The following is a 72,089-nucleotide window of genomic DNA, read 5'->3' as shown; positions in this document are numbered from 1 at the left end:
GACCTGCTCCATTACTGTGCTGTGGAAATGGACTGTTTAGCCTGTAAACATTTGTGACTCTCCCATCTTGCCACTGTGTGCCTCATTCACGGAAGAATACAGCAAGGTGGTAGCGTTTTCACATTAGAGTTTGGTGGACAATCACTTCCTAACGGGGGGGCGTGTACTGTTGAGGTAATGTGTTGAAATGTATGCAGATATGTGCAAATGTATGCAGATTTGCAATCTACTTTTTCCCCACCTTCTTTTGCAGAGGATATTAACAGGTATGCAAAGATCTAAAATTATCCAATTGAGAGAAATGCTGTGAGAGTATCAGGAGGGGCAGGTAACCCAAAGTTTGGGGATTCACTAGAATGGATGTACACTGAAATCTCTCTTCCCACCTATTCCTAATAAAGCGATTAATCACTTTCTCCATCCTACTGCAGGAAAACCTAAAATCATAACCACCTAACTGGGCTGGGGGCAGTGAATTAATGTGAAAACTATTGGCCTGCTGCTGAAATGGAAGGAGTTGGCAAACCTAATGGCAGAGCTTCTTTCACTTGCTTTTTTCCCTGTAATTTGGAAATTCAGTGACAGAAGGATGATTTTCAAGCTAACTCCTCTCTGGATTGCTGAAACACAGACACCCAGAATTTGACATTTTGAACAAAACAATCTTTGATCCAGACAACTAATACAGCAACTATGTGGTTGCAGTGTGGGGTTTTTCTTCCTCCTGTAAGAGATATTTTTCCTGCCTGCTCTCCACAGCAAACCAGAATGTTCTGCACCCTCAGAATTAAGCAGTGGTGGATTGGATGATTCCTTCTATGTGTTGGGAATAAGACATCTTCATGTAAAAAAGTTTAAAAAAAACCAATCCAAATATGCAGTTATCCATGAAAAGAAACACTGCATAGTTGGGGCTAGGGGCTGAGCTGAGACAGACCTCCATCTTAACCTTGAATGCATCCAGGTCTGGCTGTTGGTGAGCCTGGGAGCACTTTGGTTTAATGGTCTTGCATCTACAGCATGCTGGTTTCACTGTGTGTGCCTGAACAGCTCTGAGAGTCTGGATCTGGATTAAAAGATGACTGGTTCTCTGCTGCACTTTGCAGTGACTTAGAGAAGTACAAGGCGATTCTCCAGCCTTTGCCCAAACCATTCGACTCTCCACAGTTGTCTGAGCACAACTGGCAATCTCACAAGCAAAGGTATGCTTGAATGTCAATACTTTCTTTCCTGCATTCCTCAGGCCGGAGCTATTGAAAGATCCTGAAATCACATCAGTTAGTGATGAGCTGTGCCCTGCCAGGTAAAAAAACGGACAGGAGAGCAGCAGGTCAAAAGAAATTCGCCACATGGGGACAGAAAACCTGTGGTGCTGCTCCAAAGCCTCAGGTTTGGCTGAAGCCCAGGGGAGGCTCAGAGAGCCATCGGAGCCAAACGGTGGCTCCTCTTCCCCCCCCCCATTGGAAGAGCCACCGCTTTGTAGACCCTGAGAGGAGAGAAATCCCCGGGGGGGTGTGTGCGTGTGTCTGAAATCATCCCACTCCCATCCCGTGCTCTTTGCTTGCGCTGACGATCCGGCAAGATCCCGGGGAGAGGTGGCCACAGGGTGTCACTCGCACCCCACGAGTGAACCACTCCACGGCGGTCCCCGAGCTCCTCCGGACCCGCCGCTCCTCCTGGGGCAGGGTGGGAGGGTGAGGGGGGTGGGTGGGAATGGCTGTAATAGTTACACTCCGGAACAACAAAATATAAACCTTGCTGCTGCTGGTCAGGAGTCACGACCCTTTTTCCCAGCACTTTTGATAGGCAGGATGCTGCCGGATTTTTCAACCTGCCCGTTCCGTCTCCATCCGCTACAGTCAGAGAAAGGCTCCCAGGAAATGAGTTATCACGGTCCAGTGCAGACACAAGCAGGTCTAGAGGGGGATGTGCGTGGGAGTATAAAGGAGACGGGGATCAACTTAATGGAGAGTTGCAATAACCTGCACTATTAATATTTGCACATTTCAAACTGACTTCTAGGCTTTGTTTCCAAATGTCTTTTAATGGAAAGGGGTTAGTACCAACAGGACTATATTTTTTTTTTTTAATTATTTTTCTTAGACCCACAGGATTTTTCACTTTTGGACCAGGTTCTTGGAACACTTGGTTTTAAGAACAATTCTTATTAAGATCTATCCGGCAGTCTACCTGTCACAGGCATTTTCTGCATATACAGGCACACTGTCAAGTGTCTAAGATTTTCTAGCTTGAAAGCCTTACATTTGGAGTTGGCAGCTTCTGGCATGTGAGCCAGGTGGCTTCAGGAAAGCTGATTCAGCACATGGCTTCTGCCACTGCCTGCAGGATTTGGCCAGCACCAGGATTTTTGTGGCCTGCTGAGGCAACTACAATTTCCAATGAGTTTTGCTTCTTGACCTGGGAAAAGGGATTGAGCAAGGAACGGAGGCACTGAGCTTTCCCCTTCTCACTGCTTTTGCTGCATGAGTCACATCTTGCCTGCCTCAGGCATAATCCCTCCTGCTGGGTCTGTAATTTGCCCATTTGTGTCAATTTACAGGTTAAAAAGAAGGGTCCCAGTCCTGCTGCTGTAGGGTCTCCAGACAGCTTGGGTGGAACTTTCCACCTGGATATTCACAGTGTTTGGGCACATGGGTAAAGGACACGCTTGCTTCTTGGCTTGCAGTCCACCAGGGTTTATTGTAAGAGCGCTTGGTCTAGTTACCTCTTGCTCCTCCTTTTCTCCTGCAAGTTCTCTACATGTGAAGAGATGATAGCTTGTCTTCTTTTCATCTAGAAAGACTCAGCATGATCCACTGAAAAGAAAAAAAGGAGAGGACCCCCACCTCTAAAATCTTAGCTGGCTCATCAGCAAATCTGTAGTGTGTTTTTTTTTTTTTCCTGATTGTATGCAAACCTCTGTCAGGAAAAAAAAAGAGATGCATTTTAAAAAAAGGAAAATATCTGCTATTTAAAAGTAATAGCTGTGCAGCAAAATGCATTGATATAATCTTTGAACTAATCTTCTCGTAGGTTCCTCTTCAGAACACTTCGTGAATAGCTACAAGAAACTTTCTGTGCAAAACACTGCAGAAATGGCACGAATAATTCCTTACTACACTGCCCACCCTGCTGCTGTAACGCTATGGTCTGTTGGCTACTTTGGCATCTAGAGAATCAAGCGAAGAAAGCCAACAGATGCATATGCCTTCTGTATATATCTGTTTTCTAACATGTCTCCTTAAGCTATTCTGTATAATTTGTATGCCATCACTAGGGATAGAGGTGCCATTTAGTTTTGTTTGCTTGGAGGGAGTCCCACATGTGCATCCAGCAAAGGAGGAAGCACTGGAATATCTTCAGGCTCGGGAGCAAAGGGCCCTGTCCTGGGCGATTCCCTTTGTGCCCCTTTCCGTTGCTTCTCTAGGTCCTCCTGACCCATCGTAGCGGGAGATCAAATCTCTTTAGAGCATATGGAGTCATTCCACATCACTAGTTAGCCTGGAAATGGGAGTTGGCAGTGGCTGTTATCTATTACCACTCGACAGAGGGTTGGCCGCCTGTCAGATTTGTCTGTAGAGTCTCCTTGCACAAGCATGTGTGTCCCCATTGCAAAATTCACCATCCCAAATGACATGAACTGCGCCTTCTCCGCAGGAGCTGAATTAGCCCTAGAGACTCCCTCATCCGTCAAAAGCTGGAGCCAAGTCATGGTAGGAAAACAGTGGGATGAGGAAATAGCGCTTTCTGAGTCCCACTAGTTTTATGGATATGTCAAGACCTCCAATCACCAGGGTCATCAATCCAATTAGAGAGCACACTTAATGAAACCCTGTGAACACTCATTATCAGACAGAGTGCTGTGATGGGTGTGTGATAGGAGGAGCGCAACAACACAGACATAGAGGCAACCTGATGATGCTGACCTGTTCAAAGAACTTTTCCGTGGGCATGGTTTCTGTGGCTGCCCCTGCAGCTTCCCAGCTATTGTCAGTATTTCAGAGGAAACCAATATTTGTGAGTCTAATTGTGCCTGCAGTTAATGCGGAGAAGATGGAAGCTGTGGGCTGCTGCAAGGCTACTTCTTTTCAGTGAGCTTGTGAGATTAATGGAGGGGAAGGGCGCTGAAACTCAGATATTCTTGTAAAGTGTCTGGCGCTCACTTCTCCACTGGCCTCAGATCCAGTTTCAGCTCTCACTGAAGCTGGGTTCTCCTTCAGCACAGATGTCTTTGCGGATATCGTGCTTATCTCTTCCATCCTAGGCCGAGGGACTTCAACCTCCATTTGGCAGAGACCATGAATCTAGAAGTGTCCATCGAGTCTTTCAGACATCTGCTTTTGAAAGACTCCATCTCCCCTTGACATTTCTAAACATGATGCTTGCCCTTCCTAAGCAAACAGCAAGAAACAAAAATGGAAACAAGGGAAAATATGACACCCTCTGCTAATAAATGCAAAGCGATGGAAAACAATTTTGCCAACTAGGCAACTCAAATTAGACTTCTCTCTCAGAGGAATATGGTCGATTTGTAGCTCTTATTACACTGTAATGCTATTTCCCTAAAAGTTTGTGTGTGCATTTTAATGAATTCATAAAACCCGGACTGTAAAAGCCCCATGGGGAAAACCTGGCAGCTCTTTAATTCAGCATTAAAGCTCAACTGATGTCAATTGAATTGATTTCTGTGCATAGAAATTGCATTCGTTGAATGAAAACTTTAGCCCTTGCCATTCCCCCTTTTAAAGCTCACTGTAATACAATTGGCTCCTTGAGTCAGGTTCAATTACATGTTGAAAGTTTATAATCTGGTGTGCTGAATGGAGGCTGTGAAATCAAGAGAGAAAACCTAGCTAACCTGATTAAACCTTATACCACAGCCGTTCTGGGGCCAGTGAATCCTTGCTGTAGTACAGGGGACCAGCTCTTCTCTGAGTATGCAATGTGTCCTGATTGCAGCTCAAGACTTTATTCTGGTAACGACCACAGTGACCTCAGTGTGTCTAATGGGATTTCAGAGCTCTGACCTAATTTTAGATTTTTGCTCTTTTAGCCTAGGGAGAGCTTTGAATCAAAACAGGAATTGTGAAGGGAAAGGAAAGATTCAGTGGCTTTGCCGGGTTTGGATTCTCTTCTAGTGTTAGACTCATCTGTGTTGGGGTACGACCCTATGAAGCATAATTTGCAGTGATGTTTCACGTGGGTTTATATCCCTTGACTTTTGCTGTTAGCCTGGGGAAACTCCAGTAATCCCCAAAATTTTGACCCGAACAGAATCAAAGCCAGGAAAGTTTTACGTGTTGGAAAGTTTTAGTTGTTTCCACGAACTCCGCCTCAGTCTGCAGAAGGAGTTGCTAACTTCTGCAGATATTTCAGCAGATGCAATCTGCAATAGATCCCATATTTTGGATTTTATTTCCAGAATTGCTCCCAGTTCTCCTGTGAACATAGTAGAAATCTGATGAAAGTGGCCTTCGTTTGCATTGTTTTGTCGAGGGTCAGATTAATGTTAGCTGTTCTCTTTGCTTTCCCAGTGTTTTGAGTACTTCTAATGCTCTTTCACTGCTCCCAGAACCAAAAGCATAAGAAGAAAAAAATTGTGTGATCTTCCCACTATTAAAGACAATCACATGGGCTTTTTCTGCATTTCAGCCTCCGGTAGAGGGTTGACTTATTCAAACCATTTGCTTATCCTAAGCCAACGTCACCATAACTTACACAGCTTGGAGCTACCCTCCAAAGTCTCCTTCAGTTTGTTTTGGTCATATGCAAAGAATTATTCCCTAGTAACGACAGCACGTGTTGGTATGGTGTGTTCCGGCCAACAGCCACAAGGTTTATTGCAGCCACGGATACTCTCACACCCGTCTGAGACAAGTGTTATAATCTTTTTTTATAGATGGAGAGAGTGAGCAATAGAGATGTTCAGTGACTTGGGAGGAGCTGGCTGATTTTCTGACTGCCAGCCCTATACTGTGGCCTCCAGCTTGGTTCCTCCACAGGGTGTGTGAGACATGCCTGAGCCCCAGAGTCCAAAGTTTTGGATGAACCAGCTTTCTTTAATTTGGTGTCTCAACCTGCAGTTTAAACCTGTCCCCACTGGCAGCCCCTTAACCAGTCTGGGGCTGCCTGTGGTCACTGTAATAATGCCAACCTAGAGAAACTTTAATCCCTTAGTGAAAGATAACTGCAGGTCTCTGCTTTTATTTGGTCTGCTGATCTAAGGGAAAAACCTCATCCCCTTCACAGCTGTTCAAGGTAGGTCAAGGACAAGATGCTTCACTACATCTGGATTAAAAGGAACTTCTTGAGCAGCATTTGCTCTCTGTGGTGCACAAGCAAGGCCCTTGGCGTGCTGGGCTACGTGCCAAATGACCAGGTAGTCACAGGGCAGCCTCAAAATACCCAGCCCAGTGGGAGTCTCCATTGATACTGGGCATGGATGGGATCTTTTTCCATCATCCACAAGCTGATTTCCTAGTCGCAGTCCAAAAAGTCTTTTCAAATCCCTCCTTGGAAAAAGCACCCCAAACCTTTCTTCTTCAGTGGTGCTGTAAGAACTGAGCTAATTGCAGAGGAACATGCGATTTTATTTGAGCATTTCAGTATATGTTATGCATTTCACAGTGGGACAAAACTGCCAAACACATGGAAGGTATTTAAGAAACGGTCACAGATGATAATTAGTATAAATGATACGGAAGCAAAAATCAGACTCTAGGGGCTTTGAAAAGCAACCAGTAATTTTGGGCACAGCATCACAGAAGGACATAATATCCCAGAGTCCAGAGCAGCCTCCCTGGAAACACAACAGACTAATACAGCAGGAAACTTTCCTTGAAGTTCCATTTCTATTTTCCTTTGCTTATTTTCAGCTTCCTCAGTCTAGTGCCATGTCCTACAGACTCACCAATAGCAGGAATGCCCTTCCCCATTATTGGCTTTTTTTGTGCATGCTTTCTTACACCATGAACTATGGAGCCTGGTAGATCTCTGCAGGCCTGAATAAGTAAGGGGAGTGTAAGGGATGATGGCTATCAGGCATGCAGAAGGTTAATTACTCCATTTCCACATGCCTGAGTGGGAATACACATTGATAATCAATGTCCCTGAGTTCCTCTGACCTTCTTCTCCCAAAAGACATAGCTGCCTCAATGAGTTTTTGGGTAGAGAGGAGCAGAAAAGCAAAAAAAAAAAAAAAAGAGGCTAATGTTCCACTTCAAAATGAATCCCCATTTTCCTACCCAAATACCAGGGAGAAAACGTCCTCAGTGTAGCCTCTGTGCTTATCATTTTACAGCCACAACATACTTTGCTTTGTTGGTTTTGCCAAGCAACATGGCTGAGATGTAAATTGTTAGAAAGAAAGGAACAGCAGAAGGACTTTTTTTTCCCTTCTCCCTTCATTCAAATTTTTTTTGCTGTATCATCAACTTTAAGCATCCGGCAAAAATAGCCGTGAAATATGGAAATGTCTTGTTCATAGCACAGTGATTTTTAAAGGCTTCTGCTGTGCAAATGCAGCTGAGATAGGCTTCTATAGTCTCTTGTCATCTTCCACTGTAACAGCGCTTCCTCGCTATTTCACTGAATAAGCAGATACAACGGGAAACTATTCACCAAACTAAAACAACATCAAAAGCCCATTAAAGTTCTGATTTAAACTCTCCCGAAAGCATGGAAATTCACAGCAAAATAACAGGCACCCAGGATCTGTTCGCAGCTAGCCATCACCCTTAACATTATCCAACTGTGCTTGCATATTGGATGGCTGGCACTTGGCTGCGAGTTTCTTAGATGCTAGTGGGTTTAAACCAAACTCTTAATGGCCTTTTCAGTGCTGCTCCTTCTTAAACATCCAGAAGCTTTCCCCTGTTCCCCTTTCTTTTCCTGTCTGTTTAGCAATACATGAACAGAGAAGGAGGCTAAGACCATCCCCTTGCAAAAGCAAAAATATCCTCAGTTTGCCGTGTCAGAAGGGACTCTGTGCAGGCAGCATCAGTTACCCCTCTGTATTGCTCTGCTCTATGCAGACCAGAGATGAGATCCTTCTTTGCAACCCATTCAGCTCTTGCTCTGTCAAGTCAGTACTAGTTCTAGTGGGTGCTGTGGCTAAGCACTCACTACATAATCTCTCCCCCTTACCTCACTTTGCCGAGTGTCTTATGTATTAATCCAACATATCTTTTGCCCCTTCAAGCTGAATGAGAGACTAAGGGCAATACAGGCATCTGCAGGCAAATTAATACCAGGGAAGTAAGGTGTGGCTATAAATTAATTAAACCTCATTAAGCCACAAGTAGATGTGGCCATTCACAATTCAAGTGGCAGTATCATGTGATGGTAAACCAGCTGAAGACCCTTTTAATGTTTAATCAGAAAATCCAAATAAATGGTTAGTGCAGTTCCATCAAACCACTTTGCATTTGCATCGTAATTATCCTGGAGGAACTTTCCCTGCTGGTGCAGTCCTGTGGCTGTTTCTCTAAATCTGCCCAACTTTGTTGCTGCTCTGCCCCTGGAACCAGCACGCCTGATGTTCTGAGCCAGTTTGGTGGGCTGAAGTGGCACAAAAGCCTTTTTTTTTTTTTTTTTTCTTTTCTGGTGACTCGCTTCCCTTAACCGTTCACTAGGTGTCTGCAAAAGGACAAGTAGGAACACGCTCATGAGCGTGGAAAGGGCAGGACTATGGCAGGGTCTGCTGCCATGAAGCAGCACCCCATTCTCCCTGGGTGGTCGGTTAGACGGGGAGCAGGGCACAGTTTTAGGACAGCCTCTCCTTGAAGAGCTGCTCCCAGGGTCTTAACTGAGCCTAATGATCCTCTGGATGCTTTACAGATTCTATCAATGCACTTAACCAACTCAAACTAAAAATCAAGAAACTATATTACCAAAGCTAACCTATTATTGATCATTGTAGACTACCAAATGCAACTGTCAGATCAAAGTCAAATCAGGAAGCAAATCTCAGTCTGAGACTGGAGCTATATTAGGCAAATCATCAACTATGCAGCAGAAATAACCTGTCCTTATAAAGCCCTGAAAGAATCTGAGAAACTGGTTCTACATGTAGTTTGCAAATGGGAAACTTGACTTTATGCCTGGCTGTGTGCACTGCTATTCCCCTGCCCTTTGCTAGGACTGAAAATATGCAGACTTTGAATCCAAGCACCTTTGAATCTGAAACGAGGGCAGATAATGAAGACCAAATAAACTTTATTTCCATCTGCTATCCCAAAGCAGAAAGAAGCTATATTTTTAATTCCAGCAGGAACACAAGAAAAACTTGCATGCTTTCAGGATCTCCCACTTAGAACAAGAAATCAAAAGTCTGGGAGGTAGTTAGCTGTGTCTCCATTCCTCTTGTGCATCTTCTGTACTACAGTTTGACATCTCCAAATATCCTTGCTGTCTGCGGAGACAGCAGGCTATTTTGTGCTTCATTCACTGCAGGCTGTCAAAAAGGAGAAATCCCTGCCCTGTGGGCTCTGTCCTGGAGGATTTTACTTTGCAACTCTCAGTCTAAAGCAAAGCCAGTATCTGTCTCCTTTCTGCAGATCTCCTGCAGGGTTCAGCGCCTTTCTCCTCTTCTTTTGCCTATTACTGTTCACCCTACTGGCAGGGGCTTTCTTGCTGCCTGTATCCCCACCCCTCAGAGTACAACCACAAGGAGAGAAGAGCCTCACGTACTCAGCGATTTTAAGGAGCCTGCATCCATCATCACTCATCCCAGCAGAAAATGCTTGGAAAGGACATTAGTGTTATCACAGCCTTTGTTGTACCGATGTGCCTCTGTAAAGCATAGGAAAGGTGGGATGGGAAAGAGAAGGGAAGACTGCTCTGAGGACAGCTCGTCCCTTTGCCAGCACTTTTTCTGTGTGAAATCCAGTACTGCATGCAGAGTGCATTAGTATTGTAAATCCTTATAAACGTCTGATAAAAGAATCAACCTGTCAAATAAATGAAAGTCTCCATATGCTAGATACGGAAATGCAATCTGAAATCCTTTTAAAGAGAAGCTGATAAATAGTGGGAATTCAGAGTGTCAGCAGAGATAGAGCTCAGATCACCCTGCTCCCTTTAATCTGATCTCCAGGAGAATCCTAGTAAGAAAGGTCACGGGGCTCCCAGGCCACTGCGATGTCCTGTCTCTGAGATGAGAGGGCAGCGGTAACGCAGGCGTGTTGGCCTGCTGACTACAGTGCTGGCTCTACATAGGCATTAGAAAACCCCACTGTGCAACCGCAGGATACATTTCAGCTACTTAAAATCAGTTTGCAAGTGCCCAGTGACCTTTACACTGCAGGGAGACCCTTGTCACACGTCTCTGGCCACAGCACTTGTGTGCAATGTTTGATAGGACGTTATTAAGGTGTATGAACAGAGAGAGACTGGGACAGGAGGACTGGAGCTGCACCTTTTCCACCTCATGCCACATCTCTCAGACAATGTTTTACATCCCCTACAATAGACGATAATGTGGGCTGCTCGCTATTAAGATGTTTGGCAGCTGGCATCACAAAAGATGAGGCATAATTCGCAGCTTGGTCCTTGTCCAGCTCCACTGAACTCTGCTGGATCAACCACTCAATGTGATGAACGTCCCTGTGTGCTGTCTGGGAGATATCTCATCTAAGGGACACAGTCACAGCCCTGGTTTGATCCTGCCTGGTGAACAGCTGGGGCAGTTGTGCTGCTGGAATAGGAGAGAAAACAAATGAACACAGAAAGGGGCCCAAATTAAAACTACACTTGGGATGTGAGTGAGGACTGGGATGTTGTAGCTTTGGTGGAAAGCAAAGGACATGAGGAGAAACTGTCATCATGAGAAGCATAACTCTTAGTAGTTGATTTCCTTTAAAAATTATTATACATCCAACGCACAAGGGTCATTATGGGTAAATGTTTTAGCTGAGTTTAGTTTTGCTTTGAGGATTTGTTGTGTTTGGACACCTCTGAGTTATCTCCTGCTTCCTCCCTTGGCTAATGTGCCTTGTGATTCCAGCCAGCTCCCCTTCTGCTTCTCTTTCTTTCCCTCTTGCTCATATGTGCCCTTTTAAAGCTCAGTTTTCCCTCTCTTTTTCTGCCTTTCTCCTTGCTGTAGTCCCTCTGCTCCCAGGGCACCTCCTGGCTTCAGCACCACTTGCCCAAGCGAATGATGGCATCAATCTGCAGGGCTGAAGGAGACCTCAGCTGTTCACCAGCCTGCTCGATGCAGGGTCAGCTTTACTTATGCCTTTCCTACAAATGACTCAGATAATTTTAAGTATTCCCATGACAGAGACCCTGCAACCATTGAAGGTAGCCTGCTCCAATGCTTAAATACCTACAGTTTTATGTAAATTGGTGTCTAGTGGGCACCACTACACGTAACTGGACACCTTCAGAACATGCCTTGCACCTTCTTCCCAAGGTCTTGTGTCTCTGTGATATGATATTTTCACTTTAGCAGAATAGTTCCTCAGGATAGCAGCCCCATATGACATTTGGGGCAGTCTCACAGAGCCTTCATGCTCTCACAGGTTCTTAGGAGCACAAAAATCCCATTTCCCAGTGGATTTTGAAATTGGCCCAGATGCTTAGTCAGAGCAAATCCAGGAGATGTCAGAGTTCTCTGCAGAGGAAATTAAGAAAAAAAAAAATAATGTCCTTTCAGGTAATTCAAAACAGTTCACTTTTAACAAACAGAGATGTCATGCCTCAATTTGCCTTGATTTTGTGTCATATTTATAGCACATAATATAATGAAAAAAATAAATGGAAAGTCATTTCAAAATGAAAACCAAAAATATTTCACTTCCAAAATGTTGAAACAGGGCATTTCAACCATTTCAAAATGATGCTTTAAATCTCTTTTTTTTTTCCAAGCCAAGAAATGCATTGAAAACAATCCTCATCTGCAGAACTTTTCAGTTTCAACAAATTGACACTTTTCGTAGAAATTCACATATCTGTAAAGGTTTTTTTTTTTTTTACATCCAAGGATCTTAAACATTAATTTGTTGTTAGGCCTTAGAGCACTTCTGAGAGGTAGTTAAGTGTTATGATCCTCATTTTGCAGAAAGGGAATCTGACTCATGAAGAAACATAAAATGCAATTGAGTTCCCACTTACTTCAGTGGAAGAATTGATGTGTCCAAGGTCAGAGAGAACATCAATAGCAGAGCTGGGGGGAAAAAAACCCAGGAGTTTTGAAACCAGTGCCTTTTCTGCAACCACCAGACAGCCTTCCCTCGCAGAGTGCTCAAAGCCCAAAGTCAGCAGTGTCCACTCTACTAAACCCTGTTCTCAAGCTGGAAGACAAAATGGAAACTGCCCCAGACTTGGAAGGAGACTGAGATCTTCCTTCTCAAAGATATTTGGAGCCATGATTCAGCCTCATTCAGGCTGCTCTATCCCTCGTAGCCATCTAGTTGCTGTGGGTCAGATCCCATTTGGTTTCCAAGTAGTAGAAAACTCCTATTAACTTCCACAGGAGGTGGACCAAGCCCTTTGAACTCTTGTGGTTTAACTTGTCGTTACTGGTTTCTGCAGCAGACCAGCCTTTCTCTGCTCCTGCCTCAGGAAGAAAGAAAAGAACAAAGCTGTCAGAAGGTAGTCACATTTTATTGCAATGCTAAATAACTCGTTTCTGGATTAACTTTGAAATTTATAGAACTAAAATATAGAATGTACCTGGCATTGGAAAACAATATATTCATGTGTGCAGCTGCTGCACACAAGGTTTTAAGATATCGTCTTGTCAGTCCCTACATGCTACAGCGCCTTACAGGCATGGCTGTTAAATCTCTTCTCACCCTGGATTGATGCACCTTGTGTGTGGCGACACAAATCCACCCAACCTCCCTGTGCCCCCACCTCTTCCTCCACGCTGGCACCCATCCCACAAACCACCTAATGCTTGTTTCTCTGCCAGCTAGTGATTGTGCTAGCTGCTTTCCCCATCCAAAGAAGGGAGATGGGCTTGCATATACCAATGCCATGTCCTGCAGAGGTAGAGCAGGGAGGTGAGCTTCGATAGAGAGTGGGAAAGAGAGAGAGGAAGAGATTTTTTTTTTTCCCCCTGCCTCTATGCGGTCATGTGTGTTTTCCTGACTTTTACAATCCTGCACTATCTCCTCTCCATCCAGTGCTGTGCAGACAGCATTCAGGTGGCAGCTCAACCCTTCTGCATTTACCTTTGCTCCAGCACTTAAATTGGTCACGGGTTACTGCAGCAAAGACATGTTTTATGCTCTCCCTCTCCCCACCCCCATCATTTGGATTCACATAATCAAGCGACTTGCAGCTGAAATTGCTCATAGAAAAATAATTTAAAATTGGTTCATTAATGCTCATTTACGCAGAATTCTTAAATATGTTAAGAACATGAGAGCAAAAGAGAATGGATCTGAATGAGAGTAGGAGGATGTTGAAAGCAACTTTCCTGTAATTGTGAAATCTTGTGTCTAAATATGTTTAGACAATGTGAAAAGTCAATTTAAGACGCTAGGATACATAGAACCACTGCAAGGGAGGAGATATCTTAAAGAATGCAGACATCCCGTAGCTTAAGCTTTTTTGTTTCCCTGTATGGTACAGGATTCTGATTTGGTGCAAAACTGAAGTATCACCACGACAGTCGGTAGCTGTAGTCTGCTATTGGAGAAATGGGATGAGAACGGTGCCTTTCATAAATAAGCTCATCACTCCCATGGCCCTCTCTATGTGGCAACAGGAGAGAGGAAAATAACAGGAGGTCACCACGCGAACAGGTGGAGCTGTGCTAAATTACACCAGCTGAGGATCTCTGTATCATATCAAGTCAATGGATCGGGGCTGCTGTATGTCACTGAAGGATTTGGCCCTGGAAATACATCAGCACTGAGGTGTTAGCCACTGTGGCAGCTAAGAGATGAACTGCTATAGCAAGAGTCCATCCAATCCAGTTGCTCTCTTCTTCTACATCAAAACTAACCAGTGATCCAGTAAATGCAGAATACTGTCCCTGATGGCAGCCATATACTCCTCAGAAGGAATTAAACTGCTGAAACACATCTAATTGTACAGTATCTTAACAAAGAGGTCCTCTGGCAATTACTTCCTGAGTTAGCCACTGATCAACTTACACTGTGAAGCATGAGGATTGATAGCTCTTGTAATTTTATTTAATAAAGATCAATTTAAATAGTCTGCCTTAAAAACAAAAGGAAGGTTAATGAAGGTAGAGTCTTAAATTATATAGATCACAGCTCTGATTTTCATGCTAACAGAAAACAGATCAATGGCAACTGTGCAGTATAATTGGAAATGTAAGAAAACTGAAAACAGCCATACTGTGGAAAAGGTAATAAATACTGCTGGCAGACTGGAACGGGGGCTATCAGGGGAGGATAATACCGAACAGAAAAAGATGAACAAAAGTCTTGCCAGAGAAGAGGCAGGAGAGGTCAGACTGCAATTCAATCAATGGGAGGCACGGACTTTTCTGTATTACTTTGCCAAGTTATATCAGGAGTTGCAGTGCACCAGAGTCTACATCAGACCTGATTCACCATTAGAGTAGTGAACCTCTGAAAATAAGCACACGTGTATCTTCTCTGAGCATCAGAGTTAGGTTGGGGAACTCTCACTCCTGGCATAATTGTGTTCCCAGGACCAAAAGCCAGAGAGCTGCAACAAGGGCTTGGGAGGAGAGACAGAGCAGCACACGCAGGAGCGAAGAGCTGCAAAGAGCTGCGTTTTCACATGCAGCAAGGTGGCTGAGGTTGGTGGTGGAGGAGGAAATGATTCAGGTTAATATCACACCATGATGACATGCTGCTGTGTTCACGCAGCGGCATTAAGAGGGCAAGCTTACAACTGGTAGATGTCAAGATGGTTCAGAGCTCACCAACCTGCTGCTGTGCTTTGGCATGTGATTACCACAACGGCGCCTGACTCCTGGGTAAATATTCCTGCATGCAGCTAATGAGGTGGCTCATTAGCAGTTTACACAGCCATTGATCAGACTTGCACACTTAGGCACAGGAACTGCATGTATGTTTGGTCCTGTGTGAGGTTTCTCCCTCGAAGGATGTGCCCATAATAGTTCAAGCCATCCTGCCCCGAAAAATAGAGGAACAGTGACAGCTAATTGCTAATAAAAGGAGCCTTCTTTCTGTCTGATAAACTGGGCTCTGCTTATTTTTCTGGCTTGTGGAGGAATCTCATACTGAATTGGACTGAACTGAACTGAACATTCATTAGTTGGTCTTTGGAGAGCTTGGAGAAGTCTGTTAAAGTCTCGTCAAAGCAATCTGCGATATAGAGATGGTTGTCCCATCTTTGTGTTAGCAGACACCTAAATAAATGCATTCATAAAATGAAAAATTATTATCTTTATCAAGGGGATCCCTGGAGTGCCAGGTACTATGGTGTTTCTAGCTTTTTTGGGACTGAGAGATAAATCAGCATGGGCAAACTTCAAAAGGTTGCTGGCTTAGAAAAACTTAGCATGTGGTTTGGCTATCTCCCTGACCTCAAGGCAAAAAATAGCATGGGATCAAACCCTCTTATTAGTATTTCAGTGTAGATGGCCAAAGCCTGACTGCATGAAAATAAAGCAGACTCTAATGCTCAATCACGTATTTTCTGATCACAGCAATAATTCATAGTTCAAGTTCAAGTTTAGACACAATATTTGGGTTCATTCTTATTTTATCTGGAGTAAATGCTCAAGAATTCCTCTGTTCCACACACACACAACAACAGCCTTGTTCTTTAGCCTTTACCAGTGAACACCAGAGCTAGGTTCCCACTGCAGATGGATACCTATGTAAGGGACTTTTTTTTTCAGTCTCTTTACTGTCTCTGAACTTGTGCAACATGAAAAACTCAGTTCTCATCACTGCACAGTCCCTGAGTATCTTTTGCATGTTAGCCATCTGTAACTTCCCCCATTGCCCTGCATGAGAGGTAGCCAAAACTTGAAACAAAATTAAATGTATGCTAGTTACATCACTCTACCGCAGCTGCAGAAATACTGCTTCATCTTCTTACTGGTTATGGATGTTGATAAAGAATGCAGATGTTTCCAAAGTACTGAGACAAGCTCAAAATGCAGCTGCCTTTCGATCTTGACTCTGCCATCACTTGCTGTTCAAGGACTGTCCAGACTTAAGTTTGGGGATGTAAACTTCCTCAGAACATCCTGCTCTTTTATTTCAAGGAAAAATAAATGCACATCTGAGGTGAGGGAGATTTTGGCTTTCTCCTCCCTGCTTGTTCTGACCAAATCTTATTAAATGTGTTTCTTCCTCCGGTTTTGATTTTTAAAATTGTATGTAAGCAGCCTAGAAATGCCTCCCCAGCCTGGCTGCCTTTATAGTCAGGGGAAAGAAATGAGCACCTGCAGAGTAGAGTCAACACCTAAAATTACAGAGAGTTAGTGGAAACAACAGAAAATGGGGGAAATATCTTCTGCTTGCTTCAGTCACTAACAAAGGGCTTTGCATTGTATCACCTTCACTTAGCAGAATACTCCCGCTATTATCTGCTGGCTATTTTCACAACCACTAGGCAGCTGGGTAAGTTTTTCAGGAAACAAAACTTAAGTGTGTAACGACAGGAGGACTTTGCCTTGCTCTACTTGATTCATCTAGAAGTTAGTCAGCTGTACCTAATCTTGGCACCAGTGCACACTCATTTAGAGAACACCTCAAAGTGGTATTCTTTTCTAAGAGGGTACCCAAGAAGGATTATATGAATATCCTTAAATGGAAAAATTAAATACACATAGACAGGCACACATATATATTCCTATAGATATGAGGGATTCTACCACTTTTCCTGGCAGAACAATATGGTCTAAAAGATCTATTTGAACTTTGTAGGCTAGACTCCTCTCATGCCTGCATAAATCAATGGCAATAAGTGCATTAAGGTGAAAGGAGTTATTCCAGTGCTAAGCACTGCAAAAGCAGTACAAGCCAACTCTCTCTAATACATCTCTGTCTGCTGTCCAGACATTATATATTCTTATATGGGTAAATCCTAATGGCTTTAATCCTTTCTGACTTCCAGCGCTGCACACTTCAGCAGTCCTGCCTGGGGAAGCTCTGACCAGGGAATTCAGGATTTGGGCTGCTGGTCAGAAGCACATGGCACTCCTCAGCCAGCTGCTGCCAAGTGCTGCTGCCACTTGTGCCCTCTCACAGCATCTGAAAAAGTTCCTATTGTTTCTTCTTGGTGTTTATTCTTTTCCAGTACTGGCAGATGAACATGTGCCGCTCTCTACCCCTCTGTTTTCCACTTCTATACGTCTCTGATTGTTGGCACAACTTCTCCAATGTTTCTTAGAAACTTTCAGCATTTAACTTTCTCAGCATGTCACCTGGTTTTGTCCCTTCAGAGCCGTAAAAGGAAATGATTTCTAGGGGGGCAGAGCTACATATATCTTTCCAGAGTGTATCATGGTTAGGTGGCTGTAGCAAAAAAAATCTATCTGTGAGGAGGAGGGCTGTCTTTCAACACATCCCTTTGCCAGGAAAAGAAATATGGCAGTTGGGCTTATGAAAAAAAAAGGAGGAGGAGGAGGAGGAAAAGAAGTTAATTAGCTGTGTAAGTGAGCTCTGAAAGAATAAATAAAGAAATAAAGGAGTTAACACTCACATGCAATTTAAATCCTGAGGCGGCTTCCTTGCTCTTACATGTATGTGTTTAATAATGCACAAGTTCCTCACTTGCTGCATTCTTGTGCTACACCCCAAATTCAGTGGGAGTCGGCAAATTGGCCTTGCGAGGGAGCAGAGGACACAGCATCTCTCCGATAACCAAACCGTGGCCTAGGAAAACCCCAAAGAAACAACCCTGAGGCACATTAGAAAAATCCAGCAGAATAGAGAAACACAAAGCTTTCAAATTAGGGCACCTATGTCCCTCTCTAATCCACATTCCCCCACACTGACAAATATTTGATTGCCTAAAAAATTTGCAGGGATAGTCCCTCGTGACACACTTCTCCACTGAATTTCCCTCTATTAATAATCAGCTGGCCTGGGAGATCATTCGCTGTTTGCAATGCAGTGATAAGTGCATATTCTGGACAAACAGAGCTTGTTAAGAAAGACTTTTAGGTCTTCTTGCTGGCCTTGTTGCTAGGAAACTGGAAAAGCTACTGAAAAGCTGCTTGAGTGTGGTGGAGTATATTGCTGGCAATGAGTGTCACTTGCCCTAGGTAATAGCCTGCAGCCTTTAAAAATACTGAAACATACCCCGATGCCGTCACGTTAGTACGGGAGATGTTGTGAGGACATGCAGTTAATTAAGTAGTTAATTAAGTGGCCTGTGTTTGTATGTTTGGAGCTCAGGAGTCCAGCGTAAATACCACCATTTAAAAGGCACTGGAGAAATGTTTAACACAAAATAGCTTATAAGAATTGTTGGCCATTAAAAGTCAAAGCTGATCAAGGTGTGAATTTGCAGCAGGGTGGTAGAAATCTCTCGTGCATTTTTGCAATACTAGCACAGCTCTTCAGTCTCACACTGTGTTTAAATTTGGTTCCTAGTTGGAAACTAGGAAGTAATTTTGAACAGGGTGGCAGCTTTCCTCACTTGGAGTCACCATGCTCGCCCTTCAGGTGTGACCATGCTCACCCTTTATGCATCTCTGGGTCCTTCTCTATAGGATGCATATATACCTTAATCTTACTACCACAAATCTTCTTAAGCCAAACAAATCCTCAAAGTAATTCCAATTGTCAGGAGACACGTGGCCTCGTGTGGCACTAGGAGTATGTAAGAAGATGGGGATGAAAGCTTTGATGTGCCTTCGAGAGGGGTGTTTGAGGAAACTGAACAGATCAAGGAGCATCCGCAATGGGCCAAACACCCATGAGCCCTCAGGAGCAGCCTGAAGGACACGTACACCGTGGACCACACACTCCTGAGCCCAACACAGCCCTCAGGGAGGGAGCTGTTACGACTGAGGGGGTAAAGCCTTTGACACCATCTGAAACACAAGGCACTGGCTGGTGTTTTGTAAGAGAGCTCTTTTTGTCCTCTACGCCAGTCTGCTTTCCTGCCAAGTGATTGAAGGTACTTTTCTTTGTAACTTTTCCATCTCTGTGGAAACCTTCCCTAAGAAAATGCTCTGTGAGGGGTTTGGGGAAAGAGTACACAGCATGTGGTACGTGCTGTGCCAGGCTGGGATGCTCCTGCAGCAAGCGTGGCGAGCTCCAGCCTCAGCAGGGACCGGTCCCTCATATAAAACTCCTTTCCTGTAGCAACATGTTGGAATCACTGCTTTCGGAAGTAGTAGGAGATTAGCTATGAAAGGTCTTCTCTAGAGCAGAAGACATGGTTAGATTTTGTTCTTGAAGACGGCTTCTGACTGGAAATGAGATTTTTGTCACCACATTTAAAAAAAAAAGTATTTAAGAGATACTAACTTTTTGGCTAATTGTTTTTTCTTGGATAACAGAATTATGGCTGGAAGAGACCATGAAGACATCCATGCTGTACATCTGGCTGTACACCGGTACGCCAGAACTGTTATCCAGTTACACCCAGATACTCTGACTTCACAGCAAACACTTGTGCTAGGCTGAGGATGCCTCTGGTCTTGATACGGGAACAGCGATGGTCTCAGAGTCTACCCCTTCCCTTGTCTGAAAAGGTAAATCATAGCTATTACTGCCCTATTCCCACTTAGTTGCCTGGAATTTAGGTTATGGCTATTTTTTCTTGCTGGGCCTTTCTTTAGTACCTCAAACTCTCCAGGACTTTCTCTTCACGGAAGCTGTCATATATCTCTGAAGTGCTGCTCTTCTGTTTGCTAAGCAAGACAGAAGTACAACTGAAAATAAAAGCCCGCAGTTTCTACATGGAAGATTAGCATTTTTTCGGACTAGTTACAGTGTCTCATATTGTTAACAAATAGCCCTTTCTTAGAGATTCAAGCGCTTTATTATGGGGACTTGTATGACCAAAGGATTTCTTTCCGGCATCAAGCCCATAATGTGTGATTTAACTAGACAGTGATTTTCAGCCATTTTTACTTTGGGGATCCTGACTACTTTTCCAGCAGAGGTTTTTGGACTCTCTATCCCCACCCCAGGGTATGCAAACTGGAGCTCAACTCCCCACAATTACAAGATCATTTCATAAAAGCCATCCAAAACTGACAGCAACCTTTCTGATGGTGGAAAACACACCATATCCATCAGCAGATAAAACTTCATATGGGATCTTCCCCTGCAGGTGTGGGGTGATGGTATCACACCCACCCAGGCTGCCTGCATTCCATCCATGGCTTTTGCCAGAAAACTTGGAGCTCGGTGGCATGAGCTCTCCTTCCTGTTCCTTGAATCCAATTAAGGCTTTATTGCTTGTTCTGAGGAAATGAAAACAAAACACAGGTGCCATGCAGTAAAAGGAGATATGAGGAGGGAAAGTGTGGGATTCAAGGGTGTAATAAATGTGTTTACAGTTGTGCTGTCTGCTCCTAGGACTGGGTATCGACAAAGACATAGTGCGAGGGGAGGAGGGAGAGAGATTCAGATGATACCAAATACATGAAGGGATACCAGCCTCACGACTGAAGGGTACTCGGCTGTGGTTAAGCAGAGCAATGGATGTAAATTGAAGTGGTTTGTATACTCAGATTCGAGCTCATGCAAGTGTAATAGACCTCTCTGTCATCTTCCAAGCAACAACATAGTTTGTCTAGCGAAAAGTTTCTCTCTCAAGGTCAAACTCATCCTGAAAGAAGTTGTGCATGAAGACTTGAATGAAGGGAAACTGCTGGAGCACTGCAGATGCCTGGAAGGATCTTGCTCATTTTTTGGTGGTCCTCCAGAAGATTCACATGAAAAAATCAGCACTTCAGAGCATTAGGTGCTCCATATGCATAGCTCCTACACCTAATGCTTTGTCATTTAAGAGGCCAGTGCATCCTTAAGCCGTATGCTGATAATGTGGAAGGACAAGACCAGATGTGTAATTTTATCAGAGGTTTAATCTCACCCGTATAAATATCCTACTTGAAATTTATATTCATGATTGAGTTGCCCATTTACCTCCAGCCCATCCTCCTGGTGTTTAACATGATATGTCTGAACTGAAACAAATCTGTCAGTATTCACTGTGCTCCCTTACCTCTGCCTTTTAGAGGGCAGGCTCTCCCTTACCATGGTATCTGGAAACTCAGTGGTCGTTAATAGACACTGTCACTACAACGCCCCTGAAGGGAGATGAGGCAATACCATGCCATTATATGGATTGGGCACTTCGGCACAGAGTAGATTTCTCCCCTTTCCTAGGGTCAGGCAGCAAGATGACTGCTTCCTGAAGGCTGGTATCCAAAATACTCCACTCCTATCTTCTTTCAGGGCTATTTTTCAAAGGTCTTGATCCTGCAGGGATCTCACACAGCCAGGAGGGCAAGGGTGGGAGCAGAGACTGTTAAGGCACCAAAAAGGTGATGCTCACCATGTACTTCTCTGCTGGAAGCAGTGGCCTCAAAGTCTGTCCCCTTTCCACCTCCAAAACCTCAAGCTATGGAAGAGCAATGCCTGGCTAGGTAACAGGTACATTGTGGGGACTTGCCTGCCCTTGTCCTTGTGCAAACTGACAGAGCCATTCCCCTCTCCCACTAGCTGCCAAGCAGAAGAAAGCTGATGGCCACATAGCAGAGCTGTCACCATCACAGCTCACATTTCCCCACACCCCCTGTCCTGCTCAGCAGTTTTTCCATGAACTTATCTGAGCAGCACTCTATGCTTTGTGCTATGAAGATCAAAGACTAGGTGTCCAGAATAAAAAGCTCACAGTTACCATGAGGCCTGTCTCTCAACAGGCTGGAAATAGAAATGTGGCAATCAGACTTCGGGATGAAATCATATTCGACATGCTGGCTTAATCTCTAAAATATGAAATTGTAAGGAAAGAATTACAGCTAAAAAGCATTTTACATTTTAGAAAGCTGCTCTGACCCATGCTGGATCAGGAAAGAGAAGGAGAAGAGGGGAAAAATAAAGCCTGTGGGTTGCAAACGATTATAGCCAGTTGGGTTAGGAAAAAAAAAAAAAATCCATCATCAAATAAACAGACTCCTGCTCCTGTATGATTCTGTTTGAAAAGGAAAGGGCTGAGTCTGGCTTATTTCAATTCTCAGGATCAGATTATTTGCTATTTGCAAATATCTGGATGTTATTTGCAAATCTCCCCAAAGCTTCATGTCTCCTAGCCCAACTCATGCATTCATTTCACCGTCATGCTTAGGTGGGATACAGTGCAGTACTGAGTTAGCTGCTCTCCCAATATACCTTTATTTAGCCAGGCCATTGGAGAGAAGAAACAATAGTTCACAGATAGCCAGCTGCAAAACATGAATTACAAGCAGAATGAATGAAGAAACAAGCAATTTGTGGGTTCCTTGTTGAAAAACATTTGCAATTCAATGAATATTTTCTAATGCACATCCAAGAACAGATTCTCACCCTCCTGAGCCTTGGGTTGCGAAAAAACTCTAAGACTTTTGGAAGTTTTGTGTTATTCCCGTGTCATCATGAAGAGAGGATTGGGATGATAATGACAATGATGTTCAATGATGCCACACTTGATGGCACACCTTGAATTTCTTCACTAACACAAAAGCACGGCAGATAGCTGTAGCAAATTTTGAAGTGCATCTTGACTATATGGCAAAACTCTCAAACCTGGAGATTAAAGAGACCCCTTACCTGCTTCACTTATCAGTAAAAGTTTGCTCCCTTCAATGTTGTGTCAAGGAGTAAAAATCCATAAATGTTAGTGCTTCTCAGCTTTCAAATATTCAACACGCTCGTTATTTTTGCAGGGTTGTAGGTGTTTACGGATATCACATCCAGAAAGATTTTTCCTGAAATACTTATAAACCATGTAAACACTGTCACATGGCAGGTTATGGAATAAGGTCTCTTTACTGCAAGTCTAACCCTGGCCAAGGGGGTGATGGGCTGACCCTTAAGGAAGAGGATGCCTGAGAGCAGCAACAAGAGGAAGGATTGGGGTTTTTACATTTGGTTTCTCACTTTTTCACGAATGCTGACTTCTGATTGCAGGATGATTTACCCAGCCCATCCCCATCTGTCCACCGTGCCTCTTTGCTGAAGCGAACACACACCAGCAAGCAGGACCCGCTTCCCAGCCGTGTCCATCCCTGCCAGCACATTAGCCCAGCTTCTCTCCCCTTCCTGCTTAAAAACCCGCTCAGCCAGCCGGGAACCCACCTGCCTTCGGAGTCTGTGGCCTCAGCCCGACTGATTACCCGTGAAAACTGCACCATTAGGTTCCTTGCCGAGAGGAGGCTGTATGAGAGACACTAAGCGAGTCTCAGCGGGAAACTAAGTTTATTAACAAGAAGCAGGAAGCATCGTGTGTAAGAATATCTCTACGCTTGCAGTACATGGAGGGAACATTATCACTTATCAGCCTAATATTTCACCGCGCTCTTTCTTTCACAGGCTCTTGCTTCCTTCTCGTTGCACAATAGCCTAAACACGCTAACAGGCAATTGGCAAAATATGCCAAAAATCTTTATAATTTGGATGAATCTTCAGGATTTTTCTGACCAGCCTGTTGAGAAGAGAGAAAAGAAAACAAAGGTAAACAATAAGTGAAACACGGTCGGGCTAAAACCTGTGCATTAGGTCAAAGAAGGAACAAATCTCTGCAGGATTCCGGGGGGAGATTCTATTTTATTGGTGTTTTTATGTACAAAGGGAAAGGTTAATAGAAGGTCTGAACAGAAAGGTTCATAGAAAATTGTCATCTGTATGTGTTTTCTTTTTGAAGTAATAGTTTACAGGAGCCAAGGGAGGGGGTAAAACAGTAAAGGCCAGAGGTAAATTGAAGGTGGAACGGTTTGGAAGAACTTTGACAAAACCACTTAAAATTGGGGAATGCAGCTTTGTCAAGACTGAAATGCATTCCTGAATTATGCCAGTTTTTGCCCAAATTTTGTTTTGGAGGAAAGAAAAGGGGAGGGGATAAACGCTAACATTGAAAATACCATTGGGAATAACATATTTTTATTTTTCTTCTCCAAATTAATTTTCATTTAGATCAAGTTTTCTAATTGAAATGACTTATTAGGTTGTCCATAAAATAACAATGAATATCAAAACAAACACTGCTGATCTAGAAAGTTTAAATTAATCCTAAATGAATCCCTGGGGTATGTTTTCTTTTGCAAAGAATGATGTAGTTTTCCATGCTTGGTTTTAAGCCAGGCTGGAAGCAAAGCTAAAAAAAGACCATGCTGGGCAAAGCACAATTTCCATCATTTGTCCAGCAATGGTCTTTGTGTGGAGCAAGGCAGGAGGAGGCAGCTGCTAGGTCTGAGCTCCTCTCCAGTTTGGTCTCAAGAGCTAACTACTCCCATGTTAAAGGGCTTATTTTCATTTTAATTTATGCTTTGTCTAACGTAATGTCTGTTGTACTGATCAGACCAGAGGTCCACCTAACCCCGTATCCTGTCCCAACAGTGGCCAATAGAATGGATTTTCCAGGGAAAGGAGATAAAAAAAAAATCCTGGATAGAATGATTTTTCCTATCATATCAACTCAGCCCTGGCAGTGAGCCCTTCAAGGATTTCTTGTTTCACTGTTTTGCACATTATTTAAAAATTGGTATCAAATGGAAAGCCAACAGCTAATGGGGAAGTTCTGCTGGGCTCTGAGGACTTCAGTGCTGAGGAGGAGCAGTTTGGGCAGTCTGGGCACCGTGCTGGTGTATCTGCATTGCTTTTGGAGCACAGGCAACATGAAACTATGGTTCCCTGTATTTGTGGTCTGGTTTCAGCCACAGCCTCAGTAATTGACAATTTGTACATGGTGGAAGTTGCTGTGAACTGACAGCCTTCTTGCCATCCTGTCCATGTTCCCAAGATTGACACTAGACCTGTTAAGCTTAATATGCAGGCGTAAGCAATAGTGAGCTGCAGCAGCATCTCTTCCCCCATGGGTGCAGGGGCAGAGCACGGCAGTGAGGCTGAGTCAGAGCTGAGAAAGTTGTTGTCATCTCCAAGCCTGGCAGATCACGCTTCCCTCCCAGGCCTCAACTGGGAGGAACATGATGAATACAGACACTGTTTCTGAAGGAACGGAATTCAGGTGATCCTTAGTGCTGAACTACACCCCTCTCTCCCACAGAGCTGTTGCCCTGCGGGGGTTTATGGAGTAGATTTCATTGTGGGCTGGAGAAACTAGTGCTCCCATTTTCCTCTTTGGGATGTGATTGATACTTAACCTGCCTTAAATCTATAGTCAAACTCTAAACTCTTCTTGCTGTGAACAATTTCCTCCTAACACAGGTGTATTAAGCCTAGAATTGCAGTGAGATGGTCAGGAAAATGTTTTCCTCAGCCAGGACAGCATTGCCCTAGGCTCTACAAGCAGCACTGCAGGGTTGTTTGTGCTTATGTTTGACAAAGGCTCGTACATGTGACAGGATAACAATTAATCTTAGAAATTAGAAAGAAGCCTAAGAAAGATCTGCTTTCAGTGAACTTAAGGATGTGACTTGCCAATTTATCATGATGGTGTTCCCTGTGAATGGGTACTCATTTTGGAAGCTGTGCTCTATATTCTAAGACGTTTTACGCAATTTCCCAGGATATTGTGTCATATCAGCAGAAATTCAACATTATGCAGCTCTTAAGCAGCGGAATTTGACATTTCCGCTCAGCTTTAAAGAAAGTAGCATTGGTTCTTCTGATCCTGAAACTTGCCAATAATTCAGGAGAAGCAGGCTTAGCCTAACTATAGATACAGCAGTTTGCTGCTGGCTAGGTTACTAGCTGAGCTTTTCAATATATATTCACATGGAAACAGGCTGCTCTTCAATTAGTTGGCAAACTGCAGCAAGAGGAATGGTGAAATGTTGAGCACAGGTATTTATCTGATCATTATCAGGAGTGCAGGTAGCTGGAAAACCTGTGAGAAATAACAACAGGTTTGCAATTGAGTTTGAACAGAGAACACATTTGAACTTGAGAACATAACCACTTTTGTCTTGGAAACATGGAGAGAATTACTATGGAGAGATTAGACAGCCTCGATAGGTGGATAGGTGGGTAGGTGGGTAGGTAGAAAGAAAGGAATAGAAAGAATCTGAACAGAAGCAAGAGAAATTAGGCTAGGGAAATAAAAGGTGGGTGTAAATGTAATTTCAGGGCTTTCCTCTGTTAGAACTCAGAGCACTTAAAAAAAAAAAAAAAAAAAAGGGTTTTCTCTACAAGGAGAGCTGCTAAGGCAGGAGGAGAAAAATGGTTACCCAAAAGGCCAGTGCTCGAATTAGGAGCAGGATCAAGATGTGCTGGCTGTGTTGCTCAGCCCCACAGTGCTCTACGAGACAGCGTCGAGCACATTTAGAAGATGGGAGCACTCCACAGCAAAACAGGCAAAATATTTCTTTGTGAAGCTGCTCTCTGAAAGCCCAACACGGTAACTCATCTGGAAGGGGAGCGGTGGGTAACTGCCACCGCCAACTCACTGTGGAAAGATAAGTTGTTGTGCTTGAAGACGGATCATCCCCCAGCCGTCCATTGCACTTTCTGCCTGAACTGCTGCCGTCTACAGAGAATGTCAAGTCCCTGGGGCCTCATCTCCACTGCATCTCCCACATGATATCGAGGGCCTGGCAAACACCTTCCCAATAAATTATTGTTATTGCAAGGAAGGGAACAGGCAGGGAAAGGACTTTGCAGTGATCCTAGCAACATTCTGCCTCCAGAAAGCACACATCGTGGGAGAATTTCAAAATGCTTCCAGGAGCCGAGGAGGCAGATGCAAGTTAGAAACCTTTGAAGGAGATGAATAGCAGGAAGCATCTCTAAAAGACCCACAACAGCATTACTGCAGAAAAAACAGCTGCAAAATGAGGTAATGACTCTTCAATACTCTCCAATATGCTGGCACAAGTCCTCTGTGTTTCATCTCACTATCTATCAATGTAGCATTAGAAGATCTTAAAGTGTTTACAAGTGGATGCAGGGTTAGTCCAGTGGCCTCATGGGGATGCTGACCCCTCTTTCTGCAGGAGGCATAACAAGGCAAAGGTCATCCTTCGCCACGCATTCAATAACACAAGAACCAGACCCCACTGCGTTTTTTTTTCCTCAGAGCCCCTCCTGGGTATTTACTCTAAAATTGCCTCCTGCCACATATTTCTTTCTCCTTGGATATTAAAAAATAATTAAAGATAAAAAATAAGAACAGGGAAAGGCTGGGGGAGGAGGACAGAGAAGGGGAAAGCTGTGTCTCTCTGTGTCCCTCAAGAGCCAAACAGCACATACAAAATCTGTGCCACTCAATGCACAAGTGACTTCCTGATTTGTGAAGGACTTGATCTTGCTCTCCCAGTGCAGCACAGCCCTCCAGTGCCATCATGTCCTGCTCCTTTCCTGCCCCACTGCAAGAGGGTGTAATCTGCTGTCATCCAGGGTAGGATAGAGCCCACCTGGAAAGGAAACTTCATCGGAAAAAACCTTCAGAGGGGATTGACTCAAGCAAGTGCCTCTTCTTTATATAAAAAAAGAGCTTTCTGCATGCAGGCAGCAGAAGAATAGATGGAGACCTGTCAAAAAGTGATGCATAGGCAGCTAAGTGAAGCTCAAGCATTCATAAAGAAACAATGTTATCAAAGATGAATAGCTTGAAAACTGCTTTTAGGAACATTTACACAGGGTTTCACCTCCTGGCAACACAGAAACGTCAATGCTGCTCCAGCAAGCTGACTCATAGCAGAGCAGGAGAGCTTTACAGAAGGCTCACGCTATTTTTTTCTTCCGCACCAAGGTCTGTGCAGAGGTGTGTGTGCAGAGGGGTGGGGGGGTGCAGCGCCGAGGAATCACCCTAAATTGGCTCAGAGAGGAGTTGTTTTCAGACTCCTTGCCACACTTTATTAGCGTGGAAATTCAATAATCTCATTAATTACAGAAAATAATGTAAGGTGGATTTGCTGGGCTCCTGAACAATTTGAGCTCTCCTTCTGTGGGTAATTGCCAATGACATGTCTGAGAGAAATATCACAAAGATACATAACAAAGGGCAGTGCAGCTTTACAGCATAGATCTTGTTGCTATGGGAACTTGTCTTTGCTCCTATCCGGGAGCTAGATGATTTATGTATGTGCAAGAGTTCCTTTATTTTAGGGCTTCTGCAAAAGAGAAAAAACCCTATCAGATCTCTATCCACATCTATCCATCCAGTTATCTCTCCAGTTATCTAATAATTCTTTCTTTATTATAATTATCTGTCTATTATAATCTTTATCCATTGCCTCATTCTTCCAAATATTCTACTCACTATCTACTTTTGGGGGCCAAGATACAAGACAAGCTGAGGGAAGAATAAAATGTGGACTTCAGTTGCTCTTTGTGCGTGCTGCATGGACGTGACTGCCGTTCAGGAGCCGAGTCAAAACAGTCAAGCCGTGTGTCACGAGCCCCTCCTGCCCTAGTGATGCTCTCTGTGCTTACATGCAGCAACGTGACAAAAGCATCCCCCTCATTTCTGAAGCATAAAGGGAATGGTGGGGCAGGAAAAACCCTCCCATCTCACTCCTTGTGAGTGGTCAGAGAGCACAAGGGTCTCCCACAGCTGTGCTGGGCACTGAAGGTGGAGTACTAGGAGGAAATGCTGAAAATCCTGGCAAGACTCTTCAAAAGATTGAAGTTGGAGCATAACTCCCATTAACAGACCTCTTTGGTCTTTTCATCTTGCATAGCAAGTGCTTGGGTGGCTACCTTGGGTGGCCAGGTGATGTTTGGCTAAAAGGTGGAAATACAGTATCTTAATTCCGAAACAGGCAGATTTGGCTGCAGCTGTTTGCTGTCTTTGCATTTCATGACTTGTTAGGCATTTCCCAGTAAGCTCCTGGGTCAAGATGTACATGAATTTAATAGGAGGTCTTTTTTAGTGTGGTAGTGTTTCTGTTAGGGTCATTGGGTGCTCCAGTGGGACCGTATAAACTAACTGTGCATCAATAAGAAATGACCGAAAGCTTCACACTTAAAACCAAGTATCTCGCAATCACCGGACACCCATCAAAGAAGACGTTCAATTTCTGGTGTGCACAAGGATTTAAATGATTTTGAGACACAAAGCTGGTCCTGGGAGCTTCTACCTCTAAATTTTTTTCATTCCACTTCCCCTCCAGTTATATGAAACTCCTTTAAACGTATACGTACATGTGTTTGTGTAAAGCATTGAGTGTAACAACTTGCAAGTTCAAGATATGATATGGAGAACCTGGCCAGCAGCCATGTTCAGATCCAGGTTCATCTTTAAATCAATCAAAACAAGACCCTGAGAAACCACCTGACAGTTTTGTTAAGTCACAGCAGTATCTAAAATGCAAGCTCCCTCTTATTTTGCCACATGCTGTAGCATTACTCAAGGTTATTATTTTACTGAAAAAGTGAACACGATGCCCATGACTTTGTTCACTCCATGGCTGGAAACAACTGTCTTCTTCTAAAATGTATCCACAAGTCAGTGCTTTAAATTTTTGAAGGAAAAAAAATAATTGTGTACCTCTTGATCTTGAAAAGAAGGAAAGTAAAATTCCATACTTATGAGAGTTCTCTTTTAGCCTGGAAATTCACTGATCAGTTAAACCTCACTTTGCAAGTTCAGGGAGCTGATTACACTCCTGGTTTAATCAGTTCCTTGCTGCATGGAAACCTCCTCCATGTAGACCTCCTGCTTGACTTTTCCCCCCCTAGACCAGCTGTGTTCAAGCCATGGCTCTGCCTACTTTGAAATGCTGAATCACAAAATGAAAACTGCCTGTGAGGTTACAAACGATAAGACAAGCCTCGTGGCGTTTGAAGCACTCTTGCTCTGTAATTTCTTGGGTCCTCATCATGTAGAGGGCACACTTGCAGAAACCACTTTCCTAATTCATATCGAAGATAAAAGTTAATCCCTCGGCACAGCTGATCGACTCTTCATAACAGGGCTCCCGCTCCCACCATGAGTCTGTAGCCAAGAGCAACGGCTCACTCCTCCCCTGCTCCCTCCCTCACCCTGAGTTTCAATTCCTTAAAGCTAATCAATATTCTTATTAATGTTCCAAAATCAATTATCCTAATAAAGCCTGGAGGGAGCTGAAGGGTTGCTATTCAGCACTCACCTTTTATTATCCTGACTGTTTATTTCCCCATTGATAGAACTGTCTAACTTTATGACAGATTATGGGTGAAACTGCACTACTCAACACACTTGTCAGCCCTAGAGATATGTTGTGTTATTATTACTATTTCGAGAGCCTTTTGCTTACGTTCCCTTGTTGTATGGATGCTTTAGAAGGAATCCCTGGCTTTGGTCTGCTGGAATACGATAGGGAGTGCTGCAGCTCTGTGCTGCACATCAAACAGTTAATAATCTGTTATATCTGTTCAATTATAATATTGCCCTAGGCCATGGCACTTTGTTTATGCAGTAGACAGTGCTCTGTGATCTGCAGCAAGATTGCAAGACACATGTGGGGTAGATCACCTCGTGGTAATTCACAGCAAATCAGGTGAAGGTGCATTCAGAGGCATGATCCCTAAAGCATCGGGGGAGAATGGCATTTCTCTTTCAATTAAATCCCTCTTTTCCATGCAGAAGTTGTGCCAAGAACATGGAAGAAAAAGAGAGAGAAAGAGTACAATTTCTTACAGAAGTGTGGTGTCACGGATGCGATCCTGCAAGGGCAGCTCGGGAGCAGGGGCCGCGGGCAAGCGTCGTGGGAGGGAAGCAGTTGTAAATGCTCCCCAGTCTTCTGAGCACTGAATTCAATCCCTAGCTGCTGTACATATCTACATGTATATTTTAAGGAAATTCAAGCGCATGGTTGTTTCTTCCTTCCTGGGCTTATTGATCAACCATTTAAGAGCACAGAGTAGGAGAAGAGACTCCAGGTCAGGTTATCCTCTAAGATCATTGCAGCAAGGAGCTGAGGTAGGAAGGGAAATGAAAGTCTATAACTGAAATCAGCCCTTCCTAAGTGCCCTCCTTCACCTCACGTGCAGTGTCTGTCCTGGCCAGCAGCCTGCTCTGCTCGCACGGAGTCCCTGGCAAGCAGACCTGGGCTGGCAGCACTGGGAAGGAGGTCTTTGGCTGTGCAGCCTCTCCCTGGGCTGGAAGACATCTCCTGCCTTCTCCATCTTTAGACTAGCAGCATTGAAGCTCCAGGGAAAACTCCTTTGGCTGCCTTTGGAGGAAGTCGTCTGAAATGCTTCTCTCTGACAGCCTGTACAGTAAATCTTTTATCCAAAAGATGGCAAGTGAATGGGGAGATTGACCCTGGAAGGACTGACAGCTAGGCAGGCAGAGGCCTTTCTTACTCACTGGGGCCAGAAAAGAAAACGTATCACTTACTTCTTTTCAGTTAACCAGTATTAGATAAGATCATTCACACCAGTCATCAAACTGATAATGAGACAGGCCCCATTTCAGGGAGATTATTGCTTTATTATGGAGTGAGCATTCAGCAGATGTCTTAATTTTACAGAATTCATTTCACATTATCAAGATTTCTGTCTATCTTATTTGATTTAACGTTTGTTAAGAGTGATTTGTGTCTCTCTAATGCTTAAGACCAGTGCAGTCCAATCAAGCAAATTGTCTGTAATTTAAAGAGTTCCTGGGGGATTCGTAACAGCAATAGGACCTTTTGGGTTTTCTTCCGAAAAAGAAAAAAACCCCCAGAAATACATCCTGTGTTAATGATTTCTCTCATCCTAGTCTTCTTTTATCCCAGCCTTTCCTGCCAATATGCCCATATAGCACAATTCCAGATAAATCAGAAATGCAGTGAAAAGTGGCATGAAAGCAGCATCGCAAAAAGAAAAATACTTGATTGAAGTTGTGAGCTAGCGGGAGAAATGTGAGCCCATCCGAATCTGAATTAATTAAAGATTTTATTAGCATCTGATGGCGCCCCAGGGAAAAGTACTTTTTTTTAATCCTTTCTCTGTTTTAAAGGCAAAATACCAAGCAAAAGCATTTAAGGGTCATGCCAAAAAAATTTGTTTTGAGGGTGACACAGCTATCCTCTGGCTGTACCAAATTACTAGTGATGCTGTAAACAAGGCCAAGCTAGTTGGGCATTTTTCTGTAGCAAGGAACTGGCAGGCCTATATTGACTGGGAGCTCAGCTGAGTGAAAAAATCAGTGCATTTTCAAATTTTACTGTTCTTTTTTTAGTTTTTGCAGTGGAAGGGAGCACTGAAAACTCTGCATAGCTAAATAGCCTCATACCTGGGTCACATAGCACCTGGCATCTCCTGTCCCTCCATATCTCATCACATTCAAGCCACCAAGGCAGCCAAGAGGATGAGCCCACTGCTCTGCCCCCCCCTTAGGTACATTGCCTGAATAGTATGGGGCTGGGGGTCCTGCAGAAAGAACCTCAGTTATGGAAAAGGGGGCCTGGGGAGGGTGGAGGGTGAGGAATTTAAAAAACAGCAGCCCCAAACAGCAGCATGTGTTGCTACCTCCACCTGAGTGCATCAGAAGCAGAAATGCTGCCAGATTTACAGAGTGTTTGCCACTGAGCTGTGAAATCCAAGCTCCACTCCCCAGACATGCTCTGCTGCATTAAGTCAGGAGGAAGGAAGCTGATAACACCCCTTTCCACCCACCTCTCCCTTCCCTCCTTGTCCCACTCAGAGCTTGGCCTCTATAAAAAGGCATTTTCCTTCCAGGCAGAGAAGAGATTCCCCCAGACCCCAAAGGCTACTTACAAGACATACGCAGCACGCTCACATGTCACTAAGTGCTGGCTTTTGCTAGTGCAGCGATGCATTAAGGATAATGACTAGAGCAGATCAGATATTTAAAGAAAACCAACCTATTCATAATTTATTTTTTCAAATAAATGCGTTGGCTCTGTGTTGCAACACTTAGCTGAGTCATTATATGCCATGTTCAAAGGTGGCTACCAGTAGATGTGTCACCAGAGATCTTGCTTAAAATTCTAGCATAGTCGTCAGCAATCAGGAGGAGCAAGAGCTGAAACAGTAGAAGGTACTGCATAAGGTATGGCCTGGTAGAAGTCACAGCTTGACCAAGTCATTTCTTGGGAGACTGACTGAGCTTGCAAAGCCTTGGCAAGAGATTTGGCAGTGAGGCATCCTGGGGAGAACCAGAAAATGAGTGGATCCCATGTGGGGTGTGAAATAGCAGGTGAAGATGCTCTTTGGGGCAATGGACTTTCTGGAAAAGGCAGTTTTGGGAGCTGTAAGGGAGGAAACTGCTCAATGCTGACCACGTTCTGGGAATCGGGATTTCAAACATGCTTTGTAAAGAAATAAAATCGCTTGTCAAAGAAACACCTGGCTCCATTGTCAAAATCTCCAAAAGAAACAGTTTCCAAGAGACAGATTATTGGCTGACTTCTTGGGCCAAAGCATAGCAATAATCCAACCCAGCCATGCCAGCAGTTGCCAGTTCCCCAGATACACAGATTTTAAGCCCTAACAATGATTCACCCAAAAATTTAGACTTTGACCTTCCTGCTTTAGACACACACTCCAGCAGCAGAGAAGCAGGGTACTAAGCTACTTCAGAAGGTCCTTCTTCAAGGCATTTCCCTCAAAATCCCACTACTGCACTGCGTTTGGGAGCCTAGACACTTTTGGTTTGGCATGACTGATCCTGGCTTGGTGTAAGAGCCCTAGTACCCCACGAGAAGCATGCTGATAGCAGCTGGGGCAAAGAACCACTGCCCCTGTGAGGATGTGAAATGTGTTTTCCCAGTCTGTCCCTGGTAGATGGCACTCATGGCAGACACAAAGGGGAGGATAAAAAAGGCCTATCTGTTTGAAATGAGTAATCCTTGAAAAAAAAACCACTTCCCTTCCTCTAGTTAGGAGCAAAGCTAGACCAAAACGATCCTATCCTCTAGTATCGGAGAACAAGAGGTAGAGATCTGGGAATTACCCTGCTGTGTTGCATGAGCTGAAGGGTTGTGTTTCAAAATACAGATTTCTCCAACAAGTATTTGTGAAGAGAATGGAAGGGAAGGAAGATCCCTGTAGAGCCTAGTCCTCAGCCAAACTAACCACCCATTCATGAAGTCCACAGCCAAGGCCTTAAAACTGCTGTATTAAACTGCAGAGGATAAAACCAACATGATAAAATTTGCTTTTGTGTCAAAGGGTCCTGTGAGATTCTGTAGGTGGGAGCGAAGGGTGGAAGAATAAGGAAGGGTCTTGAAGTTAATTATTTTTATTACCATCTGCAAACCACACTTTTGACTTAAATCTGTGATCTGTTCAGCACCAGTACTGTTGAAATATCATTTTCATTCTTGTTTTTATTATTACTATTTTTTCCACTTTCCGTCTTACTTGATTCCTGATTGTTCCTCACTTTAGTGGCTTGGCTTGTTATTCTATTATCTTCCTCAAGAGGCTTTTATTTAGACTCTGTAGGAGGAGATGGAGGCTTCGAGGGGGAACTCCCCGCAACAAACCCTTTCCCATTATTTCTTTTTTGCATTTCATGCACTTATTTATTTTGACAATAAACACACACAATATCAGGAGAAGCAAAAAAGAAAGAAAGAAAGAAAGAAAGACCAGAAAAGTTAGTTTGGGTTCAAGAAGTCTTAAAGTGAATGCCAAGGTGCGAGTTGTGTTGTTTTAACATGCGAGTAGCCAGGATGATAAATAATCATGGTTTTGCTGGACATCTTCATTGCTTAGTTTCAGTGAGTCTCTGGACTGCATGGAGAAGCAGTTCTGCAAACAACAGAGCCATGTCCTAGCACATGTCTCAAGAGACTCTGGGGGAGGTGTCCTTCGCTGTGGGTACCTCTTTTCATGCCAGGATGGCTGGGCACATCTAGCAGCATTTTTCTCTGGGGTCCCAGATGGCCACAGTAACCAGCTCCCATGCTGGCTGGGAGATGGTATCCCTCGGGGACAGAGAAGTAGTATCCCCATTTTACAGCTTAAAAGCTGAGACACAAATAGTTTATTTGTCTAATTTGAGGCAAAACAAGAAACCTGTGGCAGGACTGGGGAGTGCCCTCAGATCTCAGCTCCAGACAGATGGCCAAGCCAGCAGCACCACTGTTCTTTCACTCTGATCTTTCAACAATGGAGAACCATAAAATGAATTTACTCCTGCATATGAGCAGATGCTGGAGGGGAGATTTGTTTTTCTGTTCTTTTTGCAGTATCTGCCTAGCTCTGCTGGAGGCTGAGTAAATGAGATAAAATGCTGAACCAAAGCTGCAACACCCACTGATGCAAATTTTTCTTGGCCGGTGCTCATGGCCACCTTCATTTTCTGCATAGAAGGGAGTGTCTCGTGCTCAGACACTAGAAAACCATAAGTTTGCTTCAGAGCCTGATAATTTCCCACAGCCCAGCCTACACATAACATGGGAACAGCCAACCAACAAGTGATTTTCTAAACTTTCAATGCAGATGGCCTCTCAGAATAGGATGGGATACGGTCCTGTCTTCATCCTGACCTTGGTGGCCTGGTGATCTTCAGTTGTTCTGAAAAGCAAAACTCCTTCTTGCAGAACTAGCACCAAGGCCACCCTTATGGGATAATGCAGCAGTCACTCACTTTCACATGCTCAGCTTCGTATTAAATTGCAACACAGGCCCCATTGACAGACAAATTAGCCAAGTCAACATTCGAAGGATTCTCACTGCTAATGATCTCTGGTCCATGAAGGCAAACCTAAAGACTTCAGGCTATACAAAGCCATTGCAGATGAGGAACCCAGCTGTTGATACAGCTGGCATCAATAAAGCATTTGTAACATACAGTCCAAAAGAGATCTGTGTATAAAGCTCACTGCTGTTGAGAAATCATGTAAGTCAAGGGCTGTGCTGTTTACGTAAGCTTGGTAGTGAAATCTCCCTCAGCCCTCCTTGCTGTACAGACAGCCCAGCCTACCAGGACTGAAGAGGTGGTAAATGCACACTTGATAATGCACATGGTTCCCTCCAGCAGGGATAACGCTGTGGGATTACAGCCACATGGAGGGCAACACCCACAGGGAGGAATAGAAGATGATGGTAAAAGCAGGGTCCTAAAATAAAAACAGACCTACCCTGGGCAGGGAGACAGGAGCAGATCCAGGACACTAACTTAAGGGTATGTGAACCTTCAGTGCATATGGTAAAAAAAAAGAGTGCAAGCTTTCTCAGAAAATGGGTCTCAAACATTTTCAGAGAAATGAATGCAGTATATGAGGAGAAGGGGCTGTAAGTGCATTCCTCCTCAGCTGAGCTCAGGGCTCCACCACTGCTATCAGTCATCTCCAGGGAAGGGACTGCTTGGGTCCCAGGACCCTGTCCAAATACTTCAGCTTCACTGCCTAGCTGAGGTGCTAAAGGACCCTATTGGGAAACGCATTGCATAAATGAGCTTGACCAGGCTGGAATAAGCTATAGACTCAAGGAGTGGAGTGAGGGAAACTAAGACATGAATCAGCTTCCTTGGGTGGGAGCCAAGGAAAGCCAGAGGTGTGCCAGTCCAAAGGGCAAGGCAAGGGCACAGTCCAAAAACAGAGAAGTAAGTGAGATGGTTGGAGTCCAAGAAACCAGTTTGTAAGGTCAGGTGGTGGCTGTGGCAAGGTTAAAAGAGGAAAGGATCAGGTCTCAAATGGGGCTGGAGGAGGCAGGGGTTGGATGCTGGATTACAGGGAAATTAGAGTGCTAGGGGCAAAATAGTCTTAGGCACACGAATCTAAAGCAACACTGTGCCAACAGCTTTTTTAGGCAGTAGAAGTGCTGAAATGGATGATGGAAAGCCTGTCTCCTCTGAGCTGGTGGAATTGTGTGCTTGCTCCTGTTTGACCTGCTCCCCCTTGGGACTGGTGAGGCTGTGTTGCACTGTAAGACTGAATCAGGCCCGGCAACATTTACTTGCTCTGTACAGAGAAGGGATTTTTGAGGACTGATTAGCTAATATTTGCACAGAGCTTTAAACATGTCAAGGGCTTAGTTTAACTAGGCTTTTCACTGCTGTACAGTGATCTGTGGGTAAAAAAAAAGAGGCAGAGTATGTTGGCAAACATGGTCTTAACTTGCTGGGTTACAGAGCTGGACCTGTCCTCCTATCCAGCTTTGCAGGAAGAGTCTACAATGAAGCTGAAATGTCTCTTCAAGACCTCCCTCTTCAAGTCACAAAGCAGGCTTGCTACATCTTTGGAAAGAGCCAAAGCTTTCTGAGGGCTGCAGGACCTAGGACATAGTGAGTCAGGTTCAGAAGTGATGTCGGAGGAGCTGGACCAGGACTTTCTGGTCTCTGTAGCATGGACGCTAACACCACTCAAACTTTTGCAACCTGGTACACAGAGAGCATCCTGTGCACACGTGGATGAGAGGGAGCTGTTGCTGATGGACGTATTTGGGAAGAGTTGCAGAAAGATCCATAAGAAAATTTGGGGGCTGTTCACAGCTCTTGTACTGGCCAGACTGGACCTTCTTGGCTCTCACTGAAAGCCTGTTTGCTCCTGCCTTTTCCCTCTCCCCTTTCCATAGCCTCCTTCAGCATCACTCTTCAGATCCCCTCCTCACTGCTTTCTTCCTGGGGCAAAACCCCCTCTCGAGGGCTGATGTGCGGAGGTGGCCCTTGCTCAGCTGTGGGGGGATTGCAAGGGGAAAGGCTCATTGCCTGCATCCCCAGCAGTCTGCTCTCCTCAGGGGTATGTCAGGGTCCCCTCCTTGAGCTGTTACGTGGATAGGTCTGCACTACGCCTCTCCTGCCTGCTCCATGGCTATCAAACCAGAGACGGACACTGCTGAACAGGATGGGAATCCCTCAGGCAGCAGTTGTCACAACTAATGCCTGCTTTATTATGGAATTAATTACCTTTCACCTTCCATAAAAATGAGGAACCTCTTACTGCCTGCTGGTAACCAGGAAAGCGGGCCAGGTTTGATGGTAAACAGTAATGTCTGTGTCAGAAAGTATTGCAATAAAAGAGGCGGTGGTGGTCTTCCAGGATGGTATATGCATTTCCATTGCCCTCAGGGCGATGCACTGGTCTGTCCTACATGACCACAGCATGGCTCCCTACCAATGCTGCAGCTCACAGCCGTGGCAAGTGGACAGTGCAGGGGCAGAGCACAGCAATATTATAAGGCTTTTAAAAACTTCTTGGCTTGTCTTTTTCCATGACAAAGCCAGGTATCTGACCCAGGGGCCCTGCTGTTTGTCTCTGTGCTGACAAACCCTCCTGCATCAACCCGAACTTCAAAGTTTGGTGGGAGCCAAATTACTTCCCTAGCACTTCCCAGAGGGACTAGAGTAGCTAAGAGTAGACACGTCAGTGCTGTCATCAGAGGGCATGGAGTATAACTCACAGGGGACTCCTTAGCAGGGAAAGAGAGAGGGAAAGCTGGGCCTTTCTGTCTATGGGAAGATATCCTGAGTATCCACTTCATCCCCTTGTCATCAGAGGGAAGAAGGGGTAAGGGAGAGAGAAACAAAGCTGGTAATTAGTTTCCTTGTGTATCCCAAGATGATTGCAGTTCAAAGTGTTTGGTCAAGACCTTGCTACACGCTTTCTTGCTGCACTAGACAGCGTGAAAGAGGACAAATGAGTGAGAAAGCAAGCAAACTGGAGAGTTGGTTTCATTGTTAATTAAGTGTCTGGTGCTTAGAGGAGCAATTTCTCTAGCTGCCTCTAGATGGAAGAGGCACTTGTGAGCATTAGGAGAGAAACCTGTAGGTAGCATCTTAATAAAGCCAACACACTGCATCAAGGAAAAAGAACAAGGAGGAGGGGAAAATAAAAAGAAGAAATTAAGCCTAGTGTCTCACTTGCAAGGCTAGAAACTGGCCCAGAAACCGCAGTAAAGCTGGTTGGGCTAGGGCTCTATTTCCATGGGAGACAGCTGACAGGAGATGTCTGGCCAGGCAATGAAACCAGTTTCCTTAGAAAACAGAGAAAAGCTGTTCCACCTCTCCCCTACACCCCAAAAAACCCATCTGACTGTGCTCCTCGCTTTGCCATTGAAGATAGAAGTTCTCAGTGCAGTGTAAGGGGGTAACCCTCCAGTGCCTCTCCGTGGCGACAGCACTGTGCTTTACCCACCACTGTGAAAACGGTGTGGCAGGAGAGGACCTCCTGACAGCACGGCGCTTGCTGGACGGTTGGGTGCCCGGGAGCTGAGGGCTGGGAACTGGTGTTGTCTGGCGATCCCTCAAGGAAGACTGTGTTCCATCATGGGCTGAGTTTTGGCTGCTCTGCAGTGAATAACATCAGTCTTTTGAGACTATGTTGGTGAGAATCTGTGGAAGGCACAGAGCCCTACCCAGGGATGGCCATAGCCGTCGCCACTCCTCCACTGGCATGAGGAAACGTTGGATTAGGTTTTTAGAGGCAGATCCACAAGGGCATTGACCTGCCCGACTCCCATATAGGTGTTGAGCACCTGTGCAAATCAGTGGAAATTCAGGACATCATAACCCTTATGAGGGAATGCCCTTACCGCACATGCCAACTTGTAGCCTCGGTTGCCCCACTGTGCACTGGAAACTACAGCTCCCTGCTCCTCTTCAGTCTGCGTAATTATGTGCTACCGTGGGGCAGGATTAAAAATACTGATGGACATGTGGAGATATTGTTACTCTGTTCCTCCCAGACCTGACCTGGGTAGGAAATCTGAGTATTGAGCCAGTTGTGAATTCTCTCCTACACTGCCTGCCAGAGAGCAGGAGCTGATGTCAAGTAAACAGAGAGAAGATGTCTGTAAATTAAGGGAACACTGAGAAATGTTTTAATACAGAATAACAGAAATTGCCTTCTCCTTCATAAACCATCCTAAGATGTGTAACTCACAGTGTATGATAGAGACAGGTACAAATGCCTCCCTGCACTCTGGTTTATAAGTAGCTCTGTAACAGGTGTTATCATTTTGTCTGCTCAGTATTTTAACATCATTCATTTGTGCCATTGCAACGTGGCACAACAACGCATCTTAGAATAATTTACTGGGAAGAAGCAATTGCTATGAATCACATCATATTGTCATTATGAATAAAGTACATCTACACGCTGTGCCTTCAAGGAAAGTGTGGAAGAGATGTGCTCACCATTCAGCTTCTCATGGACCCGCATTTACTTTTCTTCTTTCATTTCAGTTGTTCAGAGGGTTTTTTGCCTCTTTTATTCTTTCTTTTCTTTGTTTACCAGTTGCGAAGGCTGGCTGACCATGACTTGTGGGCTTTTTGGAACAAAGAGTACAGCTAGCTAGTGCTTGTAGATGGATGCTTTCATGATTGACTTTAACAGAATCACAGAAAAAGTCAGGTTGGATCAGATTGCTGGAGGTCACCTAGTCCCACCCCTGCTCAAAGCAGGGCTAACCTGCTTGCTACCGACTTTCTAGTACGTCAGCCTGTGAAATTGAAACCTGCAGGGACTTAGAAAAGATCAGAAGAAGAGGGAAAATCAGAAGAGCCCTTCACACTCAGCAGCATGATGGTCAAGGTACTGTCCCTAGATTTGGGTATGCCGATCCTGTCTCTGCCTGGTTCACAGTGATACAGAATATGTATTTACTGATTAATTAATGAATTAATTTATAGAAATCCCAAACCAAGAAATGCTGCTCTTACCCGGAGTAGGAATATGACCTTGAGACTGCCAGAGCCTCAACTTTCAAGCCCTGGCCATCTCTTTCTTCAGTGTACATCCCCGTTTCTCAGCGCTCGGGTTTTAGTCAGAAAACAAACGTTTTGTCCCAGTTCCATTTCTGAAACACATCCCCCATACTTTGAGTTTTCTCTGTCACAATTGCGAAAAAACCCCCCAAAACAGAAAGCAAAAGACAATTTTCAAACCTCAGAAGTTGACAGAAAACAAAATTGGTATTTTCTCCTCCACTTTCACTTTCTCAAGTCATTGTTCTGAGAGATCCTCCCGGTATTTTTTATTTCTCTCCCCCCTTCCTATTTCATTTTCAGTCTGGTCTCTCTCTCTCTCTCTCTGACAATTCTGCCTGGCTGCTATCCAACAGGCCTGTCCAGTTTCTCCTTGTACAAGCATATAACACAAAAGAATACAAAGACGACTGGAAATGCAATTATAAAACTGTCTCTTCCGCCCAGGCACAGTTTTTTAGACAGCAACCTCCCTTTCAGCACAGTTGGAAGGAAAAAAAAAGTAACTAGAGCCCTTCTGAGCAATGTCATTATTTATTCTGCATGAAATGTCCTGCAGGAAACTTTAATTAGACCACATGTATGATAAACTAACAGAACAGTTTGAAGGAAAAAAATTAAACAAATAAAAAGGGTAATGGTGCAATTACCTATATTCCTTAAAGCCGTAACTCTTGGAGGTGAGCCCAGTTTATTCAGAGTTCAGGAGCTGAAATTGGGACACGCACATTGAGGTTGAAAATGGTGCACACACACACATGCACACACAGAAAGTTTTCACCGAAACAGCTTTTCACTGAATATTTGGGCTTTTCAACTAAAAGAAAATATTAGAAAATACCTCCTCACAAACAAGAACTCTCTGTGAAAGCAAAATTCTGGGGTATTCAGTTAGTACAAGAAAAGCTTTAAAGTTATGTGGAAGAAAATCTTCTTTGTCAGAACTGCTGTAAGATATACATACATGTCTTTGTGCATATGTGAGCTTGTGTGTGCACGCATATGTGTCTATATGCATATCAATACATGTACAGGCACATGTGTATCTGTACAATGGAGTATTTATTTTATGAAAAACTTCTAAAACTGTCAGCTAAATTGCTTAATTGCAGAAAAGTAGGCAAAAAATTTGTCATAAGATCAGCACTGTCTGAAAATACAGTATCAGCAATTAAAAGAAATAGCCAACCCACCAACTGCTGAGCGGCAATCTATAATCCATGTTGCAACATTCTGCTGATGCCTTGTGCATCCTTCTCCAATACTCATAATACAAAAAAATATCATTTCAGACCTCAGATGAATATCCCTCAAGTCTTCCCATTTTAAATGGTAATAAATATAAGCAAATATACAGCAAAAACATAGAAAATCATAGAATCATAGAATGGTTTGGGTTGGAAGGGGCCTTAAAGATCATCTATTTCCAACCCCCCTGCCATGGGCAGGGACATCTTCCCCTAGACCAGGTTGCTCAAAGCCCCATCCAACCTGGCCTTGAACACTGCCAGGGATGGGGCATCCACAACCTCTCTGGGCAACCTGTTTTGGTGTCTCACCACCCTCACAGTGAAGAACTTCTTCTTTACATCTAATCTAAATCTACTCTCTTTCAATTTAAAGCCATTACTCCTTGTCCTATCACTACAAGCCCTTGTAAAAAGTCCCTCTTGGGCTTTTCTTGTTTTTTGAGTCCCTTTCTCGGGCCACACATAAGACTGAGCTATTACTAAAGGCAAACAAACAAGCTTCCACCATGGCTAATGTGACAATTTTCCATGAATCACTTCCATTTTTGATTGCTCTTTAGGCATTTAGGGAATGGCAGGTAAAAAACATAGCTGTTATTTCTTTCTTACGTGGCTCCTGACCCTTAAATGGTGTATGGTATTAGTGGTGTCCAAAGCATGTGGAGGGGTTCAGATTTCAAGTGCTCCCAATGTAGAGAGGTACCTGCACCTTGGATTCTGACTTTTGACCATCTGTCACATTTAATGTACGGATACAAAGATGACAGCCCCTTGGCACCCCACATGTTCAGCCTTTCCTGTGAGCATCTTGTTGGAAACATATCCTTTTGGGGATCCTATTTTAGCCTATACAGCCCTGGGTTTTCTCTCTCTTTCCATACAAGTATTGAAGACGAAGTCCTCATCACTTCCAGATGCCTCAGAATAGCTTTTTGCACCTACAGCAGTGCTTTGGAGACATCAGGGCGCTTACACCTCTGCAGCCTGACATTCCTCTGTGTGCTGCACAGGCAACCTTTGACTTCGTTTAACCAAGAGACATCAGTAGAGTAGGAGGACTCCAGGGAAGAAGGGCTTTGGGTTGCTTCAAACGTACTGCAGCCCTTAGTCAGCATAGCATCTAAGCCTGTGCTTAAGGATAAACACACGCTCCAAGCTTCATTGCCTTACCCAAGATTTAATCCTATCAGTTTAAGCATATGCTTATGAACTCTGCTGAATCCAGTCCTTGAACTCACAAGCCTATTCCAATGGAGGAAAGGCAAAGATCACCAGTGCTTTGATAGGAGAAAGATAGGGCTTCCAACCTTCATGCAAATATCCTGATTCAAAGAGAAAGAGGGAATTCAAAGAGAAGGTCAGAAAGGATCTGCTCTGTCAGCAGCGTTGGCTCCGGCTACTGTGTTTTTCAAAGTATAACATGAATGTGGTATACTAACATACAGTTAATATACAGGCACATTCATGGGATGTATATGCAATGTGCCTTCCTACTACACATTGATTTCTGTCTGATAAACATAATATGCACTGATGAAAGGTGGCAGAACCTGAAGGGAGCCTGGCTTATCAACCACAAACGTCTGGAGGAGTCAGAAGCTGAAATCAAAGGATAATAATATTTACGTTTTTAAATGGACCTGCCACGTGCATTAAATCACAGGCTGCGTCAATCTTTCTGCCATTGCCCCGTAGCTCATCACATCTCACATTCTCAGACATCTTTAGCTGGGGAAAGGAACGAAGATACAGCACACGTGAAGGTTAGTGCAATGAATTGATGTGTGCATGCCGGAGAGTCGGCAATAGCTGGAGCTCAGTGCATTTTGCTCCCTCTGCAGAGGCACTGTGTTCACGAATATGGAGACACACTCCGCAAGGTGGACCACCCGAATCCCAGCTATCCTCACTGTCCTGGGACGACTTTTGGCTGAGCCAGGCTTTATTTTACACTGCCGTTGCGTCAATACAAGCAGTTAGACTGGCCTGTGTGCCAGCACCCCTTCTACACGCGGCGGTCACAGGCACACCAGAGCGGGTACCATTCTGCAGTGATACAATATTCCGTGTTAATCCACCTTGCAAGCACCTGAAAGGACTTAACTATGTGTACTACACAAGCACCCCGCTGAGACAGTAGGAATAGGAACAGACCTGTAATTACCGAGTAAAGACAATGAAATCACACGTATTCCCACCACCTGCGGTTCTAAATGAGGAGAAGTGTTACTTACACTGTTGCATTTCTATAGCATCTCAGGAGAAAAAACAGAGGGCGTAATGAGCCACTAGACTTGTGATAAGCTTATAAGAGGTAGAATTAAAGTGCATTCACAATTTACCCCAATCCACCTCTCTGAGAGGAGGGACGCAGAGGGAAGCACAATTAAACTTTTGCACTTCCCCTTTAATTTGGGGAATGAAGAACACGCCTGAGAGAACAATTTTGTGTTGTTTCACAGACCCCAGCCATTTGCCACCCCCAGATGGAAAGATGTATCATGAAGAGAGGAAAGATGCACACTGCAATGGCTGGAAACTTTTGCCATGACATTGCAAAGGACATGAATCTGGGTGGCTTGGGCAGAATTTTAATCGCCAGGCACCCGCTTTGCCCTAAGTGGAAAAGGTGAGTTCACAGGACTGATAGGAGAGCTGCTGCTTGAAAGAGATCTACAGAAAATGTCCCTTTCTTCTAACATGAACTTAGGAAATCTTAAGAATATGAATATGAAAATAGAACGGTGAAAGAAACATGTTCCCAGAAGTAGGTTTCTCCATGAAGGCTCTCCTGAGGGGAAGGCTGGGGTTTTTTCAAGTCTTTTAATGCTCTATTTTAAGTACTTTTAAAAGAGTATTCATTCTGAAAGCTTTTTTCTTCATTCAGTTCTTTGATTACCATTGGTTTGGTGTTACGTGATAGGGAGCCCTTTTAGGTGAGAGGGTTTAACCAGCTCTTCTGGTGGAAAGGTCTTTCCAAAGAGGATGTTGCTGCAATATTTCCTTTGAATGCTCAAAGTTTGCATTCGGTACATCTGGAAACATCATGCAGCCTTTTCACTGGGGACTCAAACTGAGGCACAGCTAATTCAAAAGCTGTCAAATATGCATTTTCTTATAGGCAAGACTGGGGCAAAATCACAGTCCACATTATCTTATTCATTTCATTAATAGGACTGTTTGTTTGAAACACCTTCTTGGGTCAATGGGTAAATATTTTAATTCTTTCTTCAGATGGAGCAGGTTAGAGAAGCCTCTTTATAAGTGTATTAGATTTTGGAATGGAGACTTTTGCGGATTCACACCTGAGCTTCTGACACTAAAAATTGTGCTTTGGCCTCATTCTAAGGCAAGAGAGTTAATCTGTTCTGGATAGACAGGTCCTTTGGAAAACATTAACTTAAAAGGAGAAGGAAAAAAACACCCTGAAAGACATTCACAGAAAACAGAATGTCATGGAGAAAATGGTGAGGGAGTGTGTGTGTAATCACGTATTTATTTATCTGAATCCCACACTACAAATTTTGTAGGTACAGAAGATGATGAGAAAGATAAGGCACTGAAGTGATTGTTTAAACTGAAATTGAGTCTCACCCACTGCAGAGTTTGAATTAAACAAAAATAACCCAAAGCAGCAATGTAATAACCTTAAGTGAGCCGCTTTTTAAAGCAGCTTATACATAATGGAATTCTCTCAGCTTTTTATAAATGTTCCACATACATTCAGATAATCATCAAACGGATGGGCTTTCCTCGCAGACAGCTGAAAATAAACACTGATATCAAAACGTTAGCATGACTTCTTTCTTTTCGCCATACATCCAGCTTCTATATGTTGTTCTTTATCAAAGTATCTAAGTGCTTTCAGTAGACCAAAGCATCCTGGTTTTATAGATATATAAATATGTTTTATAGCCACTATAGGGATTTCTATGCTACAATACACTAATGGTTCACCCAAGCAAGATACTCTGGCTATAACAGTGATCAGTGCTGGATGTTTCAGTGTAAAGAAGGACTCTAGTGTCTCTCTGAACTAGGTAACCTATAAATTGTTTAACATTACCAGTGCTGACTCCTTATTATTTTCTTCTGGTGAGTGCCAGTGTAGAGATAATATGCCAATAAAATAATTATTCTTAATTGTTAACTACCATTTTCAGTTTCAAAGACAGAGTAAAAGCAAATAGCAACTTAGGAAAAAAAAAAGGAAGATAAGGAGAAAGGCTGTAATGGGGAAATGGATACGAGGCAGAAGTATAAATCCCATCATAGATGGGTCTGAAACAGGGCTGCAGGCAAATCTGGTCTGTGCAGACATCGAAGACCTTTGGATTTGAATTTAGTAAGGTAGACCCTACTTATCATCTCATTAGCTTATCTGTGCAATTATAGCAGAACTATCTTGATAGCCTAGCCCTGAGAAAACAGTGGGAACAACCCATTTTGTTTAGGTGATGTGTCCATCTGAGAGGCAAACAATCTAGATGGCAGCACTTGGGACAGTGCTGAGAAGAGATGTAGACCCTTTGGCTTTGCAGATCCAGGTGGGCAGCAGCAGCAGCAGAGCTTAGAATTGTGCTCGTCCATGCTCTGTTATTAAACATTTTCCAAGCACCACCGAGAGCCGCTCCTTCAGCCAAGCTTGCCGCATCCTCGGCTTCGAATCTCACGTGCCGCGCTGCACAGCAGCCAGCGAGGTGCAGCATGGTGCCTGATGACAGAAGGCAAACGTGGCGCCTGTGCTGATGCAGTCTCTTTCTATCAAAGGGAAAAGTGCAGGGACTTGAAAGAGACTCCCTGTGACTGAACAACACAGTGTCACTTCCTCTAATGAATGCAGATCCTGAGTGCATGATGGGTAATTAGTGACTTTGATACTTGTGGGGAGCAGGTCATGATTTTGCTGTCAGGAGCTTCAGCACAGGAGACATATCATTACTCCAGTCAGTGCTGATTATTACCATACCTGCTCAGTGCAATTTCATATTGCTTTGGGGGCAAAAACCAAAAATGCTGCATAGGGGTTGGAGAGTTTCTCTCTTTTTTTTCTTTCTCCCTCTTCTTTATGTTTGTTTTGTTCAGGAAAAGGAGAGCACCTCTGTGTTTTCAAACAAAACTGTCTCTCTTATAAGGAGATGAAAATGAGGGAGGGAAGGAACCTGACAAGTATCCACTGAAAACAACTCTTTAAACCAACAAAGCACATCCGCAATGTGCCTAGATCAGTAGAGATCAATAGAAGATGATGTTACTGTGATGTCTGTGTATGCATTTGCCCATCTTACTTGTCCAAGATAGGAACAACACGTTTCTGTTAGATACATCCGAGGACGCAGAGGAATTGAGCAGACCTCCCCAGTTCTCTTAATAAAATACTGAAGGAGTCATAAAGACAGATGAAAAGAGAAAGAAGAAATGTTAGAAGAGGGCTAGGTTGCATCCTTGGGAAAGATGAGGTAGTTCCACTAGCCCCAGTTCAGAAAAACACTTAAACATGCAGGCTGCAGCTCCCTGCTGAGCCATGATGGACCACTACACGTCTTCTTGTCTCCTGGTGTCTGGGAAATATTGGCAAAGCTGCACCAGGGACGCGCAGTGCACATATAGCTGGGGATGCAGGACACATGCTGGGCTGCGCTGGGATCTACGGCACTCATCAAGGTTAATGAGGGGTGGCTAGTTAAGACACTGAGGCCGAGGGCTGAGTTAGTTGTACACATATCTCAGTACAGTGCCTAATTCAGTAACTGACAGTCCATCTCTTTCTTAATTTTAAATACAGTAGATATGGTATGAGACCAATCTTTTGCAAAAATAGTATGAGAGGGAGAAGGAAGAGATTAACTCAGAACTATTTGTGCATTTGCCATGGCTCACGCATGCTCACTTGGTTAAATAGCTTTTCCTGGTGTGGAAATGCACTGGGTGATTTATTTCCTTTTCATAAATAAAAGATTTGGGATGGAAGAACAGCTATTTTCTTTTATACAAGCTATTATACCCTAATGGTTGAAGCGAAGATCTCAGTTCAGCTTCCTGCGGACAGCTTTAACTTGCTCTAATACCTGCTCTGTGGGGAGCTGCTGTTGACACCACTGTTTGTGCAGCCCCTGACCTGGAGGATTTGGATACTTCAGTATCATTGGTGATCATTTAACTCTCACAGGTCCCAGAAAATGGGAGGATAGGGTGGATTAAGTCACCTGTCCAGACTTCAGGGCAAGTATGAGTTGGAGCTGGAAACGACTCCACAGTTTCCTGAGTCCTGGCAAAGCGCTGATCCTGCCAGGCTCTACTGCCCTTCTCCATGCAGGATCACATTGTGTGCTTCTCGTTGCACCTCGTCCTTCGCAGCTATGCCAAAAGGCAGCAGAAACCATTCCACCAGGAGCAATACAGAGCAAGCAGGGTGAGCATAGTCCCAGCCCACCACCTCCTGGTGTGTTCCAGGCTGTCCTCACCTGGGGATGACACGCCAGGTGAGGACTCAGCCTTCCTCATGGTTTCTTTTCAGTTAGAGCACACTGGTAGCAAAGTTTGATAAGGGAAATTTGACCTCCTGTTGTCCAAATGAACTACAGTTTCCAGGTTTGGAAGCTGGTCTCTTATCAGTGGTACCTTTCTTGTCTGGAAGAAGAAGATTCTCTATCCCAGGTTATTCTCTGTCTGCACAGAGTGTAGTTACACTTTCATTTGGCTTTTCCTCCAGTGCATTCTTCAGTTATTGCTTATTTATAACATCAGAGACATGAAACTTTTCCAATAATGATCCTGATAATTATAGCCATCTTGTTCAGTCTTAACAGACCAGCGATTGTATCCTGATGCAGGATCAATGGGAAGTTAAAAGAATATACTTATTAAACTCAATAAGGATAAGTTACTAGTTAATGATGTGAAAATTATGTCACCAATAACTGTGTAATTACATTCTTATTAATGCATTCAAACATCTTGCCATTTAATTGGCATTTAATAAGCTCATTATAGCAAGATAATTAGATAGCCATTAATTGGTAAAACACTGATTGACGTGTAGTATGTTAATAGATGTCTAGTGTGGTGTAGTTGTCTTGCTATACGGTAATTTAATGCTTTCATGCTCCTATCAATTAGGTCGTTTAAAATATACAAATGTAATGTATTATAAAGTGATTGTATATTTATTGGCAAAGTCGTCATGACTGAATCAGAGTCAATGTATTATTTGCATACGTGTTTATCTAACATTTCAATACAACCTCTGCTGGTATTTGTAGGAACTACAATAAACAGCTAAATTCCTGGAATGTCCTTTAGTCACTATGTTACAAAATGAAGCAGAAGTGTCCAGCGTGTTGTTCACGACCAACATGTGGCTCTTGACCCACATCAGAGCTGACTCCCCTGACCAAAAGAAAGGCCCTGCTGGATAATCCTGAACCTTGGTAGGAATGAAGCAGTGCTAACCACTGAGGATGGCACCATTAGTGTGCCCAAGGGTGAAGCTATGTGTCCAGTCCAACCCAGCAAGGTGCTGGTATCCCATGGGGAACTGTTGTCTCCTCCCACCTGTGAGCCACTGCCGGAGCATGGCTCTCTGTCTGTGGGGTTGGCCACACAAAGATTTTAGTATGCCACTTGTAGGATCAGGAAAGTTGATGACTCTCTTCTAAGAGTCATGGTGCCTGAAAATCTTGTCATATATACAACGATAAAGCCTAGACTCTCTTATTCTGAAGTCCCGACTACATGTTTCTAGCAAGGAGGCTTGACGAGTGATCTGGGGTCTGCCTTGAGTAATAATTATGTTGATGGCTGCTAAAGGATATACAAACATACTGACCAAGCCATTACCTTAATTATCCTTCCCTATGTCATGCCTGTGACAGTTCGTTTTTTTGTGACACTCAGAAGATGATCTGGAATTATGTGCTGCCCACTTGATGTTAGAGCTTGTTCACAGATGCATAATAAATACATACCTCTTTCTTTCTAAGAAGGTTGTCAGATGCATTGAAACAGGACAGATAGTTTAAGGATGTAATATTATTATTATGTGCCTTACAGTAGCAGCTAAAGGTCTAGCAAAAAATCAGTTTCCCTTCGTGCTGGGCACTGTATAAACACACAGAGAGAGATGCTGTTCTGAAGACCCTGCTGCCAAAATGGACTCGACAGCCAAAGGGCTAGTGGTGGAAAGTCAATGTCAGGAGGGATGAGAGGACAGAAATTAATATTGCAGTCTATGTTAACATGTAGAGACAAAAAAGATTTTGAAATGGTGCTCCGAGATGTCCAAAAAGCAGAAAATGAAAGTCTCACTGCTGCCTTACTTCTCTTCATTGCTCTAAAACACTGCCATGAGTAGCTTGTTTCCATGGCACGTCTCACTCCTCCAAGTCATCCAGCACGTACTTCCAGCCCTTGTATCTCTATTAACACCCCGGCATAGCCTGCATTGCTGACAGTTCCTCTGCAGCACAGAGGTGTGGAGATACTCAGGTCTGCAGTGAGGAACTTCCCGGGACTGACTTGTCTGTTCTCAGGGTAACAAGTGAGTTCATTGTGCAGAACAGGAGATCTCGATTAAGCATAGAATCATACCAGAAAGAATGAATTAACTTATAGTACATTTCCCCAGCTACCACAGGATTGGTCCCAATGGTGTATTAAGTGGAAATGATAATGTGCGGCTGATCACAATGATGACGTGAATATTGTTAATGTTGATATCCCAAATTAGCTCAGAGGGGGAAGTTTCAGTTCAGATTTTGCAAACGGTATGTGACTACTGTAACCTTTAGAAGAATCCTTTTAATTCTTTTTCCATTATTTTTAATTTCAAAGACTAGGAAAATAACAAGAATGACTGGTTCACTAAAAATAGCCTTTACGTGACCATGGAAATACGAGCTTTCCTTGAGGAGACAGTCAGCACTGCAGCACTACATTGTGCTATATTTTGCTTGGCTGTGGCATCATTCGTCCAAATGTAGGTAGTTCAAAAAGGCTCAGAAAACATGGTGAGTTTTACTAGGGGAAAGTTTTAGCAGGGCACTAAGGAGAATGTTTTGTTTCTTCCAGCCATTACAGTAAGAAAAGAGATTTAATGCATTGAGAGGTAAAAAGGACAGATTACTCTGAAAACTTAGGAGTGGTAGAGTTGTGGGTCGGCTGAGATGCATGGTGCAAAGCAGTGAAGGTGGAAAAGCAGTTGCAGTGCACAAGGATGGGATGTTGCTGGGTAGTTGAAGTTTTATGGTTATTGGGAGAGCTTTGCTTGGGTTCATGAATGGGATGGGTTGGGACTGTGGATCGGAATAAAGGAACATGCACAGATTTTGGATGGTGGCCCAGGGGAGATGAGTGGTTTGGGGAGGGATGTAGCAAGATGGAGGTGGGCTGTCAGAACTTGGCCTGCGCTGTGTGAGTGGCCCAAGAGAGGCCTTGGCTGGTGGTGGAGCAAGGCAGCCAATGATGGGCTCGGTGATGCAGCCATGGCATGATGGAAGAAGCCCTCTCACCATTCTCCTCTTGGGCCCATCTCTGGGAAGTTTAAATCCCCGTGCCGTCATTGACGGCAAGTTAGCGAGAGAACATTTATCAAAACGCAAACTTCATCTGTAGCAAAAAAAGGCATCTCTGTAAGTACAGGTCAAATAAGCTCAAAGGACAAACTTTGCTATGGTTCAGGTAACTTGGAGAAGTGCCCTTGAATGCAGTGGGAACACACGATGATGAGCAGAATAGGTTGCTCACCCCCAGGCATAGTAATTCCTGTGTTTTCTCCACCGCTCCTTTTTATTTTGAATTAGCAGCCAAGAGCAGGTAGGCAGCTCTTGGAATCATTTGCTTACAAGCCCTGATACCCATCTGGGATCAGGACAGAAATCAGATTAAGCTTGTTTGTGTGTTAAATGTTTGGGAAAAAATGACTTGTTCTATAAGGGACAAGGACTGAAATGTGGTCCCCAAAGCAGATAGCCCTTGTGCTTTATCTGTAGCGGGAGCCTGAGTAAACTCTGATCACATCAGACTCTTCCCTCCTTACCATGCAGCCTCCCCACCCTTCCAACTTGCCCTTTACCTCCCACCACACGAAAAAGATGGGATTAAAGAAAAAAAAAGTACTCCTAGCAAAATGCCAGGGTTTTAAATTAAATTTAAAACAGTTTAATTGCCTAATTGCTCAGCTATTTTGTGCAGTTTATTAACAGAAGCAATTCTTCGGCAGTCATGCCAACACAGCAGAAAATTGGCATTTGAGCCAGGGGGAATTAAAGAGGCAGAGTGCGGAACTAAAACAAAAAGAATGCCTCGAACCTAGTGGAACAGACATTTGAGGCTTTCATCTCATTTTTATCTCACTCCCTAATCTGCTGTAGAAAGATCAAGGCTTGGTTTTGCTTTTTAATGTGGGAATGACAGTTGCTCATCACCAGTGTCTTTGCATTTGGAAAAGTACTGGATTTCCAAAGAAATGAATGTCTAAGGAAGCAGCACATTTACAAAGAAAATAAAATGCAATTCTTGCCAGTAATATTGGCATCTTTTAAAAGAGTTAATTTGATGGCATTTTTCATAATAAACCTCACTGTTAAATGTGTGTGTGTGTGTATTCAAACAAAACTAGCAAATCATCCATATAAATGAATGCATGCACTGACTGAATAGGAGAGATTAATATTCAGTTATAATATACCACACTCATCATATGCTCTTTCCTTACTATACAGAAAGATAAAAAGAAAGGAGAGGAAAGGAGAAGGAAGTCATGATGCAAAATAAATAATCCAATATTTATTGCCTGTAAAAGAGAAATTCTAGTCAACTATGGATGATGCTATTGCTCTAATCTTTAGGGCTGCATCCAAGTACCCATCTGTGGAGCTGTTGGTATGTCCTTGCTGATGTCTCCTCTCTTTTTTTGGGTAGGTAGGCACTTGGGAAGCTCTTGTCAGGTGTTATACAGCAGAGATATTAAGAGGGGAACCCTGGACAAACTACTGGGACTTCAGTGTAAGTTTATTTCCTTTGTGTATGAAGGATGGAAACAATTCACTGCTTTGGGGAGGATTTCTACAGCTGTGATTAACCTACTGTGTCACAACTCACCCTGCCTCAAACTGAGAATCCTGTGCACAGTGATGGTCGAGATGATATTCAGTGCAGTTTTTGTTACTGGTATCAGTCAGGGTCAGAATTATACCCCAATGTATTTAAAGCAGTCCTTTTGGCCATTGTGTGGCTAACTGGCATAGGCAACTGCAGGAGTGGGGTTCACAAACTGAATTTCCTGCTGGTGTCTGGTAAATTGGGGCCACTGATGAGATGATACATCACAGGTGAAAATGAGCCAGAGCAGGGCCCTTCATTTCTGTGTTTGAAATGCATTTTGAGATGCCCCTTTACATTCACAGGAAGGCCTGCTTGAAATAGCAGCTCCATCCTTCCAACTGTACAAGTGCATCACGGTAAACAGATTTTTCCAGATTGTATTCATCCTGTGCAATTTGGCAGGTTTCCTGGAGAAACCCAGAGCACCCCTCCTGTTGGTACCCATTTCCAAGGCCACGTCGGAGGGGGCCGAGGTTGGGGGTGGTGGTGAGCACAGCCCTGCCCCACGGGGCTGGCGTGGAGGGGGAGAGAAGAAACTTCTGTGTTGTAGCATCACGCAGGGGCTCCCATTTAAAACTCTCTGTCTGCCCCCATGCTAACACACCCAGGCACCAGCAGCTGCTGAATGATCAATGCATGGCTATACCTGGGGAAAAAAAGGGCAACACTTGCTAGATTTACTATAAGCAGTGTGCCCAATAAAAGTGTTTCTTCAGTGAGATAATCCTGATGCCTACAGTGCTGATTGTCTGTAGAGTGAGAAAGAGATGCCAGCCGATCTCGCTGGGGCTGAAGGCTCTCAGAGAGCTGACTGAATGATAACGACTGTATCCAGAATACTTAAGGCCATCACTCAGATCTCTCAGCTTTTTTCCTGTATGTAGAAAGGAGAGGATACAGTTATACATGCACTGTGGATGAAGCCAGCTGTAGGAGAGCTAGGTATTATTCAGTAACGGAGTCAGAGAAGTCTAACTTCTCCCTGCTTGAATTTTTGCAAACAACCCCCCCTCAGTTTTAGTTCAGCCAAAATATCTTTGATATATTTTGACATATGACTTTTTAATGTATTTCTCTATCTGAACAACTGACATTTTCCATGAGAAGCAGATATGTCCTGTGAATAGAATTATTTAGGTGCTAACTGTTTCTTTCAGAAAGCCAGTTTCAATGGAAAATGTTCACACCGGCTCCATTCTTTCATCGTGTTGAGAACACGCAAATTTGCCTTCTCTTCTTGTGAGCTTTCATGACTCCATCTCTCATTCACGGTCTGCTTGTTTCAGCCCTTGGCTGTAATTGTACAGGGAAGCAATGTGGGTGATGGTCAAATTTCCATATTCTCAGGGCAGAAAACTGGGAACCATCAAGAGCAGTGGCCCTAGTGATATTCAAAGCAAGTGGGTGGGATTTCAATCTAGAGATGAAGGGGAAGTTCCCAGTCTTATCATCCATTCACTGCAGGTATGAAGGGATGAGATGAAACACTCGTTTCTTCAAGTAATGGACAACTGCAATTTCTTCTGGCTTTTTTGCCTCTCTTCTAGAAAAATGGTGAATGGAGCATTCAACTTCCTATCTGTTTGAAGCTTCTGACACTAGGCAATGACCACACATTTATTTTCTCTCAACCTCCCTGTTAATCTCGCTGTACTGAGATGGTTTATCTCAGACCTTGCCTTTGTTGCTAAGGAAAAGTGCATTTTCCCACAGGAAAACCCATGTGCTTGAGCCAGGAAGCACCTGGTGAGGGCAGAGAGATAAAAGTGCAGCCAGGACATGGAAAGTGGAGCAGCACAGGGTTGCTCTGTGAGCTGCAGGACATCACAGCAGCACGGGGCAGCGCTAAGAAGCATGGAAAGGCATCCTAAGACCTGAAAGCTTAAGATGTCTGATACCACCGACTGTCACCCAAGCTCTGTATGCCGTGACATGTGGCACCTGCTGCTATCGTCCCCCTCCTGCCAGACCCTGTGGCGTGCAGTGAAGGCAGCAGCCTCCGGCTCTCCAGAGTCCCCAGAGCAGGTACTGCGGAAGATGGATCACGGATGCTCAGCGTGCTCAGGAGTTGCTGCTCCTGCCTCAGTAGCACATGAAACAGGGCCTTGCTGCACCTGAGAAGAAAGAATTTACATTACAGTAAGCTGTGACCTACTTTTAAACTCTCTCTCTTACGGCGTGGGGCAGGTATTGAGTGTGGCGTTCAGACCTGGCTGCTGACATGCACTTTTGCAACTCACACCCAAGGGAGAGCACATCTCAAACACAGCAACAGCCTGATCAGTGCTCTGGGGAGTTCCTAGCTATTAAATCTAGATCTCATATAGCTTGCAAGCAGCCCCAAAGGCGTCTGCTTCACTCTGAATTTCCACTGATTTTGACCCCTAATTCACTTTGACTCTTTTAAAGATTCCAGCTTCCAGCCCCTGGAAGCGGTGGCTGCTGGAGGATTCACACAGCAGCCTGGGACTCCTCATGACCCCAGAGATTTCCAGCTGAACCAGTGCCATTTGCTTTCTGTGTTGCAGTCCTTTTGCCAAATACGTGCCCTAATTTTCTGTCCTCTAGGTCTGGCACCACTCATCTGCTTGCAAATGCCCCACAGCACAAAGTCCACCTCTTTTCTGTGCTCCTTCTGTGATCTCTCTCTTTGGATGCAAACGCACGTTTGACAGAAGTCAAACTCTTCTGTGCCTCATGCCCAGAGGGGTGACCTAGAAAAGGGACCGCAGGTAACCTCTCAGACCCATCTTTCTGTGTCCCATGCCAATGCTCAGGGTATGGATTGCCCAGGTAATCTTTAAAGATCAGTGGGAAAAAATGATATTTCAGCTTACTGACAAGAGTAAAGAAAACTTATAAAACAGGTATGGGAGATACACCCCAATCCCCCTTCTTCTCATAGCAGCTTTGCTGAATAGAAAAGTTGACATGCAGAGTAATATTTCACTTGGTTTTTTCAGCTTTATTTAATGTTTTAACCAGTAAAAAGCATATATAAGCTGCAGAATTTTTCTTTTTTAATTAGTGTTTCGAGGAAGCACTGGAGGAAGGGAGAAGGAATTACTTTTATTTATTAATTTTCCCCCCCCACCGTTTTGCCAACATCTGCAAAGTGTTTCACTTGACCTGATGTGGCCTTCTGGGCTGATAACCACTGTGCTGGCCTGAAAAATGTTGCTTGGCTTCCGCAGCTGGATGCAGGGGCAAGCACATCAAGCAGGTACATGTCCGGGAGAAGTTGCAGCAAGACATGTGGTGTCTAGCAAAGCGTGGGGAGAAGCCAGCCCTTCGCCGTTAGTGGAAGAGGAGCAGCAGGAGGGGACAGATCTGGAGGAGAAGGTCCATTGCATTGTGTTAGGTGCAGAGATAGGAGCACGCTTTGCTTATTGAGCTGGAGGGACATTCAGAAGGGGTGTGGCATCACGGTGGGACATGCCAATGAGCAACATCATTAGAGCCCTCCAGAGCCTGGGAAATGCTGGGTGGATGTTGAAGATGGAGGTCTTCTCTCTCCTCACTTTTGTTTTGGTGCTCTCTGAGTTTGTTTGGAGGGCACTGTCTCACATGGCCAAGATGGAACACCCTGCTGGGATGGTCTCCACCACCCAGCAAGCGGGAACGGGTGGGAGATGATGGGTTTTGATGCTTGTGCAAGTAGAGGTACAAAGAAGTGAGGTGTAATCTCCACTGCAAATCTGGCTGAATCTCTTTTAAGGATAAAAGAGTAGAGACCATGAAGCAGGGAAGATCAAAGTGCTGGTATTTAGATGTGGATTGGAACTGTGAAAAAGGTTTGGCCCTCAGGCAAATCCAGAATTAAGCTCTTATTTCAGGTTTGGTGGTAACAAATTCCCACCAGTATATCTGCTGAGGCATTCACCAGCCTGGAAAACACATGACCTGGTCCTGAAAAGCCAAGTCTTTTATATGTGGGTTCCAAGTAAAGGATTAGCACTTTAGAGGAAAAAAATATTGGATCCAAGTATACAAATCCCCACCACCCGCAGTCATATTAATATAACTTATAGATCAGAGGGAGGTTACACTCAGGTCATGTCTCTGTTTTCAAATGTATCCTTTGGATGCAGAACTGGGAAACTAACAGCGCCTCTAAACTTCTCTGATCACTGAAATTAACTGGAAAAAATCAGACGTGAATACATGGCAGAACTACCATCTTCCAAAGTTGCTGAAATTTCAAATCCTACCTGTATCCCAAAAGAAAGTTTCAATATTGAACCAATTTTCTAGACTTTAATGTTTGTTTCCTTCGTGTTTTTTAAATAAAAATAATAGATTGTTAATATGACAGCCCAGTGATTAAACATATTTAGTTCCTATTGAAACGGAAATGGGTTATGACTCTGCATGCAGTCAATGTGTCATTTCTTCTAAAAAAAAAAACCCAAATGACAATTTCTTTTAACAGAAATATTTTCTTTGGCTAATCCATTTCTTCAGTCTGCTCTGCCCAAATTGTTTTTCTGAGAGGACTAGCATATGATACAGATCTGATAGGATGGGTTTTTTTGGACCAAGTAATTGCATTAATTGGTACAGCCAATGATCAATGTTAATTAAAAAAAACCCAAACTACAAAGGCTTACCATTTCAAAGCTTTCCAAGAAAATATTTGAGTAGTGAAGCCATTTTAGGCATATAGTTAACCCTTCCATCTGTAGCTCTGTCAAATAAATCCTCTCCTACGCTTGCACACGCACAATAGCCCTATTAATTTTAACTGGTACTATCATGGGACCAGAGAAAGAAAAGTGTAGTTCACTATCATCCTTCTCTCCCTCCCTTCCTCAGCTGAAATGGATCATGAATGGATCATGACAGAAACACTCATTATAACCTAATGGATGTTTTCACCTGATACTACAGAGACACAGTGAACTGGAAGGCCCTTCTAGGAGGGCACATGGGATGAGTCCTCTTGCTAGACCCACTGGGCAATCTCCTCTTGTGCCCTGTGGGTATCACATCATTAGGGCTTTCTGTGATGGTCTGTGACACAAAACTTGACTTATGGCAACAGGAGCCCCAAATGTGAACTACTAAGGGCCAGACTGGGATAGCTTTCCTCCAGAGCTTTGAAGTTAGCAGATTGGTAGATTAGTAATTCTCTGTGCTACAGTTTTGATGGCCTCAAGAAAGATGTGGTGGCTGTTCTGAAACACTGAGAAACTGGAAACACGGTTTGAACAGCTGTTTAATGCAGGCTCTTTTAAATCAGTCATTTCCTCCTGCCCCAATAACCTTTCTTGCTAGCAAAACCTATCAAATCTAACATTGTCAGAAGTGAGCACATTCAGTGGGAAGCCAGGGATGCATCCGTCTTCTGACAGTAGGAGCTGCTGTAGTATTGTACATGTCCCTGCAGACACCCAGATTAACGGTTTGACCTGGTTCCAAATGCAAAAAAGTGTTTGTGGCAGAGGCTTTGTCACAAAAGGCTGCCAAAATATTCTGCCAGACAGCAATAAACTCAATTTACATTATAACTTAACACTTCCTTACCCTTCGTCCTCCTGCCAAGTATGACAACATAACATGCAGGAGCCTGCAGCACTGTGTAGGAAAAAAATCCTCTAACATTTTCAAGCAGAAAATTCCTGTGAAAGACCAACTCTTTCTCTCGGAGAGCTGCTGGAAACTTCTGGAAAGCACTGTTAATAATGTCCTTTCCTTAGAAACTACCTCCTGCTCAGTACAGAAGATGCTGGGCAAAATCACCATGCTGTGTTCCTGCAACATTTCCATTGTATCAAGAGACACAAAGGTCTTGGCTCGTCTCATCTGACATGGCTGCTATGGAATAGTGGCTCTGTGGCTGCCGTTGGACCCAGCATCTTTATGCATTGACCTGCTGTTGCTTGGCCTCACCAAGGAAGAGTTTTTGCCCTGGTGTTGCCATGCTTCTCTGCTCAGAAGAGGCTCTGCCTTTTGCAGTCAAGCTAGAGCCAGTTTTTGCCCTTGCCTGTGCTGCAAACAGCTGCTTCACCACACTATGGAAGCCTCCTGCCCGCCGCAGCCTTCCAACTTCCTCTCTCACCTTCCCTTCGCCAGTATTTTTTGTCTCCTCATTGTCACCTAGGACTGAAAGGATTTAAGGTTATGTGAAACTCATGCTGTTTAAGAAGTGCAAAGGGAATTTCAGTCAATAATCAGAGTTTCCTCTTCGCTGGTGTAGGTATACTTACATTAAGAGCTGCAAAGCATTACAAACTGTTTTGTTGCTTGTGTTGTTACCTGTGTTTAGATCTGACTTAACCAGCACTTTAGAGTATTTTTGAACTTGAGAATATTTTGCTTGGTTCCTGAAGAGCAAAGCCAACAGTTCCCATTAAAGAAGCACAACAGATGTCCAGAGGACACAACGAAGAGTGGTTCATGGAAGCAGTTCAATTGCTGCTGGAATTCTGCTGTCTTCACTATTTGCTCTGCTACAGCGACCTCCAAACTCTGCTAAGGGCATTAAAAACACCAGAGCCAACTCTACTCAAAAAATATTTAACATGAAGGGAAACAGGTTCAAATGGAATGAAAAGCAGAGCATCAGCAAATTGCAGCAAAGCACAAAATCTGCCTGTGTTTCCAGAATAATGAATGTATTCTGACTATATCAGCTGTGTGTATCAATGCAGTAGCCAGCCATATTCAACATTTTTAATGTATACAGCCATATTTTGTCTCCAGCAATAGACTAATGCTGTAATCTCTGCATTAAAACCCTAGTATTTTCTAACAAAAGTGATCCATCTCTGAACAGTTCTGATGGAGCTCCTCTTTTCTTTTTTTTCTGGTACAGGTAAATTTACCTAAATGTGCATGGATTCTTATATGACCTCTTACTCCAAATGCTCAGCTTCCTCTGTCCCAATTTTGACAGCTGATGACAAAGACCTACCTATTTTCCTTCCCCCCACCCCGAGATGTGGTTGTATCTCTGAGAAAGGCCTGGTGACTGCTGTACTCCAGTATCTTTGAAGGAAGAATTCCTTGTTAATATGGATCTCTGGAAAGTAGCCTGTTTGTTTATGGGCAGCTCAGAGGACAGGCAGAAAGGACACACAGATTTCTGGTTGTTGGCATAGACATACCACAGTGTTCTACAGTTGCTATTCTCAAGTTCACAAGCAGTTTGTAATGAAAGCTATGCTGTGCAATGAGGCTCTTATTTTATGATAAGCAGGTACAGAAAACAGTGTGATTTCCCAATGAGAAAATGGTGGGCACAAGCTTTCTGAGCTGAAAATGAAAATAAAGAGCATTCCCATGTGTGTAGTCTGGAACAACACCCATCAGTTTAATTCCAACAGGAAAACACGATGGTCCCTGGGTGTCTGGAACTGTCTCAAACAATCCACCCTTCCATTAGTGCTAGTGATTTGCTTTCCTTTTCGACACACAGATGCAGTTTTATCAAGCACCGAGGCTCAGTGACAGAGTAGAGTTATTCACTCAGCAACTCCTGCCTCTGTGGCCGTCACCATGAGCTAACTCCATCAAAAGCATCTTTGGTGATCCAGGGGGAAGAGGTTAGTGCTCCAGCTCAGCTCCTGCCAGGGAATGGTCTACAACAGCAAATAATACATGCCTGAGGCTAGGCTTGCATTGACCTTGCTGTTGGCAACCCCATCAAATTGACTAAGGACTGGTCCAGAGGACTGCCTTCCTTTCTCGCCCTTAGAGGATTGTAGTCCAGAAGAGTCGCCCTGGGTCTGTGCTGTGTGCCAAACCTATGCGGATTTGCGGGTTTTGGTTTTAGCAGCTTGTCAGGCAGGCTGCTTTCACTAGCACAAGAACTGCTTTTTAAAGGAATCTACAAGGCAAATATCTTTTGTCTCCCTTGTTCTAGTAACAAAGGCAACGCAAATTACTAGGAAGGCTGAAATGAGAATGGAGAATGAAAGTAATTAAACCCTTTCCTACTAGCCATGCTGGGCCTGGCTCTCTGCTCTAGCATTATATAGTTAGAGTCAGCAGGAGTAGAGCTGTCTGTAAGAAGGACTCTTAGGGTTATCTCAAGTAGTTCTAATGTAGCTAATGTTTTTTGTTGTTTCTTCCATGTGCCAGCAAATGGCCCCACGTACCTGTCCTGTCAGTTCAGCACAGTCTATGCAGTGAGCTACATTCTGGAGCCCCATACATCCTGTCAACTCAAAATTAGCAATCAAAATAAGCCTTGCAAAGCATGGGGTATGTGCTGGTCCCAGAAAGACAAACATAGGCTTTTGGTGGGCCCAAACACTCATTTCTTGGTGCTGGAGAGCTGTTTGGATGTGCAAACATGAAGCTTAACAGTGCTGGGATACACCTAGCAGGGAAAAATTCCTGCATGTATTTTCTTTGCATCTTCTTTTTAATGAGTGGATGTAGCAACCCTGCAAGAGCCAAATATTAGTGCAGATTAGAGACAGGAACCCTGAGGGCAGATACCTTGTTGGATTCCCCACACAGCTCTGCCAAGGCTCTTCGTTCCTGACCTGAAATGGCCTTATTCTGGCACAGAGGCTTAACTCTGCCTATACTCCTCTGTGCTCGCTTTCAACAATCATTGGCATCCCTTACATCAGCTCTGGAGCACCCTGTCAAAAGGGTGCCTGACTGGCAGGATGCTGTAGGCCACCAACCCGTATAGCTATGATGACGTCCCCTCTCCTCATCTAACAGATAAAGAGTGAGGCACTTGTCTTGCAACCTCCTTTGCTCTCACAGGTCTGCTTCAGCGTGGACAGCTTCTCCCAATCCAGGATGGTCAAAGATCTAATGCGTATGACAGAGGAAGGTGGGTGAAATCACTCAGCTGGATATGACTAAAGCCAGATACGAATCCTGGTCTCCCAAGGTGAAAGTGGCTCACGTGACCACCCTGGAAAACACTATTGTGGGAGGATTTTGCAAGCACTTGGCACTGATTCCACTCTGCTCACCTGAAGTCTGTGAGATTGCAGCCCTTGTAGGAGCAGAGCTTTACCCTTATGAAGTGTTTCAATATTTTTGACTGATGAATTTGCACATTATATATGTGAAGCCATATGTGACTCTGTCGGAACCACTCCAGTTTCCTATCCCTTGCAATGTGTTGTGCTGCTTTTAGCACACAGAAACATACGCCTCCTATCACTCATATTGACATGCCATCAGTTTGATTGGACCATTTGTCGACCACTGGAGACTGAAGTAGCACTGCTCAAGACAATGGGTTACTCTGATTTATACCAGGTCCAACTTTTCCCTAAAATGATTAATATGTTCAAAAGACTGCCACACTGGGGTGAAAACAGGACTGCATTTTTGGTCAGAAAATCAGGGGGCCTTTTTTATTTCAATACAGGCATCCTTCCAACCTGCTTGCTGTGTTCGGCTTGGACATTGCAGTGACTTCATTCTGTAGAGAGAAAGCCTAGAGACTGAGAGCAACAGTCTCTCTAAATTGTAAGTCTGTCTTTGGTGCCATACTAGGAGCTCTTAATACAGCCATAGGAGTCCTAGGCAAGAAGCCCTGCACAAAACACTGTGCAGATATGCAGCAGAAAGAAAATCCCTGTCCACAGCTGTTACAGTCAACGTGCTCAGCATCCTACTTACAAATGTAAGTTTGGGTCTGCACCCAGCTGACAAAACAGGCCAGAAGTTCAGATACCACAGGGAAGGTGCAGTATAACCTAACAGAAGACAGAGCAGAACAGAAGCCTAGAAAGCTACTTATGTCCATTAATAGTTTTCTTTTTTTCTCCCATGTGAATAAAGGCATAGGGAATAACAACGGGCTCTGTGCTTGTTAGCAGCAAAACACTACCATCAAGTTTGCTCCAAAATTCCTATCTTCTGTCACACAACATCCAAAAGAAAAAGGCAAAGCAGTTCAAAGGCAGGAGGGAGTCTAAGTTCAACTTGTTGAGCAGAGTTTGATACCTTTGAGTCTCATTAATATTTATGTAGGCTGGGAGAATAGAAACTCTGTGCAACAAGTATGGAATATATGTACCCAATACTCCACTCTGTATAGATACACACATATACACACATCTTCCCCTGTACAAGTTAGTGGCACTTGGTGCTTTACAGTTCTTATCAAATCATTGTGCCTCAGTCAGAGTTACACCTCATTTCCCCCTCCCCATAAACATATTACGATCACATAATGTTTTAATAACTTCACAGGAAAATTGAAAATAAGGCAGAGATGACAACTTATGGATATAAATTTCAACAGCCTGATTTTTTTTATGAAGTCATTAAATGCTTCGAATTGAACAAAAGGTAGGCTCATATCTTTGTTTAGCAGCGAATTGGAAATACGATGAAGTCTATAACTCTGGGAAAATAAAACCAACTTTGTCAACTAATTTTCCTTCTATTAGGCTCCACAATTCAACAGGCAATGATACGTTTTTAAGAGGATCAGTAGACATCTTGATGAATTCCCAGCCTGACCATTGACGGTGATTTCATCACATCTCTTTCATTCACAACTGCTTTAAGCAAATGTACTCTTCACCGTGATTGATGGGGAAGGAATGCATTTCAGCATATCTACGAGAATGCTATGAAGAAACAAAGCTGCTTCTTCAGCTTAGCTTCTTAATGTGATTCTCCTTTTGTCTTAAAACTAGGGACTAAATTTTTATGTGGGCTGAGTTTGAACCTTCTGTATCTTATTTGCTGGAACTCAGTTCTTTGTTCAAACCACCTTTCAACCCTCTGACAGCAGCTCTGAACTTTGAGAAATAATGGCTGAACATGGCATCAGGTCTGAAAACCAAGGGTTAACATTCACAGTTAGAACAGCCCAAATCAAACCCACCTCATCAGGAGACTCTGCATTCAATTGGCACCCTTAACATCTCTAACCCTCTATGTTGGTTCATCTCCCACAACAACCACTTGTCCTACAGGACCGGCTCAAAAGCAGTTTTGGAGCAGGTCACAAGGAAGCAGGTGGCATCTTTGGGCTGAGAAGCTTTCCCAGAGCCGTGTGAAAGTCCGTAGCACAAGAGAAGCAGTCAGAAGCAGCAGCTGGCAGGCTGGTGAAGATGCTCAGTGTGTGGAATTACAGAAGATGCTCTGCTGGTGCCTAGAAAATTTACATGTTGACTCTTCATGGAAAGAAATACTAGTCACCTTAATAAAAAAAAAAAAAAAGTTGCTCTGTGAGGCAGAATGGCATCGTCAAAGTGCTAATTCTTTCTAAGACTGATTTATTATCTGCTGAGCTAATAGATTAACAAAACAAAACACTAACAGTGGGTGTGATATGCTGGAAAGTCACCAACCTGATGAAGATTTACATGTAGTGATGAGAGGGGAAAAAGCCACTGCTTTCCAATTCAACTCATTTGAACTTGTGCCAGGCGGAACAAGGGAATTGTGGAGATCTGGTGCATGCATAATCCGTATGGGTACATGTGTACAACGGTTACTGTGAGAAACACAACACATGCAGGGATGCTGCATTGAATACAGGTCAATGTACAAACAGTGAGAAAAAAACAACGGTGGAAGTTGGATAGCACAAAGCCGGGGATAATGAGAAAGTCTTTGTGTTTGTGTGTGTGTCTGCATGTGTGCTGGACATATGCTTGCAGGGGGTGTTATGAAAACAAGTTTCATCTGACAAGCTTTTTATTACTCACATTGAAGTATGAAATTAGGCCTGGACTTGAGCAAAGAACTCACCTTCCCTTGAACAGCCCTAGGAGGCAATACCAGAAAGACAGGAGAACGGAGAGCTGGTTTGGGATAGTGTGAGCAAAATAGCTAGGTCCCACATCAGCCTCTCTGCTTTCACTGTGGATGAGACTCTCAAAACCCCTCCAGCCCCTCCTGCAGCCCTTTCCCTTTCCTTTTTCTTACCCTTCAGGGAGGAAACATCACACAAGTCATGACAGCAACTTATTTCAAGCAAATGCCCCCCGAAGTTTTATGGTAATGGGTTAAAGACCCAAGTCTGAGTAGTTTGAACAGTCTGTCTTGGTAAAGTGGCTTCTTGAAGAGCAAGAAGCTTGGTCTTAGACACAGGACTATGTGGCAAAGTCTCATCCTAAGTCAGTAGGAACAATTTTTCTCTCACTAATTTGTGATCAACTTTGAGGGAATTCAGGGGATGTTTAGCAAGGAACATGGGTGAGGAGAGACTTCAAGAAACTCTCCTGTTGGCAGAAGACAGGCTGGGTAGGAGCACACAGAGCGATTCCTCTTCTACCTGCCAAAATACTGGCACTCAAAAATTTGCATCTTCTCCTTAGCCCCCTTCTGCAGCATCACATCACCTACCAGCCAGAGACAGCAGGAACTCCAGACTGTCTGCAGGAACGGACCTTCTTATCGACTAGCCATCATGACTCCCCAATGTCCCAGACCTGCCGTCACTGTTCGGGCAGCCCAGCCCTCGCCGGAGCACCGCTGAGGAGCTCAACACAACACCTAGCCCAGCAGCTGAACTTCTTGACATACTAGCGAGCAAGAGGGAGCTGATCACTGTATAATGCAAGCGAGACACTGCTGAAATATCTACCATATTCAGATATATAAAGCAGCTCTTTCTCAGGCTATTTGCTGATAGGTCAATGTTACCGCCTCTGTTACACACCCACCTTTAACTGCTTTGAAACCCACACTGGCATTTGTCAGCGAGATGGATACTATGTCTTTCAGGCCAGAGATGTATTGTGGGCTGTAAGGCCATGTAAATCATCCTGGAAGCAAAGGCAATGTCACACTGTTTTCTCCTCAGCTACAATCAATAGGGGTCCAGCGTGGGAAAGGAGGTGAGCACCTGCACATGTACACGTTGAACAGGCCAACACAATCTTCCCAATCCCAGGCTTGGGAATTACAGGCTTGCTAGGGCAGAATTATCCATCATGTAGAAAAGCAGATGAAGAAAACAATCCCTTATTAATCAATAGCTGATCTCTTTAAGCAAATCATTTCCAAATGTAGGAGCTGTGCTAGCACTGGGAGACCCAATAGGGATTGCAGCAGCAGTTTTACAGCACAGAGTGGCACCAACATGAACTTAATTTACTGAGCCTTTAGACGGAAGGGGGTGAAATCAGACTGTGGTACAAATCATGTTATTACTGTAAGTTTAGTTTGCCAGACACAAATATCCTTCCAGCCAGGTAGCCTAATGCTATAAGCTAACATATGTCAGACTGCCATAGACCCCCAATTTAAAGTTTCCATTTGGCTCAGTGGGAATTAATTGTTAGGTTCTAGCTTCTTCTGTTTTCTTTTTAATGTCAAACACCCATCCAGTGAGAGCTGCAAATAATACCCTCCTAAGGGTAAATTGTGAGCTCATTGCTCGTTTAAGTCACATTGAGTGAGAATACTCCCTAGCTGTGCTCTGTGAGTCAAAGACAGAGCATATGCAATCATCTGAAGCAGCAGCAGCAGCCGCATTTCCCAGAAACCTTTGGAAAACCTGACACAATTACCAATCAATACCCTCTCCAGTTAATTGATGAGCCATGGAGCCAAAAGGGGAAAAGAAAAAAGAAAAGAAAGAGACTATCAATAAATAATCTTAGTTAGGAAACTGAGGCCTGAGGAGAGGTGCTTGAAGTTTAAGGGAGGATGCCCACGCCCGGGAAGAAAAATGAGGATTGAGGAGAAGAGGAGCCTTCTCAGATAGATGTGTCTTTAAAAGATAATGGGCAAGACAGAAACTGAGTAAGATGCGATGATGAACCCTGGAGAGACTGAAACCATTGGGTCCTAAAGGCAAACATCTGCTCATTGCTACTGAATTGCTACCCGAGATTCTCATTCTGACCCTCTCCTTATTCCCACTCTGGGAAGCCTTCCTCAGTCCCTACCCACACTAAGCCAGGTCTTCCTTCAATTAGTCAAGGTTGAAAATCTTCTCTGTGTACAAAGTGGGGCTCTGAACTGGACCCAGTTTAGGAACCTAGCTGGTGCCTTCAGTGCAACTCACAGCAGGACAGAGTCCTGCAGTGTGGCAGGACTAAGCACAGTGGAGGGGACATTCCCAGGAAGGCATCAGCAGAAAAGTCAGAGATCAGGACTGATGTTCATCAGCAGAGTTTTGGAGGTGGCAGAGAGTGATGAAGGATGGGAAAGGCTGGAGTCTAAGCTTTTCACTCCTGAGGGGAATGAAACTGCAGTTTTGTGCTTTAGTGAGTATGTGTGTGAACTTTGAAGAAGAGGTCTTCACTTTTATGAGCTGGAAATTCACTCACACATGTAAAAATAAAAATGAGATAGATTTATAAGAAGAGGCCTCTGATTCCGTTAAGATGCTCACAGTCTCTTGAGGACCTGCCAATAAATTTCTGTAAGCATTATGTATACTGGAGAGAAAACTACCTCTCTGAACTGAAGTCCAGTGCTGCCCCAAATACATGCTACTGATTTACCCTCTTGCGACACAAATGCTGTGCAGGTCTTACCGGAGTTCTAACTTTTTACTGAAGAATAAATGTTACAGAGGCACGCACAATCAAATCCAACAGGCGTTAAAACTCAGATTTATTCTTCAGTAAAAAGCTAGTTAGAACTCCAATAATAGCAGGTTAACACACAAAGTTCTTTTCTCTGTTAAACCAGTTCCAGACCCCCTTCACCAAGCCCACTTAATGAACTAGGTGAAAAACTTTGAAGAGGCCAGAGAATAGAGCAAGCAGGTTCACCAAGAGGCCACAGGGCAAAGCCAAGGAAGATCCTGGCTGCTCTCATCCGTCAGTGACAGCAGTAGCCCCACTGGCTGCTACTTTTCAGCCTTGCTATGTCTAGACATGTGCAGACACACCAGCTATCATTCATGAAACAGTTTGGTACGCTAGCCGTAAAAAGAATCATCATCAGGTACAATTCAGGCAGACCTTGCCTTATGGCCCTCTAGACTTCACCACCCATCAAAATTCAACATACACCCTCTTTATTTAAGTCTTTCAGAATTGCAGCAAAGGAGTTACCAAAGGTATTCTCTTTTTGCTTTAGTAGAGAAAGCTGGGGCAAGGGATATGTGAATATCTGACTCACCCTAGGCATTATCTGTTTGCCCAGGAAAGTGCTAAAAGTTGCTGTGCACAGGGAGAAGTCTTCAAAGTCAGAACACAGGACATGCGGTACCCATTTATTCCTCCTTGTGCCCCCAGCAGGAGATACTCTGGCTGGAAGGCAGCATTGTCTCCCATAAGTCTCATGCAGTGGGGCCTCTGGGACAAAGCAATGCAGGAGGTTCTGAGCGCAGTGTTTCCAAACCTGCTCAGGCTGAGCCAAGCATCAGTCTCAGGGCAGAGCCAGTTTAAACCAGTGCTTTCCCAAACAACCATGGTGAAAAACTCCAAATGCAGCAAGTATCCAGCTGTAGGAAAGCAGGAGGGTGGTGAATTTGTATTTCTTCTAGAGGGATAGTAAATTATCAAAGAAAGCATCAGGGAAGTTGTAGCGAAGGCCAAGGGCAGGGGGTTTTGGATTGCTACCCTGTCACATACCTCTTCTGTCTCCTTGTGTGACCAGCTCAGAGGCTGAGTGCCCCATTTATAATGAAATGCGCTTTGTCTACCTCTTCTAAAGACAGCCAGAGCTCTCCAGGGCGGACAGTATCTTTCCAAGGATTTGTGTACCACCTCTCTGTGGGTGCATCCCCCTGAATTTAGGGCTGTGACTGCAGCTTTGCAGAAATACCCACCCTGAAGTTAATCTCTCTGCTCATGTTTGGATATGAGACACTCATCGGCACTGGCCAGAGCTCCTGGATAAATACCCTGGGCACCAGCTGGCCAGGGCAGTTTCATCTGCTGCAGTCTCACAGCTATCAGTTAGGTGTTAGGCTTTCACTGTTGGGTGAAGCTAGCTCAGCACAGCCACATGGGCTGAGATTAGAGCCCTAAACGTACTGGTATTACTTCAGTCTTTTGCAATGCCAGCACTAAGCAGCCTGATGCTTCTAAGTCAGAGGATCAGCAGGCAGTGCAGAGACCAGTTTGGGGTAGGGCACAGAGGACTCCATCCCAGGGACTATCACACCCCTCTCCCTCCCAGCGCACCTGCCGTTCACCCATTATGTCCAGCAGCTCTGCACCGATGCTTTGCTCCTACGGAGAAGGAATGCCTAGGCAGAAGGCTGAGGGGGACCATGGCTTGCTTCCCACGTTCTCTCGCCACTGCTGGAGCGGTGTGGGGATGGATGTAGCACTGCCCTAGCTCTGGGAGGAGGCAGAGAGGCTGCCAGAGGCAGAACATCATCAAAACTGGGAGCATGATATTAGTATTATAAATATGGCCTCTGTCACTTCCTAATGTTGGTATCATTGACTACCGTGTTGGGCAGGAGTCACCCTGTCTCTCTGTTACCCACTGCTAATGCAGGCAGATGCAGAATGGGACCAAATCACCCCAAAGAAGGTCTGACCCCAGAGTTCACCTCATCCCAGCTATGGAGAGACTCAGATCCCATAAATTAGGCCAGGTATCTCTCTGTACCTCTGATCCTGAAACTCAGGATACCTCTGCAAATACCCGCTGGAGCTCTGCTCCCAGCTCTGCGGTGTGTTTGTCCTGTCACTCTGGCTTCGAGTCACTTCACTGCATACGCCACTATTTCACCCCTCAGAAAACAGGGCAATATTTGTCCTGACTTGTGTCTTATCGGTATCAGGAGGCTTCATAACTGACAGCCAGGATAAAGGTGTTGAAAGGGGCTTCGAGCCTGTTGCTTTTATTGAACACATGGGAAAGGCTGTTTTATCAGCTGTCACATGTACTCAAGACAACACCTCACCTTCCTGTCTTTTGACCAAGGAGCTGACGTGCTTTTGTGGGTAATCCTGGCCTTTTAAGGGGCCATTTCTGAGCCACTGGTTTGCGCTGCATCCGTCTGTCTTGTTAGTCTCCAGGTTGACAGCAGGAATCGGCGCAGTGTTTTACCTGGTTAACCCCCTGAATGCTGTGACTGCAGTGAGGTATTGTGCATCTCCCCCTATCAGCACAGAGTTTAATAAGCAGTCCCGGCAGAAGCCCAGTAGTTTGTAAAGGAAGAAAAATATGTGTATGCATGTGCGTGCATGCGTGTGTATGCATGTAGAAATAGGGAAGGGGGAACAAGGGCACCCCTTTGAAACTCCTTCTTGTTCTTCCCTTTGATGTCATGGCAGGGCTGGTGCACACACATACAACTTCGTTGCTTTAATAAATCCATGCCTCACAGGCAAGATTTCAAAGGGAATTTTCAAGCACCTTCCCTCCCTTCTCCTGACGGGTTTGAGCAGGGAAGACGGGAAGCCGGGTGGAAGTGGAGAAGTTGGGGCACCAGCTGTGGAAGACACAGATGTGATAACCATCAGTGGCACCGAAATCGCTCTCGGCACAGGCACAGGCAGAAGGACGGGCTCTTGCCTTGCTCCTGTCTTCCAGCTTGCTGGAAGGTGCTATGCCTCTGCAGCAGGGTTGCCAGATGGGCAGACGAATGCTCTCAAGGGTGGGAGTGGGGGGCAATCAAGTATTACTCATTTGGAGCCTATTAATGAGGCTGGTATCTCCTGTCTTCGGAGCGGCGCAGTTTTGCAGAGACCAGGAAAGGATCCCTGTGCCCCTGCATACGGGGAGAGGGAGGCTTCCTTTTATCCTCAGCCAAAAAATGAGATACTGTCTGGAGTCAGAAGCAGGATTTGGAGCTTACAATTAAGAAAGAGTCTAATGTAGGAGCTGGAGGCCTCTCAGGAGTAATCTGGCTTAAGAGTTTTAGTGTGAAAAAAGGACACATGCAGGAAGCAATTGTAACCTCTAAAACATTTGTGGGGTGAAAATTCAGTCTCATTAAAGTCACCATGAATTTCACCATCACCTCCAAAAAAAGGAGGCTTGTTTACTCTTTTTGGTCTAAATGCCCCAACTGAAGCGAGAACATGTTGCACGGATCAGCCGTGCAGTTTTGTGCTGCCGTCCCCATCAGCTGCATGGGCCATCCTTCCCTGAGCAGCGGATCCTTCTGCACCCATTCAGGAGTGCTGAAATATGCCTTCATGTGCCTGGCATGCTAATGGTGGGTCTAAGAGAAGACTCAAGGGAAAGACAGACCATTGAAAACTACTTTTAATATACATGCAGGTAATGATCTGCATGCGAGCACGATAAAACCATCAAACAACATGAAATCTCATAAGGACAGATTTGCTCTTGCTCTGGGAACATTACCAATTCTGATACATGCACAGCTCTGTCCAACCCTTTTCAAGAGCAGAAGTGGTGGTGATGCAGGTGATACATACAAAATTTAGCGCACCTCTCCCACAAAGAACACCTTTTCTGCCAGAATATGTGGCAGTTTAGCTTAGTACACACGCCAGCTCTCAAGACCTGCTGCTTTGTTATGGGAAACTCAAGGTGGATGGACCACCAAATGGATAGATCACAGGGATTCAGAGAAACCATGGGAAAATTCTCATAAAGTTCCTCTTACTTCACTCAAAACATTCAGTTCTTTGATTTCTCCTGTTCACATTTCCCCTGAAATTATGCATTTTTGATGACAGTCCATAAAAAAAATCTTTTCTTTTTCCAAGAAAGTCCTAATAATGTGATTTTGTTAGTTGGGGTCTTTTTTTATGGGATAGTAAATTACCTTCAAAAGGAATTTGAATTTTTATTTTGGGGGGGAAATTGAGTAATTTTATCATGGCAAAGTTGAAAGTAATTTGGAAGTCACTGTCAAATGTAGAACAATACCCATTTTTTTTCTATGATGTGAAACATTGCTTTCCTGATCTTCCCACAAATATCTTTTATTTCTCTCTGCACATTTTTTTTAACCACACTTTCCCTAACCAACTTACATACAGGTGAGGAAAATAGTTTCTACAATATGATTCTTATGCATCTATCAAGGGATAAAAAAAAAAAGACAATTATTTTATTTCTAATGGATTAACAACCTATCCATTTCACTTTATATTGAGGGATTTGGATTTATTTACAGAGCTGGTAATGCTGGAATACTTGGCTGAATTAACTATTTTTGCCTAGATTATAGTGAAAGCAGAAAACCCCTACTATTTCACCTTTTATGCGATATTATAAATCAGCTTAGGTTCATAAGGAATTCTATGGTTT

Source organism: Harpia harpyja, chromosome Z (assembly GCF_026419915.1).
Source record: "Harpia harpyja isolate bHarHar1 chromosome Z, bHarHar1 primary haplotype, whole genome shotgun sequence".
Taxonomy (NCBI): domain Eukaryota; kingdom Metazoa; phylum Chordata; class Aves; order Accipitriformes; family Accipitridae; genus Harpia; species Harpia harpyja.
Note: the sequence above shows the minus strand (reverse complement) of the source record.